General features: G+C 35.6%; 2 protein-coding genes across 2 annotated transcripts; both read left to right on the top strand.

Moving 5' to 3' along the window:
* Nucleotides 1–15207: 15207 nt before the first annotated feature.
* Nucleotides 15208–58561, top strand: LOC123309663 (G1/S-specific cyclin-D2-like). The gene is made up of 5 exons (XM_044892873.1): nt 15208–15703; nt 23450–23665; nt 40706–40871; nt 54918–55063; nt 55609–58561. Exons 1-5 carry the CDS (start codon nt 15491–15493, stop codon nt 55795–55797), a joined length of 930 nt encoding a protein of 309 aa, XP_044748808.1. The 5' UTR covers nt 15208–15490; the 3' UTR covers nt 55798–58561.
* A 3279-nt stretch (nt 58562–61840) lies between these two features.
* On the top strand, nt 61841–71668 carry LOC123310035. The gene is made up of 5 exons (XM_044893390.1): nt 61841–62179; nt 62233–62448; nt 69708–69961; nt 70408–70591; nt 70647–71668. The coding sequence occupies exons 1-5, from the start codon at nt 62056–62058 to the stop codon at nt 70940–70942; spliced, it is 1074 nt and encodes a 357-aa protein (XP_044749325.1). The 5' UTR covers nt 61841–62055; the 3' UTR covers nt 70943–71668.
* Nucleotides 71669–72089: the final 421 nt, after the last annotated feature.

The raw sequence follows: 72089 nt of genomic DNA, 5'->3' as shown, positions 1-72089 counted from the left end.
TCAAGTTGAAAAAACTGAAATCATCAAAGTAAAATTTTCTTTAAATATTTTTTTATTTCGGTCGACTCTACGAAAAAGGCGGGGGATATCTATATAAAACCTATAAAAAAATGAAAACTTCCAGAGTTATCAAGGAAAAACTAGAAGGAAATCAGATATTACGATGGAAAAATTTACTTGGTGTGCCATTTGATTCACAGAGGATTTTATTTATTTTCTTCGGGACTACACTCAGTAGGAGCTCCACAAATTAAAACTCTGAACATATTATGAAAATTTCAATCAGGCTATAAAATTCGCGACAGATGAAGATAGCAATGGTGGTCGCCAACATTCATCCAGAATACGTACTCCAAAAAGAACAAGAATACTGAGACACCTGTATATTTACGGAAACAATGTTGGTTTAGGGATGTAGGAAAGAAATACATATTCGATATTGGGCTTTCTGTTTCATGAGACATAACACTTCATAGTCGGAAAATTAGACTTGGATCCTTATAGAGAAACTTATTCGGACTTTGCTGATTTTTATACTCTCACAATAAATAGGACTTCTTTAAAAGGTCAGTAATATTTCTTTAAACATTTCATTATTTATTTTTTATTTATTTATTTTCTAAACTAGATGAAATATTTTTGTTACAAGAGGAAAACCAAGGTTTAAATCCCATATACATCAAAGTTCATATTTTAAGCAAGAAAAAAAATTTGAAATAACACGAATCCAAACAAGAATCAAACTGAAGCACTACATAGTCTTGAAATGTGAGTACGTTGTAAAAGTGAGCCATTGTAAAAAAGTCTAGAGGAATCGGCAAAGCTAAGATCAGACTGATTGAGAAAGTTATTCGTTTGTTTGAGCATTTTTATTACAGGCAGTTGACGCCGTTGACAGTCGTTGTCGATGGTGGTACCTCACAGAACAGCTCCAGTCGAGTGTGTCTTGAAGGAATTCTCAATTGCATGAGGTTCTTCAGGAATGAGGTATTATAGTGCCCATCAATTCTTAACCACCCTAGTCCAAAACAGCGCTGTCATCGTTTCTCTAGTACCTACATTCGAAACAAGTCGGCTTATGACAAATTTTGCAAAGATATAATGTTTTTCTCTCAATTTTGAGTGGCCAAGTGTATTGTATTAACATTTCTTTCATCACTTCAGCTTCAGCTTCATCGAAATCAGGAAGGGATTAACCTCCGTTAAAACTCATACATATGCTATATTGTAACTAAAAATGTATGGCTGATATTCGAAAGAATATTATATGTTGGGATGCAGGCTTCAAAGCACAAGACCTAAGTAAAGAACCAATGTAATTTTTGTCTTAGTTCTTAGGAAGGCTGCACAAACCTACTAAAAGTCGATAACCGGTTTTTAGGGACCCAGACCTTTATTTTTTTTATGTGTAGGTCAATGATTTATATCATCGAGCTGTTGTATTAATCCACCGCCTGAGATTTTGAAGGAACCAATCTGTCCACAATCGAAGAATTATTCATTGTATTGATGAATATGAATTGGTGAGTAATCGTAAGGTGATGAATAGTTTTTCCTCATCGTTGTGATGTGATGATCAAACTGGACAGGAAAAACATAAACAAACGTTTCCACATCCTGAGTAAAACTAACGATCCTATTGAAACAACAAGATCAGCCCACATCAGAGTATTAAAGTCAATATTTTCCAGTGGGTACTTTCAAAATGATATACGTAGGTAGTATCGATACGCTGAAAAAAAACGGTGGGAAGCGGAATATTGTGTGAACGGTTCCATTTAAGATTTAAAAGGCCCCGGATGACGTTATTGTCGTTGCATGATATGCACTACCATAAATATTTGCAGTTTATCCAATTTTTTCGAAGTTATTCGCCAACTGCGTAATAATTCAATCTAACTGAAAAATCAACTCAAATATTTGCCGTGTAAGCGTAAATATACATTTCCAACAATTTCTTTCGTTATCATCATTCTCGAGTTTCTTTCGAATCAAATGTCCGTGAACCAATACCGGTGATATGGTCATTTTCCTACAATTCAACGCCATGCACACCTACATGCGGAAATTTCATAAGGTTCGTTGAATTTGCGACTTGCTGTTCTGTAAAAGATTCAAATCAAGGATGATGTCATTTATCTCTCACGAATATATCGATACCATAGATTCGGGTGACTTGGGACGATTGTTGAATTCAACTTCAACAATCATATTTTCAAAACGGTGACATATTTTTTTCTGAAGATGAGGTTCGAATATGCTTAATGACTCAGACTATTGAATAGGATATATACCATGCTTCAGAATTCGGATATAAATTTTGAAAAAAATGAAATATACTTGTCCCAAGTCATTCACCGATTTGGCAGGCTTGGGACACAAGTTAAAATCTGTTGATTTCTCAACTCTCGAATGAAATAGGTGACTTGAGACGGTGCATAGTTTTGAAAAATTATAGAATTTGTGATTATATGTATATCTAGTTGAAATTCTCTAAGGAATAAAATGATAAACCCCTATTATAGCAAAAGTAAATATGTATATGGCACCTCAAATGTAAAAAAACTAAACAAAACAAGAGAACTTTGATTTCTTTCATTCTGTGGTAATTTCTTTGTGAAAATAACTTAAATAATAATATCCTGCGAAAAATCGGCATATTTCCTGCTGCCAATGCGCCACTTGTATCTATTCGGCATTGTCCCAAGTAACCCTATGAAACAACAAAATAAATGAATGAGATCCGTGTTGCCGTTTGATTTGTGAACAACCTTGTTTCATGACATATCTAATATCCCAATATCCGACGTATCTAGAATTAGTATACTGCATTCACATTTATTTTAGCAGTCGGTTGGCCATGAAATAATTTTCTCAAGTTTTTGTAACTAGAACGGAGTAAGGTTGGCACTCGTGAAATATCGTTAATGTCATAACGCCGTTGCCACAACTCGTATCAATTTTTATTACGAAAATGCCGAAAGTGATATAAAAAAGAGACAGGGTTTCAGGAAGTGCTATTTAGAATTCAGGTCCGCTCATTCAAATAGTTATACCCTGATATTTTAAAATCCACAATACGTCAGACGGTAGCGAACATATTCAATGTAAGAGAATTTATAATATATGTATAATGTTTCATCTGAATCTAAACGACTTATATTTCAGCTGAATATTTCCACAATCAGGAAGATTGTGAATGAAGGGGGATGACAAAGAATTTTCCTCTATTGGTAGACCCAAAAAAGTGGTGGCATTTGAGAATTTTATGTTGGAGTGAATTAATGCGAAAAGTTTACTACAGGTTTTTCGATTAATGTCGTCGTAGAATAAGTTCCCGAAAATTGATTTTTCTATTGTTCATTTGACTTGTCCTATACATTGTAAATGTCTTAAGGTACCAATAAATACCTAATTATTATTATTATCTCAATCTACACAAATACGCGCCAGTTGTTCTGTTAATTGTTTATTCATGTGAAATTTTTGTTCAAAGGTGAAATTCATCTTAACTTGAAACTTCCTTCAATTTCTTTTACTTATATTGATGCATGATGATTTTTGTTGAAGAATTTAACATTCTTTAATTATCTGTTAATTCCTTCGAAAGATGCCCATTCCCAACCACTGCATCGCATTTCATCTTCCGGTTATTATTTTTGAGATCTACAACTGATGTAACGTATTCAAACTTTAGCCAAAGAAGATAACGAACATTAATTCTCCTCCAGCTAGTGCATATTATGATATTATACTGATCTCTTGTATTTTCCATGCAAATAACAGGATATGGTATGCCTTCAATCAGTTTGTATAAACATCAATTATGTTCGTCACATATTTTCCGAAGAGATTCGACATTGTGATAAAATACGTAATAACAGAAACTTTTGCGTAGAACGGGCAACATAGTGTTGATTTAAAACCCAAAAATGTTTTGACCAGCGTCATAACCCCACATTTTCGTTCTATACAGAGTGAATTGTGTCAAATTTCCATGGCCAACCGACTGCTAAAATAAAAGTGAATGAATTATATATAACATTACTAGCAAGGTAAGAGGGTTTTTACGGGCGAATGGAGGATACAACTGACGAGCCGCAGGCGAGTCAGTTACCTCTTTGAGCCAGTAAAACCCGTTACCTTGCGTGTATTGTTTTATATTTTATTTGTTTCTCATTTGTAAAAAGGTTAGATAAATTCCAAAAAAATCTCTATAATTTGTCGCAAATGTCGTAAGCTATGGAAGCGTTGCCATGAACATGTCTGTTTATTTTTCTTAACATTTGTTTTGGCGAAAGCGAAAATGAATGTACCAAAAGAAATTATTGAGGCAGCCAGCAGTGTACCTTCAAGTTTATTACCTGCAAAATCAGCTTCAAGGTAGGAGCGAGAATACAGCTAAATTCAGCCCTAATACTTTATAAGCAAAATGGTCTATGCTGAAAAGCTGCTTGGAAATGAAAGAAAATGCCCCTGTTCGCAGGTTTGTTTTCCTTGAAAAATTTATTGAAAAATATGACGTTTAGTTGTCATTTGCAGATTTCAAAAGGTAATAGCGTTTCTGAAACGAAAAAATGAGCGTTATACGCCAAAAAAGGCCAAGGTATTAAGTGAAGAAGAGACTGAACAATTTCTTTTACATGATGATCAGTGATTGCTGGCGAAAATTGTAACAATATTTGGGATTTTTGGATGTTGCCGATGTGACGAAATTCTGTCCCTAAACATGAATGATGTAGAAGGTATGGGAAAATACGTTTTTCTACAAGCGTGCGCGTTCAACCTTTTTCCCGCACGCATTTCAAGTTGCAAAGAGTCACTTTTCCAAAACGTGCGGGAAAAACGCCTGCTATTTCTTTCCCGCACGCATTTGCGTGCGGGAATGGATTAGCAGGGGTTTTTCCCGCACGCAAATCTTATAGAATAAATTAAATTCTATCATGTCTCTATGCACCGAACGTCAACGATGAGTAACCCATGGTAACGACATGCAGAATTACGTCTGTCATTTTATATGAATTCATCAAATGAGATATGATCTGTATCGTGCAATTGATATATTTATATATTTCAAGCGCTTGTAGAAAAAATATTGTTCCTAACTCTTGCGGAAAGTGTCTTGCCCGCACTCAACTGCTTACCCGAACTCTGCTTCGCATCGTTCGGGCAACGGCAGTTTCGTGCGGGCAAGTATCACTTTCCGCACTTGATAGGAAAATAACTATATTATGACATTGCGGCAAACAAAAAATTTAAAAACAAGAAGATTCACCATAAACGATGATGGCTGCAGCTTCAAGCCCTGCATGTTATACAGAAAATATGTAAATCTTCGGCCTCCTGGAACAGAAAGCCTAAGATTTTTTCTGACATACCGACATGGAAAGTGCATTTCCCTTAATGCTGGCCAGCAAACTAATGGTGGTGTCCCAAAGCAAATAGCGAAATATTTAAGTTTAAAAGACCCAGAGTTATACACCGGCCACTCTTTTCGCAGAACTGGAGCCACTATGGTTGCGGATTCGGGTGGAGATATTTTAGCACTAAAGCGTGCAGGAGGGTGGAAGAGCACCGAAATTGCGATGAGTTATGTCGATGATTCGGTCAACAAAAAAATCGAAATGTCTAGCAAATTATTTGGTAGTAAGGAGAGTACAAATGTTCTGCAGTCCTCGAGTTCAGCAGTTTCTGAGTCAACAGATGGTTCATCATCATCAGTATCAACTCTTTCATCATCGGAAATCCTTGTTACTGGAAATAACAATTGTACCATGATTTTCAACATATATGACGATGAAACAAAATTTTCTAATGTAAATAATACTACTAACTTGTAAAATGTTTTGTAAGTTAACTGTCAGTTTTACAAGTTAGTGACTTGATAAAATGAACTTTCTTGATTAATATTGTGTTTTTGGAAACTGACGTTTACAAATGAGAAACAAATAAAAAAAACTACACATGCACAAAGTGAAACACATGTACAGGACACTAGAAAGTATAAGGACCATAAAAAAACGCGCTTTTACTCTCCTAAATTCGTTAATTTTTCCTGTCAATTCAAACGCTCTGGTCACGGCAAACTCAACAGGAATTAATTGTTGAACTAACCGAAAAGACGCTACACAATCTTATAAGTTTGTCTCTTCACTCAGAAATGGTGAGAAACAAAGAAATCTGCAAGGGGGGTAATTGTATCGAGTTACAGGACTGTCCCAAGTCACCCAAATCTACCGGTAATTTCTATATAGTCTCTTAGAGTTTTTGAAAATAATACATGTTCTTGGTGAATCGTTCTATCTTAGTGAATGTTTCTAATTAGTTATCGCTACGAAATTATATACCTACATCCTGCCAAAAAAATGACAACAAGCTCATAATCAGGGTGAGAAATAATGAAAAATAAACTGATATAAGAAGGAAAGGAAAAATCAGAGAAATGAAAAGTCATCAGAATGCACTTTTGGTTATTGGAGGTAAGAAATGATGAATCCAGAATAAAAGCTTACAATACATGCAGGAGGTTATATAGGGAGAAAATTGTTAGATTAAAGAAGCAAAGGAATATAAAAATAGTTGAGGGGGGTCAGTGATAAAAATAGAGCAGTGTAGAATATAATAAAGAATGCAACTACCAAAAAGAAAAACAGAATATTTTTTGATGAAATTGCACCTGATGTTCTCAATGATGAACCTTCTGAAAAAGACCATGCTGAGTATTGCGGAGCCACTTAGTGTGGTGTTTACAGGATGTCTCTACGAAGGATACTTTCCAGAAGAGCAGAAACTATCAAAATAGTACCTACCTTTGTTCAAAGGTGGAAAAAGAAGTAAACTGGAAAATATAGGCCTTTTTCCATACTTTCGGCTCTTTCCACGATATTTGAAACATTGATTGAAAATAGTCTAACCGAGTTCTTCGAAAAACATGATGTACCATGCAAAAAGCAAGATAGTTATCAAAAAACGAAATCCATAAAATCTGCCATAACATCCCTTTTGTTAGAAGTAGCGGAAGGTTTTTATAATAACAGAACAAGTCAGTTCTCTAGAGTTCTCTATGAAAAACTTGAATACAATGGGATTAATAGGGAATTATTTGAAGGGAACATTGCAGAGAGTTTCTATGGAGAAACATAATTCGGTTTGGATCTATTTTGGGCCCCTTGTTGTTCTTATTATACATTAATGATTTACAGATTTGCCATCAAATTTATGTTGATGACGCCTCCTTTCTCAACAATGATGAAAGTGGAGAGAGACTAGAAAAGAGATTGCAGAATACTCTGAAACAAGCCGAAGCACAGTTTCAAGCAAAGCATATAAAAATGAACAAAGATAAGACATAAAATCGAACATGTAGTTTTGATTACCGTTAATCATTCCACTGAATGGCAGTGGGTAGGACATGTGGCGCGGAAAGATGGAACACATTGGACTTACAGACTGGTGCACTGGCGACCAAGAAGATCGAGGCGAAGCGCAGGAAGACCACAGAAAAGATGGCTCGATGACATCAAAAAGCAAGCAGGTATAGGGTGGTTTCGAACAGCACAAGATAGGACAGCATGGAGAAATTTGAAGGAGGCCTACGTTCAGGAGTAGACAAGATGTGGCTGATAAAGAAGAAGAAGAAGAAGAATCATTCCACTGACCACTTCACTGAATTGGAGTCGGCGATCGGGATAATCCCTATTCAGTTCCTGAACCAATCTTATTGTATAAGGGTGTAATTTATGTTGTTTAACAGTTTTCATGATTGTTGTGCGTGAAACGCCAGATACATTGGACAATGTCCTAGTACTAAATGTCGGATCCGATGCTACATGACCTAAGACAAACACGTCTCTCGCTTCGTCTATTTCAGGTACCCTCTTTTTGTTTCCGACTGAACCAGTAGCGTCAAATTTGGCAACTAGTTACACAACGTGAGGATACATTTTTTCAAGGATGTCATTCGTTAACTAAAGCCGCTGTTAACCGCGCACACGTTCTTAATTAAAAGTTCACGATATACTGGGGTAAATCAAAAACATGGTCCGTCTACTTTTTTGTACAAAAAATGAATACTTTTCAGGACAATATTAACAACATAACTACTAAATGTGTCCGATACGAATAATATTCTCGAGATAAATTCCACATTGCCTTTTTCACTATTTTTGCTATTTCTTCCTTATAGATAGATATTTTGGGCTCAGATACTACTCAATACGATCTTAGTTATTATGATCGTGATCGTTATCTCACGAAGACGAAGAAGGACCACATAATCTTTTGAAAATATTATCCGCTCACTTTACTTTAAAATCGGAATTTTATTCAGTTCGGAATCGATGCAGGCTACATGCTTACGGTGTTCTATGATAGATCCCAACATAAATCGGGATTGAATTATTAAATATTCTTCAAAAAGGAAACTTGTTTTTCGGGAATTTATGCACGTCGTCCTAGACGTCTACCCTTATAGACTATAGAAGGTCCGAACTGAATAAAATTCCGAGAGTCGGAATTTAACTAATACGATGTGGCCCCTCTACACCTTCATACTATCTTGAAATTATTTTTTCTTATCATTTCGTATTTCACAATGACGTTCATTGCAGATATCAAAATTTTTATACCTACACTTATAATATCTATAGAACCAACTATAATAATAACAAAATGGTAGTTTATATTATCAACGATGAGAACTTTAACTGGCCAGGAAGTTCAATTTTATTCTGATAGTGAACCAGAACACGAAACAGTAATTAGATTGTTCCGGACAATTTCATGCAACAGAGTTCAAGTATTTCATGACCTCCTGTGTTTTTGCCTATTGTTGACGAGTATTCTGTTTAATTTTTAAAGGGACGGATTGTATTTGTCAACGGAAAGTTATAATCAAATGATCATTGATTCCTATATCAAAGGTTCAATGTAATTTTTGTGGATTTGGTAATATAAATGGTCCATGCCCTTCACCTATCAAGGAAAGTAAAAGAATCAACTAGTATGACATTATTTTTCAGATTATGAGAACTCATATCAATTTTGTGTCCGTCACATTCTTCATCGCACAGATTGGTTGATAAAACATGGTTTTGGATGCAAAGCAATTCGGAAATTAAGATGCGACATTCATTTTGAATGATAAACTTTACCAATTTTCAAAAACATTTTTCCATATATTTCCTCACAAACTGTTATGTGATGAGACCATTCCACCCTCCGTGAGATCAACGTAATGTTTCGAAAGAGATGATGGGAGCTAGAAGATATAGAAAGGAGGCTCAATTCAGTTCAAAGCCGATTTGAAGGGTGACACAATTTGGTGCCTAGCATAAGCAATGGGTGAAATTCTAAGGAAAATTATTTAAAAATACTTCAACCACAGCTTTGTTTAATTAATGAATGAGTTGAGAATGTTGAGATATTCTATCTATGATGCTACATGTTTTCCTAAGTAGTAGGCAATGATACTGATTATTATTAGTAAAATAATTGTAGTTTGATATTTTGTACGTCAAGGAGTAAATAATTAAAAAGGCCAAATCAAAACCTCCAACCATATTCATTAGAGAAATATTGTGAAGAAAATAAGAAATGGATCACGCCTTCAACAGTAAGGCAGGTAAATAATAAACAAATTAATTCAGATGCATAACATCCGCAGATAATTAAATCAACGAATGTTACCATCTAAATCGAACTAACAAACTACCATCGCCCTGAGCATTACCAGAATTTTCATTTCGTCGACATAGAGTAGATGATACCATGGTTTCGGTCTTATTTGACCTCGTCAGAGCAACAAAACTCATTCGTCAACGAAATGCTATGAATTGCCGGCTCCTTTTATTCCATATCAGTAGCGGGTATGATGTATTTATTATATTACCATTATATTACTGATGGATAGATAACTGAGTTTTTTCGAGCCGGACGTATTTCAATCGGTATTCGATATTACTTATATGTATAACATTTAATTGAAACGTCGAAATTTAATCTAACTAACAATTATATCATATGTATCGAAGTTAATTTTCTACATCTTCTTCAGTTTCCTTCTCTTCATTATCAGTTTTATTTTGTTTCATTAGTCTTCTTATTTTTCTCGCACTTCATCACATTTTTTATTTTCTACCTGTTTTTAATGCAGCAATTTCATGCTCAATAGGTGTGCCAGTTAGCACATCATGTTCGGTTGGTCCTCTTTCTTTGCGGAGCAAAAAATAAGGCCATTTATTAGGTGATATCGCACCACAAGATAAATAATGGAACTTTACCAGAAAATACACTATGAAGGAGGATTTATAACAAACTTTCACAAGTCTTATAAGTGCAAAAAATCACGAACCAGCTAGAACAATAATTCGTGATTTTAAAATGATACTAAGGTTAGTGAACTTGAAAGATTGAAACAAATGTGACGAAATATAATAAAAAAGCAAACATAATTCGTTACATAGATGCAACCGAAATTATGATGAAAAACTAAGCTGTAGGTATAATTCTTTTTATACAAATTTCATAAATTCACAACCACTTTCAGTACACTGCTATTGAGTAAGTATTGCGTAAAATAGTGACACACACAAACAACATAAGAGCGTTGTTGAAAAGTAACTAGCAGTTATAGATTTCAAGAAATGTCACCACCCTTCTCTGTCACAACTCTCCTCGGTTTCCCCTACTGAAGAATGAGGAGTGACTGCCCACAGGAACAAAAATGACACAGATTTAATGTTACGAGGGTAATCAGATGAAGTTTGGGTTACTAAGAAGAAAGAAAAGAAGAGTGTTAGTGGATGCATGGAGATAATTAAACACAATGGTTTTCAAAGAAGCAGAATTGTGTTGTGTTCTATCTTCAGCAGAAGCTGATTATGGGACAGCTGCTGCTTCTGCTCAAAACTTAAGACTTAATGCATTTAAAAGGAATTTCGAAAGCTTTTCGAGAAAAAAAGGATTTTTTTCATTCTGATTTTGATAGTTATTCAGATTTTGATCAGCAAAAACGTTATCCTACCCGGTGAGGCTTAAACTGTAGCAAAAACATGTCTGGAGAAGCTGATAAGAGAGTACAGCGATCTATTTACAACTGATTACTTTACTCTTAAATAGCGCTGATTTAAAACCCAAAATTTTTTTGCCAAGCGTCATAACCTCACATTTTCGTACTATACAGTGTAAAAGGTGTCAAATTTCCATTGCCAACCGAGTGAATGGAGTGTAGATACCCATCAAGGACACGCAAGAGCAAGGGATTATAAAACCGATAATCCTGGTGGAGTATTGTTACCCTATTGTGAAAATCGATGATACTCTAGACACGCCTTCTGATTCAAGATGATTCTCCACACTAAATATGAATAGCGTATATTGGCAGGTGGAACTAGACACCAAGGACGAGGGCTTTCACTATCTGGACGTGGTTGTGGCTCTTCATAGTTATGACATGACATTTGGTCTCTGCAAAGTACCAGTGACCTTCCATCGTCTTTTTCCTCTTCCAGACCCTAGATCTGGATACGTTTGTATCCAATGTTTGATATTTCTACCTATAGTTCCAAAAAATTAAAAATCCATGGATAAAGTATTTCTTTCATCCTGTTAACACTTTTAACTAGGTTTTGTGTGATCGGTTTCCTCAGTAACCTTAATCACTGGATTTTTTTCTCGCCGTCCCACGACAAATCGATACATATTCTTTATATTTTTATATTTCAGTTCATCTTCAATATTGACAAAACCAAAATCCTCGTAAATCCGCCAAAAAGTCTTCAAACAGATATCAGCCTGGAGGATGAAACTCTAGAACAGGTCGAGCAGTTCAAATACTTGGGAAGCTTCATAAATACTAGGGCTACCTGGACACGGAAATACACAACCGTATCAATGCGGCATCACGGGCATTCTAGAAGCTAAAGGACAGAGTGTTTCAAAATCACGACCTCAATCTGAAGACCGTGACAGCTATTCACAAAGCAGTGGTCCTCCCAACGCTTCTTTACGGAAGCAAAAGCTAGACACCCTACAGGAGACATATTAAACAGCTTGAACAAGCAACAACGTTATCTAAGACAAAAAATGCATATCAGATGGTTCCACAAGGTTTCAAATGCAGAAGTCTTGCAGCGCGGTAGTTTTATAACAATTGAGAATCAATTATCGAGGGCCCGACTCAGATGGAGCGGCCACATTCTGACGATGGAAGACTCTCCAAAATAACTCTGTATGGCGAATTCACAGAGGGAGCTCGAAAACGGTTTAAGGATATACTGCATCAATCCCTAAAATCAGTATTATATGCATAGACAAGTCATTCATGATTGTATATAGATGAAAAAGTGAGTATCTTAAGTCCTTTGAAAGCGCTCAAACAATCATCTCTATATCCCAAGCCAGCCACTATTCTAACCGCTCTCCTCTGCAGTCTGAGAATTTTCTCCCTACTGGAACAGTTACCCCAGATGAGTACACGATATCGCAGGTGTGATTCGATGAGGCTGTGATAGGCAATTTTAACAACCTTCTTGGATACAATGTTAGCTAAAAGTTACGTAGCAGAAAGATATTCTTGATCACTTTTGACGCTGTTTCATTGCCTTGAGGAATCCATGTGGGACTAGAGTCCAGATGAACTCCTAGAAACTTTATCGACTCATTGGTATTATGATCTTTAAGTCCTCTTAAGTTGAACAACATGGTTTTTTTCACACTTGTTACTGCATCAAGACAGTTCAACTTCAGAGGATTGGAGGGGGGGATCTTTTTGATGCACAAATTATTTCACCCTTAGGTCGTGTTTAGAATGTCGGTAACAACACATTTCAATCAAAAAACCCCGAGCAACGGTTTTTTTTTACACTTGTTACTGCATCAAGATAGTTCCACTTCGGACGGTTGGAGGGGTAGTTTTTGATGCACAAATTATTTCATTTTAAAGGTTGTGTTCAGTATAATGGTAACAACCGATATCCATCAAAAAACCCCGAGCAACTAAATTTTTTTTCACACTTCTTACTGCATCAAGACAGTTCAACTTCAGAGGGTTAGAGGGGGTAGTTTTTGATGCACAAATTATTTCACCATAGAGGTCGTGTTTAGTATGTCGGTAACAACTCATTTAAATCAAAAAACCCCGAGCAACGGTTTTTTTTTTACACTTGTTACTGCATCAAGGCAGTTCAATTTCGGAGGGTTGGGGGGGGGGTAGTTTTTGATGCACAAATTATTTCATCCTATAGATCGTGTTCATTATGTCGGTAACTACCCATTTCCATCAAAAAACACCGAGCAACGGTTTTTTTTTTACACTTGTTACTGCATCATGGCAGTTCAACTTCGGAGGTTTGGAGGGGGGGTAGTTTTTGATGCACAAATTATTTCACCCTGTAGATCATGCTCAGTATGTTAGTCACAACCCATTTTCATGGAAAAACTTGGAGCAACGGGGTTTTTTCAGTGTATCAAGATAGCTCAATTTCGGGGGGTTGGTGGGGGAAGTTTTCGATGCACAAATTATTTCACCCTATAGACTGTATTTATAATGGTTGGAATATCCCATTTGTACCAAAAAACGCCGAACAACGGGTATTTTTACATTCTGTAAAGTAAAAGCGAAAATGAAAAAACCGTTGCTGGAAACCGTTGCTGCCTTCACACACGTTAATATCATTCGTATTTGAAATGAGAATATTTTTATGTCTTTATTCAAGCAATGAAATATATAATGAAATTTTCAGTAGAAAAAGTGTGTGAAGAAATTTTTTTTTGCGTTTCCATATACATATATCAAAGAATGGGGAACAACATTTTCGAAATTGACAAAATATGAGAGTTTAGTGATACCCTTAAAACAAATGATGGATTTCGAGTTTTCATGGAAATCGGGATCGACAGTCCTCAACATTTTTTTTTGGAAGTACTAGCAACAGCCAAAGTCGAGCAAATTGCGACACTCTATTCCTATAAATTACGTGTTTTGAAAAGTTAAATCTCCTTCATGTACGAATTTCGATTTCCATATTTGTCACATCGTACTCGTTTCATTTATACTTTTCAATTGTACAGTTAAACACATTTGCATACTGTCGATAATTTTCAATTTATTAGCACGAAATCATGTCAGTTTGTTCTGGAATTCAGGGTAAGATGCAAATTCATTTGAACTACATTAATGATTTGTGCTACTTCAAGAATATCCAAGTGAGTAACCTTCAACTGCGTAAACCGACAAAAAAGAATTTGATAATCATGCGGAATACATATTTTACATATTAGACGGAATTTTGATACTAGACTATAGTTGTAACCTGTGGCGGTCGCTAACATTTTTTAATTGGAATCTCATTCCAATATTCTGCATTCTCAACATAAACGACATTCAATTACTTCGAAATGGAGATGACTACTTGAGTCATCTCATAACTATAATAAACTGTTACGACCGAAGATGAAGAGCAAATCAAAATTATCCACTATGATAAGATTCTGATCCGAAAGCAGAAGATAGAAATAGTGAGGAGAAATCAAAAAGTAAAATTTTTCACATCCCTCCCAACCTCTTAATTTTTAGACTACTCATCGACGAATTATCTTCATGTGGGGGACACATGTGAAGGAACAATATCTAAGTCTAGTGTGGAATAGGATTCTTTCACTTGCATTATTGACACTCCTGAAATTGAAATTTGGAATGAATGGTCCTAATCAACACAAGAATGTAATCGTATAGATTGAAAAATTTTATCCCAAATGATCGATTTCATGAAGAATCGAAAAAAATAAGGAAACTGTTTGGAAGTCGTGAAACACTTTCACAATTGAATGAGGGCGTTGAAGAGTGAGAAATTTCAAACAAAACGAATAACTTCTTGGGTCACATTTGAAAGGGATTTAATGAAAACAGCACAAAAACGTCCTGAGCGTGTGTCCTCCGATAATTTCTCTAACCACAAGGAGTAAAAGGGAATCGAGCACGTGTAACGATCCATAAAATAGCGCAAAACACCTACATATCCCAGAGGCGTACAACCTGCTTCGTCGACGACGCGAACTGCTTTGTCTATGAAATGAACTGCTCTACCACCTAAACGAGCAAAACGAAAGCGCCGCGCTCGACCGGCTTTACAACACGAAGATAAAAAAGAAATTTCTCGGAATGAATATAGTAATTTCAGTAAGAATGAAAATGGTGGGGCGAAGGATGTGCGTGGTGGGGCAGTCGAGCTGAGCCCTTAGGAGAGTTGCGCACAATTAAAACGAACGAGTAGAGGGGACCTCTCAGGATAATTCAGTTAAAAATCTAAATGTGAATGATCAATGAATTTCCAGCATCAACTGGATGAGCAACTACACACCGACAAGTCTTCCGACGACTACCCGAAAACAAACCTAAACGTACTTGACTGTGATGACTCAACTTTAAACTAGTGATTAGTGTATGTGATAACCTGTTGAAATCTCGACAATATTTCTTGGTCGGAACTTTATGGCAGGAATTATGGACCTTGTCTGTTGCGAAATTGCCGAGAATAATGAAAACAAAGCTTACGACGACCCCACATTGCTCGAAGACAGGGTGCTCCTCAACCTCCTCAAAACGGAGGACAGATATGCGCTGGTCTGCACAGCTTCTTTCGTTACTATTCAATCTGAAGTCACACAGCAGATGAGGAAAGTTGTCTCAGAGTGGATGATGGAGGTAAGAATTCTCTTAGGCTTCTTAATCCAGCTCAGTACTTTCCGAATCCTCAAGAAAAGCTGACCAGCTTATGTAACTATCGTCTGTTGTTTTCTCACCCAAATAATAGTCGAAAGTGTCGAAGTATCTGCAAAAACGAAGACTTTCGCAAGTTAATCTTGACATTCTATCCAACAATGTTATTCGAGTCTATGTTAAGCTCAAAATAAGTCAAATTCCCCCTGGACTATTGAAATCATTATCAGTTTATACGAGTCCCCTAGAGATACAGCATCATTCTCTTATCAGCTGATTTCTGTCATGTTCATAAAACAGAATAATAAGGTGATCCATGAAGTTCACACATTTTCGCTTCAATCATAAGTTGTCTCGTAAGTTGTACCCGTTATAACTCAAGGTTTAAATCAACTGTCCAGACTGTTTTTTGCATCTGAAAAAGTACGGAATTCCGAAAAAGGATGGGTCTCTGACAGTAATTCTCGTGCTGAGAGAAAAATATCTCAACCGATGACCCTTGACGGCTTTCAAAAGCTATAATTCTTCATAAAAATAGAACCGTGACTAAGTTTTGTTTGGCAGGTACTTTTCGAGAGAACTATTCTCGGAAATATTTGACTTTCTGTCAGAAAACCGTTCCTGTTCAGCGAAAATACATGCAATATACCGGCTTGTCTTAGGTTTGGGTTGAAAGATTCACAAAATTGGATCTGGCTGATTCGGATGAGTCATAATCGCAAATTGGCTAAGGAAGGCGTAAAAAACTGTAGATAAAGAATCATTCCGTTCCGCCAAATGGCCACCGTCTTTTAAAGACCTTTAAAAATTAAAATCCCGTCACGCTGCGCTTATCATTTCATGAAAATATCCAACAGCAACGTACTCGAGAATTAAAACAAACTTATAAAGCGAAGGGTCTCCTGTAATTCAATATTTGTTTTACAATTCAATTGATAAAATAAAAGTTAGCCAGATTAAAGCTGGGACTGCGTCAAGGTTCCATTCCTGATACACCCGACCGAATTAGTCCACGTCAAGATAAAAAATTCATGCAGGAGGAGAAAGCTTCCAGCATAATATTTGGTACACGCTCATTGTTAAAATTCAAATTACGAAAGCATGTTTAAATTCGTTTAGAAAATACGATTTACACACATTAAGCGAATCGTAAGAATAGATAGAACAATAGAGTGGGGCCCTTTAAACATTTAAAAGTCTAGGTCAAACACCTCGACCAAACAGCTGACTATTATATTCGACGACGACGTATGCTGGTATATTTTGGTCGATGTAATGAGTTCAGTGATGATGCTCTATTATGAAACGTAGTCGCTTTCGTTCGTAGTGAGCGTGGAATGACAACACAGGAAACAGGAGGTTTTTTGAGGACGCGCACATAAACGAAATTGCCGTGATAGTTTATGATCATGAAAACGCTGGGTATAATCTGCAGTTGATCGAAGATAGTATTAAACAAATAAAGGACTTCCCCTATGTGGCTTCAGAATAATAAAGCTTATTGTTCGATTCATTTCATAACGAAGAATTTTCTGATATCCGTCATGATGATTCGAGGGTTTGAAAATACCAATGATAAATAATCGCAGTGAAAAACGTTTCGCTCTTTCATTTGCTTAGATTCCAAATGAAACTTTAACCCTTCCACTGCATTTATAATATGTATTTTATTTTCTCGAAATGGTTTTCTTTAAATACTTAATTAAGGTAAATTCTAAGGGCGGTCATATACATATCTTGAGGGCATCAACTTCACTCGTAGGTACATCCTCAGTGATCAAAAATACAAAACGAAGCATGGGGTATTTTATTCGATAAGAATTATTACTAAGTAATAATATTGGCAATGGAAAAAAATTGCCTAAATCTTCAATCGGTATCTGTTCCGTCAACAACTGTTGCCTTTCAGTTTTAAGGGAAGTTACATCTCATGTTAGCTTAACGATAAGAGGACAGAATTTCCGATTTCTGCAACAATTGGACAAAAATCAGTTTCTTAGCTATTGAGTCCTGCTAGTGCTATCTCAACCTTAAGCAAATCCCAGATAACTAATAATTGGAGATAAAAAACTTTTTCCAAATGGTAACAAACTGCCCTGAATTTATAGTGTATCAGATTATGAATCATTCGATTAGCGGTTTCTGGTAGCTTTACCGTTAAGCTAGCAGAACCCATTTTTTTTATAATTGAAGTAGGTTCAAATGAGAGTCTAAAATTAAACAGACTGAAATTATGACCAGAAAAATATTCTATTGGTTCCACCCATTTAGTAGATCATGAGGTTATTTTTGGTTCCATCTTGATATCGACTATTAGGAGCATTTCTGAATTTTTTTCCACAATATTGAATATCCAATATATTCGAAACGGGAGTGCATAGTCTACTGTTGTTACTTGACAAGAAAAGGAACTTCAATTGTGCATTCATTTATAATCGGGAAATTCTCAACAAAGCTGTAAAAACCAACAATGCATATGTTCTCGGAAGAATTATTTATCGAATGAAAATGATGAGTTTGCTATAAAGAATTCTAATTGCTGAAATAGTTGGAATCGGTATTTCAACAGTCGTAATGATAATTGACCTCAATTGAATAATCCAAAATATTCTATATAATTGTTGAAGAACTCTTTCTATAAATGCAGGATGAATGGATGACATGTAAATAAATTAGTTCAATAAAGGTATTGAAAAAAATCTCTCGAAAATTACTCTCATACTCATTGAAGAGAAGAGCTAACTCGTTTGCAAATACATTTTCATAGATGAACCGATAATTCATGAAAAGGTACCACCAAACACTCAAATCTGTCTTTTTATTTTCAAATAATAAAATGCTTGTGATCAACATCGAATTTTTCAGTTGAAGAGATATACAGGAATATTAATACCAAATGAATATTTGTCTAAGAAGCAAGCTGTACCTACGTTTATTTTTAAGTAACGTCAAATAGAGAAGTGGGCAAAATTCGTTTTCTACTGAGGGGATCTCGAGAACGATAGCAGCTAGAAGAAAACGGATGGCAAATTCTCGAGCTCCTTTTTCATGTCTTCATAAACTTTTTAGGGTTTTCACTCCCAATCTCTGGGAGTGAAAACCCTAAAAAGTTCATGAAGAGATGCAAAATCCTCCCAAAATAAATTTCAATCGATATCCTTTTTCATGACTAATCCAAATCTGAAAACAGAATCGACCTATCATTTTTAGATTTCGAGTTATAAACAAAAATTGAGATTTTGACGATTTCGAAAAGTTCTCAAAACTTTTTGTTTTTGAACCTTCTTAGGCACATTCTTGAACTTGAACCTTCTTAGGCACATTCATACGTAGAATCTACTGACAAAAGATTCCATTCCAATTCAAAAATAACAAATTCATTTAAAGTTTGCATTTGAAAAAATGAAAGTTCACCTGATGATTCGAAATGAAAAAATATTTTGAGCTCGTCAGTGGATTCTACGAAAAAAGTGTATTACTAGACAGCTTTTATCGAAACTGAAAAATAATCCCAAAAGGATATAGTGCTACTAGGCAACTATCGATGAGTTTTTCTTATCCTGTTGTTTTGTAGATGATAAATTTATGGTCAACAATTCATGAAATCAATCGCTTCATTTCATTCGGTTGACTTTTGTTTCAATTTCAATGGAATTCCACCAATCACTTAGGTACTGTCTGGAGGGTTCGGGAAGTATTAACCTAATTTACAGCTTGCCTCTATTCACCGAGGCATATTGAAAATCCAACTCTCGGTGCAAAGGAACGTTTCAGAGTGGTCTATCGCCTGGCTCTCTGGCGATCTGACCAAAAACTGGTTCTATTGTCCGAAAATTGAGACGTAACGTCTGGTTAATCAGCTGTGGCATACGTGGAGATCAGTTTCCGATTTCGGCGCTTTGGAGGTCGCCGCCAAAAGTAATACGAAACTTCGTCCAATCGTCCAGATAATGAAAACTTGATACCGGTAAAAATACACGTCGTCATATTTGCATATTAATTTTTAGTCTGCGAATTCCCCTCCCGAAAACGCTCAATTTTTCAGCATATATCTTTCTTCGGAACGTGAGGGGTAACATTCAATTAAATTCCAATCCAATCGGACTTCAGGAACTCCGCTATTTCTTTCGCGTTTCAGCGAGGACGAGCGGCCATCAGTACTTGGCGATTTAACACCGTCCGACTTCCTCTCATGGTGCTATCTGAACGTCAAGGTCTACGCCTACTTGGAGTTATCGACCTCCAGTACGGTATCAACTATATTGATCGCTAAACTTTGCAAGATATTTATAAGGAACTGAAAATGTAGTTGCTCAGGATCATTTCATTGCAGATTTTCAAAAATCACTATTATAATTTATGTGAAAATCTTCATGAAAAAAATTGAATGCATTCAAAGATTTTACAGAAAATACGTGAATTTGACGAAGTATCGGATGAGACTACTCCAACTGATCATGATTAGCTCATGTTCAACTAATAGGAACTAAACTAGATTAGTGTGTTATGCATCCTCCATATGTTTTGTGTTTTGTTACATAACTATAGTCGATTGAAACTTTTTAAATTCAATTTTTAAAATTCTTGACTGTGAGAGCTCACAGCTTTGTTATTATGTAACCCTATATAAAAAAATTCAATTTTTACGTATACTGTATTTTCTTGCAAAACTTCGTTCAAACTTATTCCATCATTGAAATTGCATCCATTAGGAAATGTGAACTAAAATTTCTAAATAATTGAATGAATTCATGAATACCTATCAAATACAAGATGTCCGATAGAAAATTTCGGACAATAATTCACGCAGATCCTCAGCAAAATTATTGTGACTTTATCATTGCAGATTTTTGTACCGGATGTAAAGATTCTTCTTTTTCTGAACTCCAATTTTCCATATTTCACTTCTCACACATGGTGTGAATTTAGTGTGATTACTGAGAAAACGAAAAATAAAGATGAAATATTTGTAGTATCTAGCATATTTGGAGTCATTGATCCCTTTTCTTCCACGGTGAGGAGGGCATGTGATTTGTTACATAAGTGTCATATTTCGTAGGCAATTAGCCCAACGTTTTCAAGTCCCCTGTGTGAATATTCATCACCATATAGCTGTGGAATCTTCAGGAAATGGGGAATAATAATGAATAGTACATGTTCGACCTCGAAAAGTTCATAACTCCATGACCACAAACATCCTTGAAATGAATTATTTGGCAATTACTCGACAACTGAGGCTCCACGAGGTGTATCCACCTAGCTGGAAGTTTAAATGACAGAATGTAGGCTTTTTAAAAATTAAATGTCCGCGATGCACCGTTCCAAATAAAGATATCGCCGTTTTTAACACCTCCGTATCGGCATGAATGGAAATGTTCCTTCCAATGGCTAACGTGACGTTTTCCGGTCCTCAGTTTTCTTTGATTGGAATTTAAAAATTCAAGGCCAGTAGAGGACATTGTACCAATAATGTTAGAATGTTGGCAACACTTTGTTACTAGTCTCCGCGATCTAGTCGCCCGCTCCCGGTTCAAGTTCAATATCGTACATCCTTTCGCATTCCTCTTATTAGCAAACCGATAATTTTTCACAGAGGCAAAGAATGTGACTATCCAGACTCAATTGACTAGTTACATGTATCGAACTCAGATTATCATTTCTCTGTTGACATCAATTTGTTGTTTCATTAGTTTTGTTGGGATGAACTGATGGAGTCGATAACAGTTAAAATTCACCTATCTAATTCGAATGAGACATACTATTTTGGAAAGGTGAATAGTAATACTAAGAAAACTGAGATACCGCTATACAAAGAATTGAATAGTGAAAAAAATGCCCAGTAAATATTATTCACCATTTCCAGCGTTTCCAGCCTAAGATCGGCTGAAATATAATTTTGAGTTGAATATTCATCTTCATTAATGTTTATTGCTTACGTGCTATTATATATTGTTGCTTTTAAATTCAATTTTTTTTTTAAATAAGTAGACATAAGATAGCAAAATTCTAATAGTCTTTCGAGGAAAGTGTCGCTAGGTTATTGATACAGGGGTATTCATTGAGAAATGCGCATACAGGGTAAATAGAGAACACCGAGGTGCTTCTAAATAACCTTTATTGTATGGATCTAGCATTGTCTGTTACCAAGATACAGACTGACTTACTAATTCTTTCTATTTTTGCAATTCTTTATAACTCATGAATCATCCTATACATTCTTGTGATATTTGATTCGTATGTTATTTGTCAAGAGTGCAATCGGTTAACATAATGAAAAAATCTCATTCCAGGACCGGCTTTGAAAAATTTAATGAGTAGGTTTTGAATCGAAATAACACTGTATATTAATAAATATTTTGAAATTTCATTCATAAATGTGTAAAGACCAGAAAAAAATAAGTAAGATCAAATACTTTCTCAGTTCTTTTTGACTCTTTTCAGTCTCTGAGCAAGTAGGAAAAAATTAATTATATTATCTATTTTGTGTGCCCTAATATTGTTTTACTATTTTCAATGAATGAGGGCTACCGCGTGTGAATTCGCCGCTAGATGCGCTAGTGTAGCGTGAGGTCCACATCATAGACTCAACTATATGATTATTGATTAATCATACGTTTATGGTCTCCATATATTATAATACTTTTATTGATATTACGTGTTTTATGCTATAAAAGAAGTAAAGCCAAATCATTGTCAGAAAGGGACTTACACACATGCGCGAATTAAAAATACAAAAATAACGAACAATATATTGATTAGTAACCAAATATTTCTATATTCAATTCCTCCAATAATATGATCTGTGAAATGACAAGTCCCCGTCATCTAGACAAACAAATCTTGCATAAGTTTCTCTATGTTCAGGACCTCACTCTACAGAGGCGCCAACTGGTGAGCAAAAAAACGGTAGCCCTCAATGAGGGCTACAATATTTTTTGTCTCATGTAACAACAAGGGTTAAGTGATAGAACACTCATAGGTGAACCATCCCTTTAGATTTCTTTGTAGAAATAAATTATTATTATAAATGTATTTGGTGTTTCCGCACACAACTTTTTCACTTGTTAGCTTGAGTCAAATCTAGATGTTTCGAAAATTAGTTGGCACATAAGTTCATAATGATTAATTGAAAAAATGGAGAAAATCACTAGGTCACCTTGGTGTCCTCTATCTAGCCTTGGTGTATTCGCATTACTCTGTATACCTACCTAAGTTAGGAAGTAGTGAAAAGAAAGATCATTTGAATCCAAGTTAATAATCGCATTCTCGTCAGTATCGAAATTGTGAATAAATATTTTCTTAGTCCGTGCAATAAAAATTGTCAATTACTGTTACCAAAATGAAAAACAAAGAAGTAAGGATTAGTTCGTCTGTATTTTACTTTTACACTCCGTGGCTTGAACCCTGCTGACCATTTCCTCAAAATAAGCTGTCCTTGTTTCACCTTATAGCTTTTAGTCAAAATTTTAACCGAAGACATGGATACAGCGATATCCACATATCTGTTTCATCTTTCTGAAAATATTGGTATGTGTTATATCTACCTACCTTCTGATTTTTGATAAAGTAAATTGAACTCGTGTCTAAATGTATCGTTAACAAAATCGATATCAAAAAGTGAAGATTATGCCGTCTATGCACCAATGCTAACCAAGACCAATTTCCCATTAATCCTATTATTCATGTTCATTTGGGCGTCATATAATATTGAAATTTTCTCTTTTTTTTCAGGTGTGTGAAGAACAAAAGTGTCAAGAGGAAGTTTACTTGTTAGCTATGAACTATATGAACAGATTTTTAAATTTATGTAATATAAGAAAAAACCAGTTACAGTTATTAGGTACGACGTGTATGATGTTGGCGTCAAAATTACGTGAACCTTCTCCTATAGCCGCAGAGACATTAGTGTATTACACGGATAACAGTATCACAAAACATGACCTCATGGTAAGTCCTAATATTATCATTATTGCCTGTAGATATAACAGAATTGATTTCATTTTATTCAAAAACAAAATCGGAATGAAAACCCCAAATCAAAGGCAGCATGATATAAGTAGGAAGGAGACTGCTTCAACTAATTGCCACGCAATGGATATGAAACAAATGCCTTATGGAGTATGAGAAATATAATTATGGAAAATCTCTTTATATCTGGTCAATTCGCAAGTAGAGATGGATTTGAAATGAAAATGAATATCATATCATTTCAACCCTTTGCGGAGGAACTCTAACCCTTTGAAGAGCAACTCCAACCCTTTTTCCTTTAATTGGAAATTGGCCATGTATCAGAAGTACTTTTTCCGAACAAAGTTTCTCATAAAGGAAATTGTAAAATCAAAATTGTTATTACCCAATTTGTTTTGGTTGTTTTTGCATCATAATCTGAATGATATCTAACCTACATACCTATTTACTATCATAAACAGTCATAATTCATCACTTATAAAGTAGACGAATTCTTGTGACCTACGTGAAATAGAGTAAACTACAAATACTGGTCGGTTTGAATATCAACAAAAGTTATATTACGTTTGGAAAAAATGCCAACTATTATTCCGAACAATTAAAGTAGGACGCTTCCATCGTAGAGTATTCTTCTTTCATAGAGGCAGGAGTTGTGTTGCTCTGGAGTCTGGAGAGTGCAAATAAGTTCCACAACATAATCATAACTGTTTTTGAATGGAATTGTTGATGCCATATTTTCCCTTAACTGCTAGTCTTCAATAATGGACGCTAGGTTGTTTCTAACCAATGCACATAAATGAAAAACTTAATTTGTCGATTTTAATATACGTACTACCCGAATCATTGCCGAATACCAAACCCATACCACGTGGAAACTCCGGGTACCTTGATCATAAAACGACAATCTTTCACAGGACGTTAGTCTTCGACAAATTTATGAATTACAGACATAACGTCGTATATATTTGAATAGCAAATTTATCGATTTTGTCATCGGAGAAAATAGAATTCATTCATTCGTGTTTGTTGTACCATAGCCATGCTAGGAATTTCCGTCCTGGATTGGATACTGAGCAGGAAAATATATACGGGGACGACTCGAAAAATGAAGATTGTTTTCCGATAGAATACACCATTATAGAATTGTTCGTAGTTCGTTGAAATTCTATATTACAGCATTGTGTATCAACTAAAATATTAGAGAATATAGAGGACAACGAAGGTGTTGGTTATGTTTGATTTTTAACATTGAATATAAAATAAAATATAAAATTCCTACGCACTTCAATCACATTCAGTAATTTTCTAAGAATTATCAACAAAAATATGTACTACTGTCGAAATGTATGAAATCTGTGAATGAAACATCATGTAGGTACCTAAGCTGATGGAAGGGATTCCTTGTCTAGTAATTTGCATGGAAAGTACAGAATATCAGTGTTTAAATAGGAATAGTTTTTGGCTATGAAAAAAAATAAATTCTTGCCGACGCAAGAGTGTAGTTTATCTTCTTGCTTCTTGGACTGAAAGTTGATATCAGTGTTTCATTTAGGAACAAAAACAGTACATATATTGTAGAAATATTCGCAAGCAATTAATTTTGGTTGGAATGATATGTTTATAATCAGTTCAAATTTTTCGTTTCTTCCCCTTTTTTATATTTTTCTCATAAATATTAGAATTTTTCTTTATTCGGCAGCTTCAACACGTTGCCACCATTAGCTCCACTGTTGGTGCGGCGACTGACGTTCACTTTCATGATACTTGAACATCAAACTACCACCAAAATGAATTTGATGCGGTTTCAAATCACTAAAAAAATAGTACGTTACCTCCCCTACTGTAGGACGGTTGCAGCGTAGGCTCAGGAATGCGAGGTCTCCACGTACTCACGAGTTCAAATCCGGGCCAAGTGTAAAAACTTTATAGTACGGATTGAAATGATATTGAGCAGGTTAGGCACTACTCAGAAAATAACACATCTGCGTCTGTGGTAACACATTGGATTCTAGGAAACTGAGAGGCTAATAGATAGGATCATAGGTAACGTCGTGGTTAATTTTTGTACAGTGTACCGTTGAGATAGCTTATGATGGTCCAAACGGGATATCCATTGGATGTCTGCGATGGACGTCCGAATTCAGTTCAATATTGTGACATTTGTGCGTCCCTCTGATGTCCATAGAACCAGAAATGAACGTCCCATGGATGTCCGTAATATCAGAAGAAAACGTCCTAAGGATGTCCGTAGGACTACTTACTTTGTGCTATCAGGGTTATTCTTACCGAGAAAACAAATACTTCTTGTATCTCACTTTTAAATCCCGAGGAAACTTTTTGGACTGATTCATTCCCAGAAGATTCCTTCAGAGTGTTTCTGTGTTGGTTTCTTCCTTCTCCAGACCCTCTTTCTTATAGGTGCATTTTCCTTTACCACACAAATGTTCTGGGCCAGTAAGTGACGTTTGTGCTCCTTTTTTGGCGATTGTATGTACAATATGATGAAATTACATAATCTTTACTTGACCTTGTTTTTCAGAATTGAAATTATCAGTGCAGTCAGCTCCTAGATTATTTCTCAATCATTAGTGCACTACGTAACTTGTATAATGTCCTATAGTCCTTTTCTATGAAGCAAAAATCACTCGGGGTACTATTCCTTACTTTTCCTATGATAACAACCCATAAGATCGGTTTCATGATTGTATTGTGAATGTCCCAAGTTATAGCCAAATAGATTGTTATACATATAATTCAATTATATCAGAAAAAGTTTTAGCAGATTCATTTCTTAACAAACCAAAGAGGGATATCTTGAAATGATGAAATATACTTGAAATTGCAGCGCTTTCTGTCAATGATTCTTTTTTTATTGGTCTACTTTTTCTGTATTTGCACTACATGATCCCTTTAGCAGTTAGGCGTTAGCCCATCAAAAGGTTTCAAATCTAGGTTGACCACTATCACTAGGAAGTAGCATCCGAATTCGCAAAAATTTCGGCCCAATTAGATATCGGTTTTCAGCAGAGTGACAATAACCTCAACCGGTGATGTCACATTCAAACATTAGGTAACATTAATTTTTTTATCGAACATATGGTTGTCAAAGGCAAACAAGTCGTTATCAATCTCTCCGGGTGATAAGAATACTCGACTTCCGTCCAGGGCGTTTTACATTTGGGTCGAATCCTGACAACGACAGCGAACAGAGGTGTCTATCAAGGCATTTTATCGAATCGAAATTAACTCGATTTATTAATTTTATGAATGAAAACCTTATTCGTTGATTAGAAACCGACGACAGCTGATTGTATGACCCCAAAGTTATCGTTATCAGTCGGATACATAAGCTTCAGTCGGTGTTTACGAGCGAGCCATTCGAAAAATCGAAGTGGAGATGGATCGGTCGAAGGATCGATAAAAAACTGATACAATGTATGCTTTTAGCACAAATTGGTCTTGAGGCGCCGTCTATCTTCCCGGATAGGTGTAGATATGCTCAAACCACGACCTGAATATTTGTTAACATGTTGAAGAATCGTGTTCCAAGAGGTTGTAATTCTTATCACAACGTAAAAATTGTTAATCTGAAGCATACCTTTTACGAAATGGTTAAAACCTAACCTAATAATGAACGAAAAATTCACGAAAAACATGCAAGAAATAGAAAGAGAGGCATCAATGCAAAGATATTCGGTATTTACAGATTAAAACTGCCCAGCGAAATTCACAACGATACAAAAGAGTGGCTGTATCTTGAAATGAGTAGAGACCGAAAAATATATGATAAATATACACAGTGTGAAAGAATATTGGTAATTCCTAGTCAAAAAATTGTGGGAGTATACATATATTTTTTTGAACATTAAAATTTGCATTCTGGATCTTGGAATATCCGAATAAATAAGCTGATTATTGTATTGATGTCGGTTTCACGGCAGTAAAATAATCGAACAATTTTTGAGTGATGAAATTTCAGTCCAACATATTTATATAGGTACAACAGCTCTTTCTTCTCGAAGAAATCAAGTACAAATCGGAGTTAATTTTCAACTGTGCCAACAGAAAAAAGCACATATCTATTCCTTGAAAATGATGAATATGATAAGCCTTTTTGTAAAATTGGGAGTTTTTCTTCGTGAACGGTTTACTGAGTTGATCGAAAAAATCTAAAACGCAAATTACTGGTTTTCCATGCGACTCCCTTGCAGTAATATCTGTTTTAGTTTGGGAGCCCAAGAGGGAAATTCGGGAATTACTCGAGCGTGTCAGATTAATATAAAGGGAGATACCTTGGATCCTTTAGTTAGCTCCAAAAATTAGACCTGTATATGTGCGGGCAATTGTCTAGAATAGCCTGTCAGAATAGTAAAAAACACGATTATTTTACACACTCCAGCGTGTCCGATTAAGATATAGGTGGTTAATTACATGTTGAAAAGTGTATATTCTCCCAATCTGACAATTAAAGTGACGAAAATGTGTGGGAGGGCGCCAAACTTGCACAAAAAAACATCACGTGTACATTCTCGAGCGCGGTGGCTTTTTTTCTTATTTTGAAGCTTATGATTTAACAATAACGGAAAAAATAAAATCGGACAGTTTCAGCCAGCCGAAACAATTAAAATTGCTCATAAAGGTCACAAAATAAGTTTTCTTGAATTATCTCCTCTCCTGGGCTTCAAATTGTTTTCGCATTCATTATAAAAGTTGTAGAGCATAACATTCCCTACACATTTTGTCCGAAGCAATTTTTTCTACGTTTGAACGTTTTTGAGATATATGTCGATGAATGTACATTAGACTGGGTTTCTACATTGACCTTGGCCTTCCCTTGGTTAAACTCCTCGCCCTTATTGCCCCCTCACTCGGAAACGGTTAAGAGTATGTGAAATTGCTTCAGACAAAAGTTGTATCGAATTTTATTATCTACAACTTTCATAATGAATACAGAAGCGATTAGAGGTACAGGAAGGGAGATATTTTGAAAAAATGCCTTGTTATCATCTTCAAACTGTCAGATTAAGAAAACCCCCATTGATTAGTGTCAGATTAATGGGTAAACACGTCTGCACTGCAACACCGAGACTAACCATGTGTATGAAAATCTGACGCGCTCGGGTATGTACAAGTAACGACTTTTTTTGCATTTTTAAATGCACTGTGACCTTGCGTCACGTCCGAATTGTCAGTGTCTTGAAATTTTTTAGGTCAAATTAACATATCCTTTGAAAATCTGACACGCTAGAAATTTTTTTTTTACATTTTCAACTCTTCCGTACGGCCAGCCCCACCAAACCCCACCAAACTGTCAGATTAACATGAATTTATTATCAGAGACACGTAGAGCATATACAGTATCTCAATCTGACACGCTCGAGTATGTACACCTCAGGATGTTTTTTACATCTTTGAAAACCTGCAGATGCTTTCCCCGCCTCTGAAAGTGCATACATCATAGAACCATCTGATCTTCAAAATCCACTAGGTCTCCACACATTCGAATAAATACCGATTTAGCATCGTTGGCTCCCCAACTATTATTCCTTGAATGGTTCCACGCAATGACATCTAACAAATAAGATCTTAGTTTGTTTTGTTAACGGCTATATCAGTAATTTCGCTTTTGTTTACTGCTGAACATGTTGAAATCAGTGAATGGTTTCACGCTACGGATACTTTATTATCTCCTGCTGAAACCCATTTCAATTTGCAATTATTAGCCATGTACAAAGTAACCATGTGTACTATTTTATCTCAGTAATTAGCCTGAAAGCCAACGAACTGTAAATTTTATCGCACAAATAACCCTTCACTGTTCTTAATCACATGTCCCGTTATTTGTTTCCCCAGAAAAGTCGAGGTTCCACCCCCACAACGTGAACAATAGATGCGCATAGGACTAACCCAAGTCCGTTGATCTTCTTCACACCTCTGTACCCTTGGTATACGCGAAGTATACGAGTACCTGTTAGGTTGAAATTCCTGAACAAGTTAACAGGTAAGAAGTACCTACGGTCAGTTCCTTTCTTTATGTAACATCCTTCTTGGAAACGCTAAATGGGCACCTTTGACTCTTACCGCAACATTTCTCATCCTATGACATTTCGTTAATTCTACAATAGACCATATGAGAATGCACAATGAAAGAAGGTCGGTAAAAGCAAAAGAAAACGGGATGACCTGTATAGGTGGCGCCTATCTTGTGATGGCAAATTTTAACACTTCGTTTGTCCGTCGTAATTATGTTTGTTTTATTCCGGTGAAAGCTATGATGTGACTGACACGATGTCAGGAATGCCCCTTGTCTGATCCCTTTCTTTGAGTCGCAGTTAGAGTCGTCTCTGAATTTCTGATAGATTTGTCTAAAATATCTAATATTGCGCCAGTCGTTGAAATATTGCTATGAATGCAATGGATTGAGATTGGAGAGAGACACTTGCATCTATCTCATTTGTTTGAGGAAATACTTAACTCAATTCCAACATAATTTCAAGATGAACTCAACAAATCTTTGAAATTAAATTTCATATGAACAAACGTTTATCTACGTGTTTTTTCTACGTTCGAAGCTTTTCTAAGAAGTCAATTTTCAGTTATTATTTGTTGCCAACAGTGAAATCATCATCACTCAAAAATTAATCAAGATATAACAAAGCAATAGGAAGTAGAAGTTGGAGCAATAAATATTTCAAGTTTCATAATGCCAACCTTTCGAAATATTTTATCATGATTTATTCATCGAGAGACGAATCATAAGCATCAGATGAAATTAATGGGACCGACTATCTATTGAAGCACAGATGCTAGCTCGCCAAGAACTACTTTAGCTTATATCTTCGACAAAAAGAAGAATAACTACATACTGGAAAGAAAAATATTTTTCTTTTCATAAAAATTTCTTTACACATACTAATTTGGATGAGACAATACATTAGTGACTGCTAATACATTTTTGGCAGGACCAAATACCCTAAAATAAAAAATGAAATGCTTTTCTTCCCACCTCAAAAATCTCCAGTAAAAACGTACCGTAGAAGAACTCACTTCGCATACCCATCTGACCTGACTGTATTTGCTTATTCAAACCTTGTATCACAACAGGAAATAGGTATGTTTTAGAATTTTCCAGAGATCGATACAAGCCAGCTGATTCGAACGCGGGCGCTGTATGATAGGCACACCAAGAAGAAGCATTATGCCATTTCATTTCGCTAATTTGATTTGTTCAAACTGTCTGGTTAATGAATCCTGCGAACAGGCCCGACAAGTCTCATGCTTGGACTAATGGACATTCCAGAGGCATGGCTATGACCTTCATCCCTCTTGCTTACCTGGCCTTCTCACAATGCTCCGCTGGTGCGGACAAAAAGTAGAATTCCTCTCTCTTGAACAGCGGTTTCAGAGAGAGGATGACTGTAAGCCAAAACCGGCTGGTGGAGGAATATTTTAATTTTGCTGTAATCCACGTGTAATCTTGAATATCGCGATGGATCCGATGGGTGGCTGGAAATGTCTTCATTCATTAAAAGTTCTCACAGGAAGTGCCCAACTTTACACTGCCTGTATATTATCTAATAGTTCCTTCCGATATTGACTCCTTTTTTTGACTTCTAGGAGCTACATTTCTTTGTAGGGGTTTTTCAGCCCGTTAATTATTCTGTCGTTAGTTGTTCGATCGATGTGTACTTGAGAATTCGTTTGAAATTAATTTAAAACGGGCCTGGCCTAAGACGACCAACAGTTTCATTGAAATCGGTCCAGCCGTTCAGTAGGAATTCAGAAAAAGGTGTCGAATTCGAAACTGCAGCGCTACCTCTGGTGTCCCACCCGAAAAGTCACAAAATTTCGACTGTAGTGCCACCTACCAAGGTCAATTGTGTATTTAAGCCATCCAGAATCCCTAATTGAACCCCTCACAAAATTACATCAAAATCTTCCCAGTCGTTTAAGAAAAAATCCTATAACCTATAACCTACACAAGGCCCAGTTTGTTTTAAATCAGAGGATCTCTTTCTAAACCCTCCGGGGTCTTGAAAATCCACTGAACACACAAAAACCCTGCAACGCCACCTACCGGGGCTTACATAAACCAACAAACAAAACGTCATCAAAATCGGTCCGGACGTCTGCGTCTAGGAGAAGTTCGATGATAAACACACGTACAGTGGAATTATGCATGTACAGGCTGTTCATGAAGAATTTATGGGGCTTGCAAAAAATTTAAAAGTAGACGGAAAATTTCATATTCTTGTCATAATTAACAATGACTGAAAATTTTTAGAATTTAGTTCGAATTTTTTTCACTCATTTGTCGGAAAAAATTTAGGTATAGGTAGGTCCCAGTTTTATATCAGCAATATGCCTCCAGTGACATATTGAAAATCCGTTGTTCGTTGCAACGTCACATTTCGGGTCACAGGGCATGATTTTTAGACAAGATAAGGGGACACTATGTATACTATTCCACTGCTGTAAAGGTTTCTCGTATATTTATTGGGTGATGCCTATTTTTTTGGTTGATCATTTAAAAAAGAATCAGAGCAGCTTGCCAATATGTTACACCAGAGATGAAGCACGCAAAAGATTTGAATGCTGCAGTTGACATCAATTCGAGCATAGAATGTAATCAAAAGTGGTATTGTATACCAAATCTTTTTATTTTTCAGCTCTCTGTATTTTTCGAACGAAAAACCCAAGCATATAAAAAAAAATTGTCGTTTCTACCTACATTGAGTAATCAAAGGGTTGAATACTCAAAGGTACCTATGACAAAAAAAAACGAGCATTTCCAAATTATTACAAGAAACACCTTTACAGCAGTGGAACAATACACAGAGTGTCTCATTAACTTTTCTAAAAATGATACCACGTGGTCCAAAATATACACACGGTTTATAAGTGCCAAATTTCAATATCGTAATTCCAATAGTGTTCGAGATATATGCTGGCCAAGATATCATAGAGCACCATGTTACTATAACAAAACTCTTGTGATGCTGATATTCCAAGACTTTTTCTCGTTTTTTTTCTATAGTAACCATGACCCTGAGACGAGTAAATAAAACATATACAATTCAAGGAAAAAAGAAGTCTGCGCTGCTCCAAAAACTTCATTGAATACAAGATTCATTCGATATATTTATAGTGTAATGGATGGCAGTACCCGACAAGAAAGTCATCCGTTGACTAAACCACTGTAATGAGAAAAATAGATAAAAACCTAACGAATTTTCGTGCCTAATGATCATCGCATCATTTTCAGCCTGAACGTGTTGGCAGGCTATAAAAAGAGGCATGAATGAAAATTATGAGGATAATTGGGTTCATTTATATTGTGGCCACGCCTCAGCATAGAAATTACAGGTTTCTGAGCTTTCATTATCATCGTGTTACTCTAATTATGAATGAATTGATTCGAAATCACCTATGTGGTATGTGGTTTCAACTTATCATGAAACGAATTAAGACGTAGTTCCTTAATGATATTACGAACTTGTCGTCCTGATCGATGAAAATGCATTTGAATGTAGTCATTTTTATATAGGTTCAACCGCTATCTCCAAATATTTTCTCTATGCAATTTTTTATCCATATTGAGAGTTATTGGATGGATCGTCTAATCAAAGGGACTAATCTGCCCATAGATTATTGTCTTTGTTTCAGAGATTGTACTATTTCTCGGTCGTTTTATGTATAAGTAAGTTACATTTGAAGTCTAAAAAGGTGGCATCAGACTCTTAAGAAGATATGGAAAAGGGGAGAGACAAAATGTTGGCAATCATCCCGACATTATTTATAGAAACGAGGCATAATCTTATTAAGGTATAGAATGTATACAGTGTGTACTTAAACTATGGAATAAATTCACTTTCTCGCACTGGGATTTAAAAAAAAATGCTGGAACACGTCGATCTACTTTTTAAGAGGGGCACATTTCAGGCATATTACTTTGCCTCTAGCTTCACCCCCTAAACGGGGGTGAGTGTCACCACTAGTTTTTATAATGGAAAGGGGGGTAGAGTGATACCTCATTTTAAAAGTCTCTCGCTCCAGATTATAGCCCTAGAGTTCGAAGTTGCTAGTGATATCTTTGTTAACATGACAGCTTGTCAAAATTCCTAATTTAATTAGTTTTTTCAAGCTGTCATATTAACAGAAATTGAAAAATGATATATGTATATTTATAAAATTTTATAAAACAAAACCTGTAACAATTGCCGACTATTGAACTAGAATTAGAATCGAATGTGATAATATCAGTTGCCAAACTATAAGTATGGTCCAACAGTAATTTGTTGATGCTTTGGGTTACTGTCGAGCACAAGAAGGATCTCAGTTTGAATATTTAATTAAGTGAAGTAAGTTTATTGTTTATTATTTAAGTATTCCAGTAGATAATTTTAACACTAGAGTTTGAAGTTGCTACTGTAATTTCTGTTAATATGAGAGCTGGAGAAAACTAATAAAATTAGGAAATTTGACAAGCTGTCATGTTAACAAAGACAACCCTAGCAACTTCAAACTCTAGGGCTATAATCTGGAGCGAGAGACCTTCAAAATGAGGTATCACTCGACCTCCCTTATCCCTAAAAAACTAGGGGTGGCAGTCACCCCCGCTCAGGGTATGAAGCTAGAGGCAAGGAAATATGCCTAAAATGTGCCCATCTTAAAAAGTAGATCGATGTGTTCTAGCATTTTTTTGAATCCCAGTACGAGAAAATGAATTTATTTCATACTTTATGTACACACTGTATGGCCGAAGAAACATTCCAGGAATATTCTACTATTGGAGATCTAGACTTCTCGAAAAAACGTCCATCCGCTGTCCGCAATTCAGAATTTTTCTTCGAAACCATTAAAAATTACGCGACTTCCGGTTATAACTCCACTATTGAAATTCGAAGTATACAGGGCGAGTCTTTGACTCATACAAATATTTTAACAGTAGATTCTTGAGGTTAAAAGTAACACTTTTTATATACCCTTTTTCTGAATCGGCTCGGTTTAAATTATACAGGCTGTTGAAAAATCTTAAAAAAAATTATTTTTAGTTCTATCTCACGAACAGTTTCATCGAATGAAATGAATTTCGGAATATAGTTTTTCATTTATTTGATTAAGCTTTTTCGAACACAAGATATCACCCACGTCTTTTAGTTTTCTCATTATGAGCATTACGTCCGATAAAAATACCAAAAATTTAAAAAACCCAACTCTTGAAATCAACTTGGACGCTATCTGATGAATATTTGAACGTTTTGTAAAATAAAAGTATTCTGCATATTAACTCGTATAATGCGCCGTTTTCGAGTAATTTGATGTTCAAATATTAAAAAGTATCTGTGAAATTTGAAAAATTGGGTACTTTGGCTGAATACAACTCTGTTCAAAAGATCCACAGATGTGGAGTGTCCAAAATTTAGCTAGTTATTCTGAAGGTAATTTTGTTTTTCCAGAGGTGGCACAGCTCGTTATGAAAACTTAAAATGGCTATATCTTTTTATCAGGGCCGAATCGAAAAAAATTGTATAGGAAAAAAGTGTTCCTTTTGACTTCAAGAATCTACTGTTGAATTATTTGTACGATTCAAAGACTCAGCCTGTGGAAGCATACAAGGTAGGCTTTTTAAAACGAAACAGACGAGGTAACGGGCGGAATAAATTTATTTCGAAAAAATGCTCGGACACGTCGATTTTTGTTTCCAGGGGGACAACTTTTTTAAGGTCAAATTCACAACTATATTGCTTCAACCCTTGGTGTTAGAAGACCAACCCCTAAATTTTGAATAGAAACGATAGGGTGAGTGATAACTCATTTGAAAGGCCTTTTTATCCTGAATTCAGCATATTAATTTTCTTCTCATTTAATGCATTCATTTTCGAGATATTCAATTTTGAATTTCGTACAGTACCAGTCATTCCGCTAACCATGCTATGTGGAATCATCAATTATTTGACTAATTCATCCTGTGGTTACGATGGTAACAGTGAATTGTCAACATTAGACAACGAAATAATTATTATTGGTAATTACTTTCCTCAACAATTAAGGTGGTTGTTTTGTCTGTTTCGTTTCAAAAAGCCCATCCTGTATACTTTATCCCGGAGCTCGAAGGAAAATTAGAGAAAAAAGGATAAGGATATGGGCAATTTTCACTTTTCAACGCTTCATTGGAAAACTATTCGGGGTAGTGCAAATTTATATGGGTACGAAAATGCCTCTGTTGAGGCCTTGATACCGTACTCATGAAGAATCGTACGTTTAGCAGCGTTCATTTCAATTATTCCTAAGAATCTTGCCGAGACGGCCTAACAGGCTCTCGAAAATTCGTATTCCCTCGTTTATGAAATAAACGAGACTCGTTTTTCGACCGCGGCGGGACAGAGAAAAACGTGTGAATCCATGCTATCCTCCCGGCTGCTCGCCGAACGCATCTCTACGTGAAGCCGCCTTGCTCCGTATAATTGAATTTAACGGGGCTCATTATTGCGGGCCATAATTAATGAATCGGATTCCGTCACATGTCCGCCATTAGCGGGTGTTCCGCGGAGGGCAATTTCTTCATTTCACGTTGCGGACCAGCGTAAACAAAAACCAGATTGAGTTATGTAGCCGACAACTGTCCTAGCAATTATTATTATCTCAACCTTCGTTGCGCGGAATTCGCGAAAGAGCTGGACTTGTTTTGCGAATGGAAAGGATGGCGGAATGGCGGTATCTTCGCCGATCGACTTCCTTCTGTTTCGCAGAAACCGTGGACCAGTAGTCTACTTGTGCATGCCATCTCTCAACAAGTACACGATGCCCTCCTTGTTTTCGAATGAAAAGGTGGGAATGTGATTGTTCGAATTCTTTTGCTTTCATCAAAATTAGAAGAGCAATCTCGTCCTTTTTTTGTAAGCACTAAGCGTACGTCACAATACTTCATATTTCTTGTACGAAATCATATCGACCTCGAAGTTGACTCCATCTTGACGTCAGCATATGAAACTATTTTGATGTAAATATATGGCGTCAAATTGACGTTACCATATGACATCATTTTGACGTCTGTTTGTCCATCATATTGAGGTTATTGAGAGCTTGTATATAAAGTTACAAGTGTCTGGTTATACAGGGTGCTTCCAAAGGTCAGGCTTTCTTTTTGACAGAAGGTAGAACTCATAAAATTAAGTCGTTTAACCAAAAACTTTCTGTATAAAATATCCAAGATGGCTGGGATACAACCTCTAGAAGTTCGACAGAATTTCATATGGCTGGACAATGAATGATTCAGTACCAAGTTCATCGGATTAGATACATCAGGTCCCTTTTGAAAGAATCATAATTGTTGTATCGTGCAATTTAGGGAAAAAAAGGAAAATCGAGGCAGTTTCTTGAAAGTGCTTATGTTAGTTATGTTAAAAAAGTGCTATGATGTTTCCCCATTTCATCCCATTTTTACGACGATTGTTGGAATCTTCGATCAAGAAGATTGTGATGCCCATTGTGAAAAATTCGTGAAAAATGTAGACGAATTTTATTGGTGAGATTTTGAAGCATTATTCTATTTTTTACACTGGTGTCCTAAGTCTTTTCTCTCAGTTGGTAACTTATTGAGCCATTTCATAAAATCTTGTGAGTTACTAAACAATAATAAGAACAATTCGGCAATCCTAAGTTTCCATTACCACGTAAATATCGAACGAGCCAATATCCTCAACGAAACCACGTGGTCGAATCAGGGGATAAGTTTTTCCCACTGCTTTGCTATAAGTCAGCTAACAAACTGTCTAGTGTCTTATTAGGATGTATTTCAGTAGTCATTCTCGATTTTTATTTCAACTTTGTCATTTTGGAATTTTTGTATAAGTGATTTTTAGAGAAATGCTTCATTTTGACCAGTTCTACCTTCTGTTGAAAAAAGAGCCTCCCCTTCAAATCTTTCTTGAAGTAGTCAAAAAGAGCATAGTTGTCCTCAACTTCTCATTTGGTGACCAAAGAACATTATAATGATATAATAAGAAAATCTCATCATGAAAAAAATTGAATACAAAATAAATAGACGCAACAAAAAACAAAATAACTCACACAATATCATTCTGATATTGAATGAAGAATTGACTAAATGAACTCTAATCCACAATATGAATGAATGCTAGACATTTATAGAAATCAAAATTGAGAATCAAGATATTTTTTGTCAATCATAAATTTACATAGTCTTACTACAATGAAAACTAGAGAAATCAATTATTTCAGAAGCATAAAAGTGATTCATTTCTACAGCCATAAATTATTCTACTAAATATATACACAGTGAGCCTTTGACTCATACAAATATTTCAGCAGTAGATTTTTGTGGTCAAAAGAAACCCTCTTTTCTATACCATTTGTTCCGATGCGGCCCTGATAAAAAGATATAGCCATTTTTAGTTTTCATAATGAGATGTGCCAGCCCTGGAAAACCAAAATTACCTTCAGAATAACTATCTGAATCTGTGACACTACACATCTGCGGAATTTTCAAACAGAGTTGTATTCAGCCAAAGTGTCCAATTTTTCAAATTTGACAGATACTTTTTAACTTTTGAACATCAAATTTCTCGAAAACGGCGCATTAAACGAGAGAATATGAAGAATAATTTAATTTTACAAAACGGTCAAATGTTCATTAGATAGCGTCCAACTTAGTTTCAAGAGTTGGGTTCTTTGAATTTTTGGTATTTTTATGGTACGTAATGATCATAATGAGAAAACTGGAAGACGTGAGTGATATCTTGTGTTCGAAAAAGATTCATTAAATGAATGAAAAACTATATGCCGAAATTCATTTCATTCGATACAACCGTTTGTGAGATTTTTTTTAATGTTTTTTCAACAGCCTGTATCCTTTAAACCGAGCCGATTCGGAAAAAATGTTAAAGGAAAAAAGTGTTTTCTTTGACCTCTAGAATCTACTGTTAAAATATTTGTACGAATCAAAGACTCTCCCTGTATATCAATTTATGTAAAATAAGGTTAGAGACAATATAACTCAATTTTTCTGGACTGATCCTGGTGATTGGTAAATACAAAAAATCTGTTTATTATGAAAAGTTTTTATCATCCATATGGATTTCTCCGATTTAGTTATAAAAACCGAATGAAATTTCGCTTTATCCAAATGTATTTGTTAATTCTTAGTTCTATGTTGAGTTGAGTTTATGAAAATTCACCAAAAAGGGAAAAACGATTCTATTCTTAAGGATTTCGTTTCCTTCTGCTTTTATCAGGACATAGGTATACCTAGATAAGGAACAAGAATTTGCAATTTACTTGAATAGAAAGGATGAATGTATAAGAAACAAGAGTATTCTAGTAGGTAGTAAACTACATATTTTGAAAATCAACTAATTGAAGTCCATAATGCCGAGAAATCACCAGATTGCTCAACTGAATATGAACCACCACACATGCATACACAGTTTCGTATTTTGACCAAACCCATTAAATTAAATGTGTTGATCATTTTTGACAATTAAGGTTTGTAGTTAAAAAAAATTTTTGTGTGTTCAAACTATACACGATTCACAAACGTATAATTATTTCATGAGACTTACCCAAGTCTGAATTTTAGCTCTATTATTCAGGAAACTGTTATGGGTAACTAGTGAAACCTTTCCTTCAAGGGAAGCTTTAATTCTAAAATGAAAATGTGATCTAAGAAGACCCTTACTCGTAGTACATCATAGAAATTTAATTTCCTATATTCTATACAACTAAGTATTGAACTACTTCTGAAAAAAGCTTGGGGAGAAACAAGAAAAGGAGACCGACAGTTCAAAAGCTCTTTTATCTACATGGATATTACTCCAGACGTAAAAAATCGACCGGAAGCTGTTCGATCAATGAATCAATGAAATCATCTTTACACGACAGTCATGGGGGAAATCGAAAAATGTCTGTTTATCTCTCCTCTGATTAAACATGTTCGTTGCGATGTCAGAGGCCTTAGAAACGCCGAAAGCACTTTAAATTCATTTCAGTCTTTCATTCATCGCATATTTCGAAGCTCGTCATGTCTCGTGTACGGAAAGCACAACAATTTTAATCGGTTTTCTCGCTATTTCGAGATGGAACCTTTTCTGAGGACGGTTAGGAATATTTTATTGCTTCCAGAAGACATCCACACTCCAGACATTCTGCCTTCCCTTCAAATATATCTGAGAACTGAGAAAAAAGTGGATGAAAATATCAACTTGTTCTTGTCCAATGCTTTAGCCTGTACTATCGGCTCAGAAGTTACGCCCATCAACAAGCTAATTAAGCTTTCGATGAAATATGATGTGTTTCAATGTGAAAGAAGGGGGCAAAAACAATCATGGTAGATATACGTCTGACAACTATACATTATCCTCTCCTTCGATATTTTATTCAATTTCGGTCTCAGTACTTATGATGGATTTCATAATCCTACTACTGAACTTTAGTGATGCGAATATAATTTAATTCATGAATACTGAATTGTCTTCATCGATACGATAGCTTTGTCCACACGAGTGACCTTCACAATCGGCTGTTGAGGTATATCCTTAGGCTCTTCTCCTAGTCAAGGTTTATTGATTTCATAGTCGATCGAAGCGAATAGATAACGACATTACATGTCTAATAGCAACTAGCCAATGTCAACGTATCTGACATTTACCTTGTAACATATGGTTCCATGTGAGCAGCTTTAAGAAGGCACATAATTCTTATTTCTTGATAGATACTTCCGTCGAAAATGTAAGTGGATATTACGCTTAGGTTTGGCCATTAGGGACCTCCTGGATGACGAAACGGACAAGTGGGAGACCATCGTGATATAGATGAATTACTCTTTTTTTCTCATTTTGATGTCTACAAAAGGGGAAATAGAGGATTTCCGCTTCATTTGAGATAATATGGCGTTAATTCAATTTATAAAATACTCTTATCTACTCCAAAAAACATTGTAATTTTGAATCTTTGCTAATTCGAGCAACTTTTATTTCAAATATTAATTTTTTGTTTCAGCGGTGGGAACTTTTAGTTTTAAGTAAGTTAAAGTGGAATCTTTCGGCAGTTACACCGCTGGATTTCGTGAAACATTTGTTGAAGAGGTTGCCGGTTCAAAGGATAGGAATTAACCTGGACATGGTGACAAACCACGCAAAGACTCTTATGGCACTGTGTGCCAGTGGTGAGTTTCTTCTTTCTCTTCCTCTAGATTGCCCATTTGGGACTTCTCTGATCATAATAAAAAAAATGGGTTCAAGCTTGAGAATTTTAGAATAAGTTTTTATCTCTAATAGAAGAGATACCAATATCATTACGAATTATACTTACTCCGACGACATCAGAAACCATCTTTTGATGATCCAGACTATTTTCTCTGCTAATCATTCTTTCAATCGCCATCTAATTTTCTGAATATTTTTGCGGTTGCAACAGAGTGTACAATATTTGGTCCACACTGCATCAGTGGATCTATCTATATGCACTTTAACCACTTGGAGCAACGATTATGCAGGGTGGACCAAATTCAATGGAATTGAATGGCAACAACCCGAAGAGCTCCAAAAGATGATCAAAACCGTATCCCTCTATTTTCAAGTAATAAGGGAAAACTCATTTTTTGGCTCTTTAAATTGCCTTTATCTCCTAGTTTTAGTAAGCTCGAAAAACAAATGTAACAATCCTACTTTGTTATGTAGAATTTAGTGGTGTAGTCGAAGATTTTTCCAGAACAACACTATTCAAAAAATCAAAAAAAAGTTACGACTGAAGAAAACCTTTGGTTACGCTATTGAATTTCACATAACTTCAGAATTCAACATTTGTTCCCGACGTTGTTTGAACTTTTCCAGGAGCACCAATGTGAAGAGCCGATAAATGAATTTTTACTTATAGCTTAAAAAAAAATGGGGGTATGTGATTTTGGCCAGTAAACATCTTTTGAAAATCGAGGTGGAAAATATGCCATCCATTTCTCGCCAGCTCTTACGCTTACAGAGTTGCTTTCTAATCTCATCGAAATTTGCCTATTCTGTACAGTTGGCAAACAATTCAAATCGTTTTTGACAAGCCTCTCTAGTACCAACAAGTACAAATAATACATAAGCTCAAATTTCTCATCCAAAATCATCGTACTTAAATAAAGGAAACACCTAATATGTATTAGATTAATGTTAGTACATACCTACTTTTTAACAGGTTAAATTTACTCCACTATAGTTACGTTAATACAGGGTGAGTCTTCGACATGTACATAATATAATATATTTTAACAGAAGATTCCTGAGATCAAAAAAACACTTTTTCCAATTTAGCTCGGTTGAAAAGACATGAAAAAGGTAATTTGGAGTTATGTATATCTCACAAACGATTTAATCGGATGCAATGATTTTCTTCAGTTTCTTCATTATGACCATTACATTCCATAAAAATACCAGAAATTCAAAGAACCCAACTCATGAAAGTAAGATGAAAGTACTCTAATGAATATTTGACCATATCGGAAAATCAAAGTAAACATCATATTTCCTGCTATAAGGCACATTTTTCGAGTAGTTTAAGATCCAAAAATGTAAAATATCTGTGAAATTCGAAAAATTTGCTACTTTTGCCGAATGCAACTTTGTTTAAAATATCCACGGATGTGTAGGAATTTTGTTTTTTTAGGGGTAGCATAGATCATTATGAAAACGTAAAATGGCTATATCTACACTGACCCCAAAAAAATGGCGAAGAAAAAAATAGTTCCATTTGACTATTAAACTATACTGAAATAAATGTACCATTCAAAAACTGACCCTGTAAATACGAGTACATATAATAGATGAAAAATTCTCTTTGCTATACAGGGTGAACAGAAGTTATAACTTATTTTTTCATGCAGAAACACAACAAAGTTTGAAGTACCAACATTGAAAAATTTTTTTTCGAATTTAGCAAAATGAATGACACATTACGTTCGTCTTTTTTCGAGAAACTTATAATGTCATCAACTGCATTCCTCTATCTTCTTTTGTTTTCGAGTTATAGGCAAAAATTGAAATTTGGGCGATTTCAGCTTTGGTCATTATCTCCGTTTCTGTTTGTGCCAGGATGTTCAAATGAAATACAGACACTTTTTGTTAGCAATCCAGTGGCGTACTATGATTTTTTTCCAACAGGTATATTTGCTGAGCTATAACATAAAGATAGTAGTTTAAAATGAATTAGAAAGACTGAGGGCGATGTGTGATATATTTCTGAAGCGAGAAAAAAAATGGCGGTTCCTTGTTTCCTTATTTTAAACTACTCTTTTCATACGATAAAACACAACTTTATGTTATAGCTCAGCGAATAAACCTGTTTGAAAAAATCTTAGTATGCCACTGCATTTCCATCAAAAAAGTTTTTCCATAATGTTTTTATTTCAACATCCTAGCACAAACAGACAGTAGCGTACCGTAGGGGGGGGCGGTGGGGCGGTCCGCCCCAGGCCCCGCACCAGCATAGGCCCCCAAATGATGGGCAAAAAAAAACCTTCATTGTGCTTGATAGTAATTTATATTTGTTATCGAAACTGTTTGAGTGACAGTGAAAAGACTTATTAGTGTTACTATGTAGGGTGTTCATCACGATGCATTAAAACTAACCTTCAAAAAATTTTGAGGAAAAGTTTCATCTTTAAATATATTCTATAGGGCCCCCTCATCAAAAGCCGCCCCAGGCCCCGAACTATGTCGGTACGCCACTGCAAACAGAAACGGAGATAATGACCGAAGCTGAAATCGCCCAAATTTCAATTTTGGCCTATAACTCGAAAACAAAAGAAGATAGACGGATGCAGTTGATGACATTATAAGTTTCTCGAAAAAAGACGAACGTAATGTGTCATTCATTTTCCTCGTTGGTTTAAAACAGGTATCACCAATTTTGCCCACCCTGTACACCCTTATAGTGCAAACTCTTTGAAACGCACTCTGTATGTTTGGTTTGTTACACGTTTATGCTGAATGCCCATCTCATAAGTCAAAGACTCGTCTTACACAAACAAAAATATATTTTGATGGATTTGTTAGATATAAAATTCTTCTTGCAGTTTATTTGGGCTGAAATGAAATGCGCTAGTAAGGAATCATTGAAAGAAGTTATGTGGAAGGGAATTCGTTTGTATATTTCTTCGTAGCATCCTTGTTGAGGGCCTCAAATGAATAAACTCGTTATTGGAGATGTAATAGGCTCGCGAAGACATTTCGAGAGTTTATCTACAAGGTGATTTCGATCTTGGCATGAAATGTTGCGTGGATTTCGAGGAGGTCCTCTACCTGGACCGCGTAGTTAATATCTACTTATGGTACGTTTTGTTCTGCTGAGATTCTATTTAGGTTGTCTGGCCCCAAGAACGAATGCTACCCGTCCTTCGTGGCTTTCGCATAATATCGCGGTGTGTCTCAGCCGAGACAAAGACTGTAATTCCGCTCTCAAGGTCCGACCGACGGTTGATCTGTGTGTGAGCCGTCGCCGCCGCCGCAGTAACCTAACCGTGGCCCCCCGGCCGAATCTGCTCTCGATTTCGTCGAGCCACTTTCTCATAAAGTACCTAAGGTCCGCCGCCCGCCTGCTTTATCTGCGATTGAGCTTTTCACCTTGAAATTCGTATCGTTTTTCGGGGCTTTGCGATTCAAAAACTTCGATATCCGTTAGTTAGGTCCTAATATCTTTCCGAAAATACGTAGGTATCTATTCTTCATCTAAAAATAATGTTCAGTAATTAGATACCACCCACGAATAAATCATCGAATAATTCCTTGGGCTATTCTAGGATGAAAACGAGTTTGGAATATTATGTGGCCAATCCTCCAACCTCCAACTGCGTTTTCATGCATGGGAAAATCAACGAATCATTCGCACCCAAATTAGTCCTTTGGATGCTGTTCTTTCTCTGTATTCATTGCAAATTTCATTTATCCTACTGTTATTATATTTTTTCCTCCCTAGTATCTTGATTTCGACCACCTACCTATAAAACGTAGTCCCTGATCGGTTGATTTCTTCTGACACCCTACGCACATGCTGTTTATCCTGCTCCGATGGCTCTTCTTGAGGTTTCTCCAATCTGTTTATGTACTCATTTTAACCTCCTCTCAGTTGGCCTTTTGGTCTCTCTTACTCTGACTACCTCATAATCGTAGTCCACTAGTCTCTTGAGTTTTTGATTAGGATGTTCCTTCCTCCTTCCTCTCCATCAATTCTGTGATGGTTTGCCATTTCGAATCTCCATATATCTGTTCCAAACCTATGGGCATCTATTGCAAATCGTAGCAGCTCGTTCTATTGTCTAAATTCTCTTGACTCTTGTGGCTCTTTTGCCACAAATCCCTACGCAACTGATCCATTGTTGGACTGAGGCCTGGCGACGGCTTTGATTATTTTCAATTTTGTCTCTTTCGACATGTGACTCCTTCTATCTATAAGTGGATATAAGCCTGTTCATTCTTGCTTTGGTTTTGTCAATCGCATGCTTTATATAGCTTGTCAGTCAGTTGCCTAGTAAGATTCCGGATATTTCAATTCTTTTTTCTACAAGCGTGCGCGTTCAACCTTTTTCCCGCACGCATTTCAAGTTGCAAAGAGTCACTTTTCCAAAACGTGCGGGAAAAACGCCTGCTATTTCTTTCCCGCACGCAAATGCGTGCGGGAATGGATTAGCAGGGGTTTTTCCCGCACGCAAATCTTATAGAATAAATTAAATTCTATCATGTCTCTATGCACCGAACGTCAACGATGAGTAACCCATGGTAACGACATGCAGAATTACGTCTGTCATTTTATATGAATTAATCAAATGAGATATGATCTGCATCGTGCAATTGATATATTTATATATTTCAAGCGCTTGTAGAAAAAATATTGTTCCTAACTCTTGCGGAAAGTGTCTTGCCCGCACTCAACTGCTTACCCGAACTCTGCTTCGCATCGTTCGGGCAACGGCAGTTTCGTGCGGGCAAGTATCACTTTCCGCACTTGATAGGAAAATAACTATTTTCTACTCCACTTTTTTTCCGTCGTTTCCTAAACAGGAATTAACTTTCCGTTTTCTTTTCAGCAGAAGTATCGCTTGGCTCTTTTGTCCAAAGTTTAATTCTACACACCAGTAAATTACATAATCTGCAGCTTCTTGTTTAACTTATATATTGCCATGTGGGACAGCTAAATACGTGTCATCTGCTTATAGTAGCAGTATATTTCTGGATTGGAACATCATGTATATACCTACATATTGTAATGTAAGATGATAGGGCCTCAGTATGGTTCTCCTGCTTTCAGATATACTGTGGTCGAGAATTCATCGTTCATCTTCAGATAAAATATTCTGTCTCTAAGATAGTTTCCCAATTATTTGCATAATTTCGTGGAATATCCTTCTCACGTCATTTTGAATATCAATCCTTTATGCCAGACTCGAATATTGTAGAGCTGTCTAGTAATACAAGGCCTACAGCTTGCTTATTTTTTGAACTACCTTGTATGTGTTCTGTGAATCTAAATGATCATTATTCAGCCGAGTGTTCTTTTCCGAACCTGTAATATGTACCTGAATATGTTAGAGATTTAGGTATTCGGTTCCTTCTGTAAGACTCTTGGTTGTTATTCATTCTTTTCTATTAGTCGATAATGGGAGTATTGCTCTAGAGTTTTGTGGGAATTTCTCTCCTGCTTCAGATTTGTTGAAAACTATGACTAAAGTCCAGTTGCAAGAGTTTTAAATTTTGATGGGGCATCAAATCTTAATGGACTTTCCTGCAACTGGACGTATGACAGTTTTCAACCTCCTGGGGTTATGTTCTGCTCTCTTGATTCCATTCTCTACATAGGTTCGTTAAGGCTGAAATTCCTTTTCTTGGCATATTCTTTGGCTCGACATCAGTGATTATTATCTCCGCCTGGAACCTTTCTTGTTTTCGCTTTTTTGATTTTCATTGGTGAAGCTTCTTCTTGTCACACCGTCCGAAGTTGTCTTCATATCTTCTTCCAAATCTTCATTGTCGTCATCTATTCTATAATTTAGCCTCGTAGATCCGCCAATGACTGTGTTTCATCGATGCTTCAATAATTCATCCCTCGTTCCCCAGAAGTGGAATTTATACGACATCAGCGATATACCCATCGAAATGCTTGAAGTTTACGAAAGTTGGTTGGCTCAATATATTGACAATGGAACCCCAATTTGACTGATACAATCTTCAAAACTGACAGCCTGTATTTCAAGAATCGAGGTTCATATAATTATGAAATTTTTCTCCAATTTTTCGATGTATAATTAATCACTGAACTTTTGAGTTTTCAGGGGCACCTCAATGATAATTATTCCCTGGATTTACAATAATGCTCCTATAGTATATAGTGAGAAGGGGTTCACAGTTCACTGCGACCTTAAGGTCTATTGTGCCCCCTAACAGAGCTGTCGCCCTTTACAGCTCGCCTTCCAGTTCCAGCGATCTGATGAAATCCAATATCTGGGACGGCTTCAACGAGGATAATTCCCCATTTCTACAAGTTTCCTGTCTAAAGCACACTTTCCTTTGGTTTGCAATGGCATAGCATTCCGTAACCTGGTGAATAGGAGTTTCTTCCTCCTCCCCACAGAATCTACACTCGTCAGTGTCCGACAAACCCATTCTCAACAGATGCTTCTTTAGGCGACAATGTCCTGTGTGAAAGCCAGTGAGTAGGTGTAGTTGGTTCTTACTGAGATCCAGATATTTTTTGAATCTACCAGTTTCAAAGTTCTGAAGGAACTTTTTGGAGTGATCCATCCCTGGGAGATTTCGCCAGAGTTTTTCCCTTTCGGCTTTCTCCTTCTCCATAAACCCCTTCTTGTAGCTGCATTTTCCTATACCACAGAAGGGTTCTGGGCCAGTGAGTGGCGTTTGTGCGCTCTCTCTGGCAAGTGTATTAGCCTTCTCGATTCCTACGATTCATAATCTACCGTTGTGGTAGTTTCAAACCCAATTTTCCAGTCTTCCACTTACTGATGCGAATCAATCAATGACAATAACAGTATGCCCATAGACTATTTTTTTTATGCCAATGAGATTTTTTTTTTAATCTATGAATTTCGTCCTCTTCAAAAACCAACAAATGGGAAATTATTGATTTGTATGATGGCTCAATGAGACAGAACTCATCAAAATGAACTATTTCACCAAAACTCACCTACATCAAATATTCAATATGGCATAGTTATCATCCCCTGAAATCCAGTGCTATTTCATTATATTTCAAGTACGAGACTGAAAGGCCACAATGACTGCAGAGGGATGAGCGGTCAATGTTTGCAATTGTACAGTATACCTATACATTCAAGACACTCTGAATAATTGTTTAAGCGCATTCTAAAAAATTGTTGAGATGAGGTAAAAAAAGCGTATTGAGAAACTGTTTTGAAAGTTCTTGTGACATTTTTCATAGTATTAACATTGATAACCCACTACTACGACGGGAAAGACTATGAACAAAAAGAAAATTGGAGTGGCAACTTTGAAAAACTAAATTAAGAGGAAGTGCATTGTCGAGTGTTTTTTACCTTGGTGCTTTAGGTCTTTTTCTGTACAGGCATCTGAGTTTCTATCTTCATTTCCATTCAACACACATTCGTCGTATTAGGATGTATTAAGGCATTTTATATATAATTTATCCAACTTCGTCATTTCAACATTTTTTTTTAGTTGAGTTTTGGTGAAATATTGGCCAGTTCTAGCTTCTTTAAAAATAAACAAACCAAAGCATTCTGTATATTGTCTCATGAGCAATCGAGCCAAATAGCCAATATCGGAAAATACCCGGCGAAATGAGAATGCCAATCGGCAATCCTTTTAGACAGCACCTCATATCTGAGTCAATATTTCTATATCTGCAGAAATTCGATCTGCCATAACCGGACCTTAACTGCAGACCTTCATCAGCCGTTTTCCCGGAATGGACGAGCGTCGGTCACGCTATTCCTCACGTGCGGTTTGAAAAACTAATTCTGGCATGCCGATGCAACCGACATTTCATGAACATTATCCGCTATCGAAATGAATATTGTTGGAGTTAGAGATTAAGTATTTCCCTGGAAAAATATCGCAATTCACAAACGTAATCGCGGCGCCAGTTGACTATTATCATGTTTTTATAGCTGCTGTTTGCTTGGTCCAAGATTATCAGATCATGCGAACGCATTCCTTCTTCAAATTCTGCAATTATAAAAATTAATAGCTGTTTCCAGCTACTAATAATTATTTCACGTCGTTTTCAACTTATTCAAATGGAGCCATGGCTTGATGTGCATATTTCTTTGACACGATAAACCTTCGCATAAATGCTCGGTGCAAGAGTACTTACACATGTAGGCACTGAAGTGAAGTGTCTAAGACTGAAAGTCTCCAATATCTTCTACAGAAGAGGGTTTTCTACTGAAAACCTTGGATAAAGAACTGGGGGGCATATCAGTACTTCATTTTTATTTGCTAGACAGAGTTCTTCAAATCAGCCTCTTGAAATAATATAACGTAACTTTCAAGTTGAAAAACAACTGCCTAATTTTTATTTTCTGTTAGGAACTCAAAAAATATGTAATCCTCTGTCAATTAGAATAACAGCTAAATAATTATTAATCAACAATGGTTTTATTGGTAGGTATATAACAATTACAACATACCATAACTGCATGGAATGGTCAAGATGGAAAAATTTTATCCACCATCGATGCAATGAAATCAGTGCGTTTCCTTAAGCATTATGATATTCATAAATCACTAGCGATTATTCAGTGCTTTACCATTAAACTTTCATTAATCACTTATGATTTACGAACCATTATCACTGGTCTATCAAATTTTAAATTCAGAATCACAGACTGTAATAGATATTGCTATATAGCAGTATTGAAATATTGGAATGGAATGAAATGGGAAAACATCATAGCACTTTTTCAACATAACTAACATAAGCACTTTCAAGAAACTGCCTCGATTTTTTCTACATTTTTTTCACTATACAACAATCATGATCCTCTCAAAAGTGACCTGATGCATCTAATACGATGAACTTGGTACTGAATCATTCATTGTCCAGCTTTGTTTCGTTTTTGTGATGTCGGAGTCACCTTCCACAGTCATGTACTTGCAATTTAATGAAATTTTGTCGAACTTCTAGGGGTTGAATCTCAGCCATCTTGGATATTTTATATGGACAATTTTTGGTTAAACGACTAATTTTGATGAGTTTCACCTTCTGTCGAAAAAAAGCCTCACCTCTGAAAACACCCTTTATTTATAATAGTATATGTTAGCACCGAATGAGAGAAGCAAAGGAAGAAAATCAGCTGATATATAGGATTTGGAAATTTGTCCAGACCACTGCACTTCAGCACTTCACTGGCCGCCAAAGAAACTAAACGAACAATCGGACCGCGCCAAGGTTATGATCGCAGCCATGGATCGAAATCGAAATCTTCGTCGGTTTGACAAAACTTCTAAAAGTGAGGTTACCACCGATCACAGATAAGGGCGAATCGGCCCGAAAAATTGAATCTCTTGGCTGCTTGGCACTTTTTAGATTTCATGCGAGTCTATCGTGTTTTTGTTTTTTTTTTATAGAATTGAATATCGACCTGCTCTATAGTAAGCAGAGGATGAAGGTTCTCAATTATAAAGTTTGTGTATTTCTAACAGTTTTTCTCGGTGTTCTTGGCACACTTGCCATTGAAGCCCATATTTTCAGATACAACATAATGAGTTGGTAGGAAAGCGCTGATATTTTTTAGCCCATATACATATTATATGAAATTTATCATCGCAACATTGATAATGCTGTGAAAAATAGCCATCGGCCACCGATTACTTCCGCGCAGTCCCTACATTTTGTCTACCGTGTCAACGCCCCCTTTAGTAGCATTGTTGTCTGTAATTATTTCTAGTTTTCCAGGTTGTTTATCTATTTGAGGCATAAGAGTGCCAAGTCTCACGTTTTTGTTGATAAAATTGAAAGAACAAGAGCTATTTCTATAAGTTCATAGTTTTTCATTCTAATATGTATGAAAAATGAGATTTTCCTCCTCCTGTTTTGTCAGTTGTGTTCTAAGTGGTAACCAGTCCTCAAAATAAACTTAACCTCTCGCAAGATGCAAATTTTCAGGTGAAAACCTCATTTTCTCTCACCTTGAAGTGTTTGTGAAAAAAGGTACCTACCTACTGCTTTTAGTCCAACAGTGTTCAAGATAAATGGCCCGAAAAAGTAGAAAAATCAATATCTCTAACTTCAACATGTCCGTTCAGTTAGTTACGTTTTGTTCATGTTCATGCAGCAAAACGTATTTTTAGTAAAGAACCCACATTTCACTGAGTGATGTTCTCATTCTCAAACGAAAAATAGTAACACATACCTACCAACTCGCCTGTGTTCATTAAAAAAAAAAGATTATCGCACCAATAATATAGTTTCTTATGAATATCAAAAAGAAATTCTCTGTACATACCTAGGATAGATATTATGTTTCTTCTTATTGCATTGTTTCTGAAATCGAATTATGTCTACTTAGTTCGTTTTCGAAGAATCTTCTTTTCCCAATTTGCAGAATCATGGCGCACCCAAGCCTCGGGAACCTTGGAGTTATGTGTATATATTGTTTACAGTGTGACCAATATGGGAAGGGTAAAATACTCTCATGTGTAGATGATCATCATATGAGAATACCATGACGATCTTCCTCTTCGTTGTCTTAATGAACACCCCGTGCAATGTCAACGTAGTCGAAGGACGACATTGTCGTAAAGTCGCTACGCTATCTCTCTTCACAGTATTATTACATTACACAGTGTGTGACCCTCAACGACATATCCGACATTCGCAGCCAGTCCATGGCTCTTTCTGAATGTAAATGTGTACGTCTGTCGGTCATGTACGGAAAAAATCCGCCACAAAGGAAGTTCTCTATCAAATATCATTGCGTTAAAACAGCTGGCCACGATAACCATAACCGAAAGTCAATAAATGACTCCATTATATATGGTATGTAGTATAACGTAGTACTTCGCCATCTCCCTCGCTCTCCCTCGCAGTGTACGTTTTTTCATTGTTGAGACCCTTTCTGTTTTCCGAGAATGATTACAACTGTCACTATTGTATTCTGCATCCTTATGCTGCTGCAATAAGACTGAATATACTCAAGCGCCAAAAGAGTATTTAGTGCACAAAAAGAGTCATCAGTATTTTTAAGTTAACGATATGCTTTGAATAGTATAAAAAAAATAAAACAAAATTAAATCATTCATTCTATAGGGTACTATGATGCTTAGATCATCCAGGTTATTAAGTAATTCTGTACTATAAAAATGCCCATATAAATTCATCGTTTTTACTAGCACATACTTATTCTATCAATCTCTACTTATGTACTTCAAATGCCATCATTTCATACATCTGATAATGATTCTCTTGTTCATTGAAATATCTGTTCTTTTGTAATGTTTTCACTAAAACGGCTAGTCTAGGGATTCGGGTCAACCAGGGGGATATTGCTATTGCTAAAAGCGTTTTCGAATTCTGAAGCATAAGCATCAGTAAATTATCCGTTTTAAATGCCACTCGGTTACGTTCACCGCAGCCAGAATATTGTTTCTTCGTTCATAAAAAATCTAATTCATCCGCGAAAATCAGTTGTGGGCCTTGTGTTAGCTTCGTCATCGTCACACATACAAGGCTAACATGGTGATGTCAGGGTTCGATGAACGAACTTTCGATGGATAGATGCCGGGACTCGGGACCTCTTTGGCCGTTTCTTTCGTGATTACCATACTATTGCAAACAGCAAAAAGGAAGTTACTAGGCCATAGGACGCACTATTTCTCCGAAAGATTTATAAAAAAAAAATTTCTTGTTCGATTGATATTCCTACAATTGATATTTGGCGTTCGACGAAGGACGATATGTGTTTGGATATTTATTTCATACTCGAATAAAGCATTTCTCAGCTACGAGAACTCGAAAGTATCATCCTTTTGATCTGCAGAACTGTCGTTGGATTAAGAAGAGACTGGGTACATAACCTGAGGTTGCTTTCATAAGCCCCAAATAGATGTTTCCATTAGAAGATAAGACCGAGTTAAGCTGCGCTGATAAGTCCATATGTCTGAAAAAATGCACAAAGGTCGAAATGAAGGGAATTCGATAAAATCTTAAGAAAAATTCTTCTCCAGAAAACGACCAAATTACAGCAAATAACTTGAAATTTTTATATCCAGTGTGTAATAAGCTAACAACTATTGTACTTCATAAACAACGCTCTAGTGTTAGGGATATTACCGATACGATGCCTAGGAAGCAAGATAATTTCAATATTCAAAAAGGGAGATAAAAGTAACCCTAACAACTACCGCCCGATAGCACTGACATCAATAGGTTCAAAACGTCTGGAAAGAGAAATTAAAAAAATAATTTGCTCTTACTTTAATTTTTCCGACTATCAGATGGCTTTCAAAATAGCAGCTCAACCTTTGGGGATGCAACGGATCTAGTACTAAAAATAAAAAAATGGTAATAAGCAGAAAAGCCTATACTCCTCTAAAAACATTTCCGATAAACACAAACCTAACAGTTATATGAACTACAAGAAACTTAGAGAAATGGGTATTAAAGGGAGTACTGCAGGGACCAGTAATTGGCCCACTATTATACTTTGGAGGAGTTTGTAGGAGGTCTAGAAGCTGCGGGATTGGAGGCACTGTACTACATGTGTGCTGATGATACAGTCTTGTTCTACGAGGGTTGGGATCTAGATATTTTGCAATAGCGCCTTGAGGCTGGCCTTAAAAAGTTCCAGGACTCGCTAACTAACAATAGACTCATCTTGAAAGTGGAGAAAACGGTTGCTCTTGTTTTCAGTCAGAAAAATAAACCCAAAAAGCCATTTAACATCCAATTTCATTCAGTGCTTATATACTTGATTATTATATGGTTAACACATCAATCAGCAATTTACAGAGGATGAAAAGACTGCAAAATCGAGCTCTCAAGGTACACAATTTTCCAAAGGATACTCCAACAACTGTATTATCTGAGAATTACCCTGAGAAACCCAACATGAAGATCACTAAAGTCGTTGTGCACAAAAAAGACTAAACATCCATAGATACCAGACCAGACAACTTAACAACCACCATCTAGATAATTTAAAAACAAATAGAACCAAAAATTCACCAGTCTACCAGGTTGCACGGTATGGAGAAATAAAACAAAAACACTCTTTTAAGTTATTCAATAAATCAGTTGTAAATTGTACGTATTTAGCATAATGTTTGTTCGCTTTATTTTGATATTTTGCTAAACATATTTCTTCTACAGGAACATCGATTTATTGATGATTTGTAGTTGTATTTGTATGTATCAAATAAATAAAGAATAACTAAACATCCTTAAGACGACAATATTTTGCGTATAATTTTTGATATACCTAGACTTAACAAAAAGTCATCCCAGCATACTCACGCAATATAGGAAATGCTAACTTGATAACTTCATCAAATTTCTAGGGTAACCACAAAATGGTTATTGGAAGCTAAATCCATATAGTCAAGTTGATGACGAATTTTTTTGAGCGACAATGAACGCACGTTATTAATTAAAAAGGCCGTGTCATCAAATTTGAAAATTATTGTAATGATAATAAATGAAAATAATTTTTCATTTATTTTATACTATTGCTGTATAAAAAAGAATGTTGAACTTCTATTGAATGTTCATTTCCCCCTCGTTCTATTTATGTCATACTCCTGGGAAATAATTACCATTCTGCATTGAAAACTGCGATTCCAAACAAGTCGAGGAAGGAGATGTTATGCACCATTTCATTTTATTTCAATAATAAATTATGCAGACACCGCATGCAAAGTTTCGATGTTTGGAACAAACTCCTATCGGCATAGGAGTATTCGATGTATTCTTCCATCCCAGATGATGAAAGCGTCGAATTGCCGACAAGGTTAGGGTATTCGGATCTCGTTTGAACGAAATATCCCGCTCGGTAACTTGATGGAAGACGTTCTTATTTGACTGTAATCCAACTTCTCTTAGAACTTATATTTCAGTATTATTTCCTCAAGCATGAAACCGAATTGAACGTCTACTCCGAAATAGATATCTTCAAATTCTATATTTCATAATATGCTTCGATATTCAAGGTTCGCAATACTCATTGTATTCTTTCTTTTTACAGAACATAGGTTTATTTCCTACCATCCCAGCATGATAGCTTCTGCATGCGTTGCTTCAGCACTTTCTGGTATTGGATGGGAAAGCAAAAGTGGAAAGAACTTGGATCATCTTCTCCATTTGCTCCATAAGATCACCAAAACAGAGGTGGTAGGTTGATTGTTCAATGAATCTTTCAAATTTTGTCAAATCAAAATAAAGGGTGTTTGAGGATTTGTTTGCAAACTGGCAATGCGCCTTTCAGTAAAAGTCAATTTCTTTAGTCGCCATATTATTTTCTACCGTTTCATCACGCACGCAAATTATTTGAAATTAGCAGTAACAGTGCTAAAGGATGACAGGCGGATGGGTCGAATTGAAATTGTTGATGGGTAATAGTGTGTTGATTTGGGTCATGCATGAGGCTGTATCGATCTGTCAATCTGTCATCTCAGCAGGAGTAAATTACATATTTATAACTATTCTACAATCGCCTCAGTTCCTAATGCTTGTGCTTTCATTTTTGATTATGATGAACCTGTACTTTTTACTCTGGAGACTTTTTAGGAGTCTAAAAACCATTTGCACCTTTGCGTTCCATTAAAATGATTATGTGTCAGTATAGCAGTGGTCATAACCTAAAGGCTTCGGAACTATGTTCAGTTGCTCTAAAAAGCACTGAGTACCAATTTTTACTGAAGGTTTTTTTTTTCCAGGATTACCTTGAGCAGTGCCTCCATCAAGTGGAAGACATGTTAAGAATGTCTTCTATTTCAGTCGACGTATCAGAAGATTCATCATACTGCGAACCTAAAAGGCCAAGTGAGTTCACCCCTCCCCTAGAAAAGATTCCAGAACACAAGACTGCACTTACGCCCACTGATGTTTATGATGTGCGTTTCTAAACTACCGGCTAGTGATAACCAAAAAAAAACACTTCGAAATTGGTAAACCGGGCTGAAATGCTTCAAAGAACGTCGCAAAACGAAAAGTTCGATAAGCTTCAGCGGTTTCAAGACTACGAACGTATCGTTTTTAATATAGTTAGTACTTCGTGATTTTATAAATGGAAAAATTGAAAAAAATTGTGCTTTGGGGAAGGCTATAATATACGCTTTAAAATTTTATTGTGTACATACCTACGACAAAAAAAATTTCGAGGAATTTGTTCAAATTGAGGCCGGTGTTGCTCTGGATGAGCTTAGTGCAAACTAAATATTGTTTAAGTTATTAAAAACTGTAATTATGTAACTATATTTGTGGAATTTTCGGAATCCATTTTTAAATCATTTCGAAAACAATGATTGGAACTTCTAAGTCGTTTAAACCTAAGAAATGCTAGAATATGGAACTGATTGAGTTTATCTCTTGTTGAAAAGGAAAAATGGGCTAAATGTACTGGACCACGTGTGGTCAACAACCATTGTAGATAAAAAACTATTAGCGATTATGTAGTATTAGTGTCTCTAGTCCGGCAAAAAATTATGATGATAAAAACTTAATAGTATTTGTAAATATTATCGATCACAAACTCCAGTGGATTTGCCAAATCGCTTTTCTAGTCCAGATGGAAAATTGAATTGTTTCTTAACAAATTTCAACAAAAATATACCTACTTCCTTATATCATTCCAGGAGGATTTCAATTTTTTTCAACTTTCAACTCTGTTAGTATCTCCATTTATGATATGATGTATGATGTTATATCTTCCTTGATGGATGAAATGAGTTTTAGTTACATATTCTAGTTTGACATAATAATAATAGTAAGCTGCAATAGTCATAATTCTTGTTCCTATTAGGAAATCATAGATATGTTTTCAAATAAGGAATTGTATGAATCTGAAATTACTTCCTGCTGAATATGTCCACTAACATTTTTTCGTTATCGATGATCAAAAATTTTTATCTCTCAGTATTTTACGATATTGTTGAATCACTAAACTTTATGAAAAGTACTATTGGTTCGAAATAATTTCCCAAGTAGTAACTAGTTAGTGGTATCGAAATGATTGGCCCTGTGGCTTCCTTAAGAAACTTTTAATTAATAAAAGTCTTCATTGGCTGTGTGTTGAATATTCTAATGGTATATTCAGTAGTATTTGGACAATGCCGTATTATACTGATACTTTGACGAAAAGTAGAATTATATTTCCAATACACCAATAAAAAAAATTCTAAAGTTAATATTTGTCGGCACAATACATTTCATCAGTTGCGTTGTTTTGTTCCGACAAAGTAAATTTGTGATGTTTCATTTTCTTGCTTCTAAGGAAATGTGTGATTTAGATATGCTTTTATCGAATATTTTATTTAAGAATTATCCAAAATTGAGTGTGAATACTTGTAACATATGTATATTTGAAAGAGCCATGTATGTACCTTATATTTGTTGATAGATCCTTACTTCCATAAGACAATAAATATTAGTCTTTCTGTAAAATAATCCGAATATATACAGGGTGTTTCAAAAAGGGGCGCTTTATTGCTATAAGATTGCAAAATTAGTTATATTTTTTTCACTAAAAAATTTTCGTAACGCCATAGATATTCACTGGTTTTTGAATATTTCATCAGATATCTATCTGTTTATTCAAATTTTATTTATTAATTTTATTTATTTTTTGTTCTATTGATAACCTTTGCATTTGGTTAATGTTATTGTTTTTAGTTCTCAATAATTAGGTAATTGATTTTTATTAATAGTTAATTTGAATCAGTTCTTTCTCCATCATTTTCTAATCAGTATATTCGGAAAACCGAACATGGTATCGAGTTTTACCTATTATATCTTTATAATTGAATATGTTCGAGTTAACATAAAATTCTGACCAGAAAATTCAACTTCATAGAAAATATGTTGAAAATTCAGTACGAACCCTGTTACCATCGCCGTTCACCAATGTCAGATATAAAAACAAACTCATGCGGTTTAACAGCTTCCAAAAAATATTCATACAAAATTTTAAATCAAGGTGGCCAGTTCCTCGAATACGGATAAGGTTACGGACATTTTTTATTTAACAAAGCCAACTTATTTTGCAGGGGTCTATATATCCTAGCAAGGGACCACCTTATTTTGAAACTCCTTGTGTATATATATTGGTAGGTCTATGCGATACGTTGGGTGGTGTTCTACGATTCGCAGTGTAAACCGTGAGCTCCAATTTTTTTATGCTCACAAACACGCGTTTAAACGAACAGATCGCTCGACGTTGATGGCGTAATGTATATTATATATCATATACAGGGTATCGGAATAAGGTGCATATAGTTAAGGGACCAAAAGATTCCAAGAAGAATAGAGACCTAAATCCTATCAACTTTTGAGCAACAAAGTGTTAAAGTTTCGAGGAGAAAGGAACCCTTAAGGGGTTACACCCTGAAGGATGTGCATCTTGAAACAACCTGTATATATAGATATATGTATATCAATAGACTTGCTACCACCATTTACACCCCTATTCACTGCCATATCTCAAAATGAAGTGATCTTCACAAAACAAAAGCAATCATTCACTACGCAGCAATGCATCTTAAAATACCTCAAAAACAAAAGCAATGAACACTTTGTAAATATGTAATTAGATATTTTATATTTGTACAGTCATATATGATTAATTTTTATAGAATCATAGATTTAAAAATATATAGGAAAAACCATTAAAAATTTGTTTTTATACCCCTAAAAATTGTACTGTCTTTGATTTTACATGGTATAGTTAGGACAGAAGATGAGGTACTAGACAAAACTGAACTAGATGCTGACTTTTTGTCCTTATATTCTCAAGGCTACATAAAGAATATAAAAGTACTTCAGATTCTTCAGAACAAAAAAATCAGGGTAGCAGTTAACAAGGTGAAGAACTAGACAAAATTGAACTAGATGCTGACTTTGTCCTTATATTCGAACTTTCTCACGGCTATATAAAAAATACAAACATACGCCACAACGAAAAAAATTAGGATGGCAGTTAACAATATTGTATAATATAAAAAAACAAGATGTATTCAAAAATGGATTATTACATAAAATAATGGCGTCGCTTCGGGAGGGAGGGGATAATGGGGGTAATTACCTCCCCCAGGAAAATACTCACCCACAAATTTTAGAGCATATTCCTTACAAGAAGCAAGGAATAACCCCTTAATTTTTTTCACAACTATTAATTTACATAAGAACTATACATCTAAGAATTAGGTCTTGTTGAACTATCACCCTTTCTTTGTTGCAAGTAGATGCAAAACCTCAGATCTCAGTTTGGGGATCGGGAGCTAACAGTTTTTCGACAGCAATATTTAATCTAAGGAACTGTACTTGAAATACGTGTCTATTGTTCAAATATTCTTCACGAAGAACTGAAAGGTCCCTGACCCAAACGAAAGAGCAGTAAATGACAATAATGAGCAAAGAAAATGAATTCAATAGTAGCCCAGGAGAGTACAATTATACCAGAAAATAGGAAAATATTCCCTAATTATATTTAAAAAAGCATATACAAGATTTCCAGTCGGCATATATCACTTCTCCTATTCACAAGAGCTTTTTATGTTCATCAAGCCTGTCGAATGTCGACATTCTCTAAACGTCACCAGATGATACTTATAGTTTTATTAGTAGGCGGCTCCTTTGATGTGGGATTCTTCAGGTGCCATCTTCTATATTTCAAAAATGATTATCCATTCTCCAATCAGAATATTTTTTCGAAAAGGGCAACAATATTTCAGAATCTTTCCATTTCTATTTTCATTCTAGAGAATTCCAAATCACGTTCAGAGTGAGTTCAGAGTCAGTGTTCAATATTTTCTGACTTTTTTTAGTGTATTTGGATTTCTGTACTTCGCATTGCATTATTGAACGGGAGTTCTATAATTAATAACGTAGCTGATTTTTCCGTTGAGGGCCTCTTCTATTTTTTCATTTTCAATGTTCTTCGGTGGAAGTTTCAATAATATGATATTCGCCACATTTCTAAAATGACATACTAGTAGAAGTAGATATTTCAGTAAATTTTGGAATAAAGGGGAGCGCCCACTAAAGTAGGGTAGCACGTAGCACTGACATGACAAAGGCGATGCATAATTTTCAGATATCGCACATCTGAGTGCAGTGCATATATCTATTATATTATATTATTATAATATAATAGATATATGGTGCAGTGTCAGTTGCGTCAAATATGTCGTTCTCAGTTCAAATCTGAAGATTATGCATCGCCTTTGTCATTTATGTGCAAGACCAGTGCTACGCTACTTTAGGGGGAGCTTCCACTACAATCGGAAGTGAATATGGTTGCCGGGTGGGTACGGATATTAGAATAAAAATTATAATCGTTTGTGAAATCTCAATTTCGAAATATATTTTTTTGTATCCGAGGCAGCTGGGGATATTTCTTCGAACTTGTTCATAGTTGCTGGTGGAAAATGGATTTTACTCTGGAGGAGCATGGGATGGACCGCAGATCATGATCGTTAATGACACTGCCATATCAATACTTCTAGGTCCGGAGTTTGGTAGATAGTAGCTATTCGGTAGATACACCTACTTGGCAAATGCACCTCATGGAATTGGAAAAACACTTTGAAATATAGCAGATCAACAAAAAATACGAGAATCCGACCAAAAACACTCCTTTAATATGTCCGTAGAACCATCATATGTATCTTTATGTGGAGATTAGAGATAAAATGAGGTGCTTTGGGTCCCCGCAGTGAACTAATAAAAATAATTTGGGTTATTATACCATTATAGCTAAGTTCGAAAAAGACACTCCGTCCGCTTTTTCTACTCCTATCGTTCTTTTAATCAAATCTCTTTCACTCCGCGCGTTCGACTCTGTGTCCTTTTATGACAGAGTGGACTCAACAGAGCTCCTCTTTATACTCCAGAATGAGAAGAGGAACTCTTAAAATACTGAAATCTGAATTGTGCATTATTAGAGATTAGGAATTCGATTTGAATTCAATTTCCTTGACAATTTTCATTCCCCATTTTCTTTCATAAGTATTTAGTGAGACTCTAATATGCTGCTTGAATTGTTGATCATTGAAATTGGGGATAGTTACTTCGTCAAAATTCTCATTTTTCTCCAGAATTGCCCTTTCTGCATCCTTACCATCTATGATTTCGCGCATCATAACAGTGACTGTACTAATTATAGTTGATATAATTCCTTCTTCCATTTTCCGAAATTTTCCGTGAACCTTTTTTCCGGCGAACACTCAGATTTATTATTTCTGTTCGTCAGACTTGCAGTTCCGTCCGTCAGATTTGTATTTCCGTTTTATACTTTCACTCTACCTGCTCTGCACCCGTTCGTTTTGGATTTCTACAATCCGTTCACTCCAGAGATATATCTCTGGTTCACTCCGAAGTCACATGACCTGGAGTTCTACTCCACTCAGAGATATATCTCTGACAGTGACTCCACTCTACTCCCCTCTACTTTATATTGGCTGTGGTCCGTATATACACTTTGGTTACTTCTGGTTAGTAAGTGGGCGGTCCGTATATGTTGAATTCCTGACAATTTGAATATCAGTCACCAGAGTAACCGCTCTGGTAACTTTCGGTTACCAAATGTGTATATACGGACCATACGCATTTTTAAACTTATGGCTCGTTTCAGAACATTGAACTTTAGTTCATCTTTTCCAAAGATATTACGTGTGTAATATCTTTGATCTTTTCAATCTGTTACGTCAAAACCATTGAACTCTATGTTCCCATAGAGTTCAATGATCAGAGCGTAGATGTACGTCTATCTACGAATCAGAGCAAAGTCTGCTCGCTCTCTTTCCTCCGCGATGTAATTCTGGAAGTCCCATGTTCCCGAGATGTACAAGAAAAAGATAATATTTGGTGTTCTATATATTGGGTTCTATGCTCACTGTTTTGTGCAATTGTCAATTGTCTTCATAGACAATATTAGTGTTCTGTGGTGTTGAGTGTCAACCTGTCAACTTCAAAATTGCAATAAAAAATTAAAAAATAAAAACATTGAACATTATAAACATACATAAGTCTACTTACGTTACATTTGAGAATTCGAAAAGGATATTTAGAGTATGGTTTATTTTAAGTTTTTTCCATAGATACGTTCTATGATACTAATAATAATATCTAATTGAATTGAATTGCATTTCGATAACTTATTTCACAAAATGGAGCATCTGGCCAAGGATTTAACGAATGCTCTCGAAGAATCCGAGTCTTGTGGCCCTATGAATTTCGACCCAAATATCAAATGGGGCTTACGGAGAAGAACCCGCTCAGCAGGAAACTTGCGTAAGTTTCGCATATTTTACGTATTATGGTTCTAATAAGCTGCCTACTTTTAGATTTTTTTCTTAATAAATCTGGCGACAATAGATCAGATGATAGTAGTAGTTCTTACTCGGAGGTCCTAAACAGAGGTGACGAGAATGGTAGAAACAAGGTGGTTAGCTTTCACCAAAGTGATTCCGATGATTTGAGTTTCAAAGTGATGGGATCTGATTCATTAAGAATGCGAAATCCCTTGCAACCTTTTCTTAGGGGTCGATATAATAAATTAGGTAAGATTTCAGGCTAAATTTCTGGATACATAAATATTGCGTTCTGAAATATCGGGTAATAAAGTCCGAGTTATGATGATATCAGGTAATGCTAATATACCTACAGTAATTATTACTCTTCTCTTGGTTGACTCACCTTTGAAGTTGTGTTGTATACTGTATAGTCTATAATCTTTGGTTTTTAAACTATATACTGCTATGTTTTGAATGGAGCTACACCTACCACTTGCAATAGTAATGAAAATGTAAAAGTTGTTGCTCTTGGACTCGTGCTAAAATAATTTCAACCCTGCAGGGCATTTGTGGTACAAGAATTAAGTTGGTTGCTTCTAAGGGAAGTCCCTTAATATTATTTCTTTATTCATGCTCAAATGGGAATTTTTATTCAATAGTATCCAGATTATTTTGAAATTGGGCAGCATAGCCACAATGTTACAATTGTATGGAGAATAGTGGATTTTTGACTTTACTATGAGGGTGATATAAACTTTGATATTCACAATTCCTGGAATAATTTGCAATGAATAGTAATTAATAGGGTCTTTCACATATGATGGTATGCTGGAAAGCAATTACAAGTCGTTCCTGACATGGTCTACCAATTGAGTAATTTCAACAAGGCAAAACCTAATTTTTTAAATAGCTCATGCTATATTCCATATCTCCCTTCAAGAGAGCTCTCACAACCCTCATAAGCCTGAGAAATAGGTGTTGAACAGTTGTTCAGAAATACAATATTTTTTTAACAAAGTGGCACTTTCTGTTTAATATCCCAGTGTCTTTTGGAATCTAACATTTAGCTTCCTGTTAGGTTCCCTGATTGGTTCCAATTTTGTCAACTTGTACAGGAGGTTTATATAAGAGGAATTATTTAAGCTTTAGACTGTTTCTTTGGTTTCTCAACTTCGTAATTGTCCTCAGAGATGAGGTTTCAGCCTCTTCCTGTATCTTCCTCAAGTATTCCTTACAATTTGCGTATAGTGGATCTCCTTATTTAAGTATTAGTCTACAAGAAATCTTGAAACATTTCATGACGTCAATTGTCAATATATTCCTTAATCGAATGGAAATTAGCTGCTTACGAGAATATTTCACCCAATAATGAACCAAACGTTTTCCACAAAAAAGCCTGAAAGTCTATTCAAATAGAGTCGCAATTTAACCAAAGTTCAAAAGTCGTATAATGTTTTAAGCAATCAAGAACCCGCAAATAATCATTTTGTCATCTCTTGCAGCAGATCACAAATGACAATGTGAATATTGTATCGCAAGTTTCAAATCCTAAATTGAAGATAAACATTTTATTGAATTCGAATACATCAAACGATTTCTCGACCAAAAACAGTAGAGAAATATCTATTTTTCAAATTTCGAACATTCGTTCTTTGTTGCTGTTAAAGATCATCTGTGGTTTATGACTTAAGAACTAAGATATGTATATAAGGAATGTTGCGCTCAGGAGGCAGCGTTCCTAAGACCTTGGGCGGAAATTCGCTCTATTGGATATCACGTGATCGCATCTGTCAATGAGGGCTACCGTTTTGGAGTTGCCGCCTCTGTAGAGTGAGGTCCTGAACATGGACAAACTAATGCAAGATATGTTTGCCAACGATGACGGGGACTTGTCATTTCACAGATAATAATATTGAAGAAATTAAATACTATGGAAATATTTGGTTATTAATCAATATCTTTTTCGTCATTTTTGGATTTTTAATTCGCGCATGTGTGTAAGTCCCTTTCTAACAACGATTTGGCTCCACTTCTTTCATAGCATAAAGCACGTAATATCAATATAAGTATACATAATAGATATATGGAGACCATAAACTTAATATTAAAGTTCACGTAAGAAATTGAAAGCGTAAATTAGGAACTAGTCAATTTGTTTTTAATCGATAAATCAATCATGATCATTCAGAATATCATTCTCGCATCAAAGTATGATGTCCATACGTTTATTCGATTATTCTCAATTGCTACTTCTTCAATATATCCAGAAATGAAAAGGTTTCAGTGATTTTGTTTTAGAAATCAAGTGACTGTCAAATCTTTGATCGGACAATCAAGGTTTTATGAAACCCATTGTTAGAGATGTAGTATTCATTGACTTATAAAAAAGTTGTACAATTTGATATATGTATCCGTTTCTGTTTGGAAATCAAGGCCACTTTGTCTGGTTTATTAAACAGGAATTTTCCAAATTTTGCTCGGATTTTCCACAGCATGCTAAATCCGTAAAAAGACCGCTCATCAATAAATTGCATTCTTTTCGTGTTTCGAAAAATAGCTAGAAGAAATTTAACGGACATAACCCTCTGAGAAATATTAACTGTTCCCTCATTATCCTACGTTTTATGTTTCGAAAAATGTTTCTTGATGAAGCTATAGTCAGTATGACCCTTAAGATCTCAAACTGGGGTCCTCGAATCAAAAATAAACTCCTCTCTTTTTTTTTTTTGGATGGGATGCATCGTTTTCGAGCGAAGCGTATTTTGAAAAATTCCACCATCAAACACTTTCAAATTTAATTGCTGGATATGACAGAATGAATTTCAGTGAGTTTCATCAATAGGAAGCTGTCAGATGTACAGATTACGAAAATTTAACGCCGAACATGCCATGAAAAAGAACAGGACTGGCACAATACAATCGCCCAGTGCGAGAAAAATTTTATTAATAAGGATAAATTCAGATGCATACCACCCGACGATGAATATCGACAAGTGTTACGATCTGAATTGAACTAGCCAATTTACCATCGTCAAGGCCCCAAATGGAGTACGCTCCACCGAAGAAAAGCAGATGCTGACCATGGTGTCGGCCTCATTTGGCCTCATCAGAGCAACATAGCATTTTTCTACGGTGGAGAACGTTTGGAATTGATGGAACTTTATTCAATGTTGGCATGTTCTACTGGGTATTATTTACCCAGAGCGCCATCCAACATGAAACGGTGTCCGATTACGACACTGCCTTAGTGTCGCGCTAGACAGAGAAACATCGAATGTGTGTACTACAAATCATTCATTCGTAGCACTGAATGCCCGTTCTATGTTCTAAGATGCAAACAAGGTGACTATGGAGAGTAGAGAGAAGGAGAACGATCGCTGCTTTGAGACCACAGATTTTTTGTCCCCTAAAATACGTACCAATAGGGTAGTTCATGCTTTTGCCAACAGGCGCGCTGGCCATCACGAGAGTGCGAAATTTTGATTTACACAAATCAAATTGTAGTTGGCTCGTTGCCTGAGTGAACTGTTTCCCTGGTGACAGATGATAGGAATCAAAGATTATAGAGTAGAAAGATAGGAAACGCCCTCATATCGCTAGTACTAAAAACCGACTACATTTTGGCCAGTGAAAACACGCGTGACAATGAGATGGCGCTAGAAACGCACTGTCAATACAGGAAAACTTTTTGATAAAAGTTTTCTGTTTTTTAATTGAGGGGCGCGAAATTCGAATTCTATTTCTCGTATAACATTCGAATATTGACTTTGTTTCTATCAGAAAACAAACATCCAGAGCGACAAAACAAAAGTATGGTTTTGCTTTGTGATCAGGATGTTAGTTTTCATCTAAACATTGTTTGGAATCAATTGATATCAAGGAAAAACGCTATTGGATGTGCTATATGTTTATTTGCAATTCATAAAAAATTTACAAAAATTGAAATGGTGGACAATAAATGAAGCTTTAACTAGGACAATAAAGTATATGGTGATCTGCTATATGTCGAAGGTGTTGTTTCTGTACAAAAGGTTGTTCTGAATTAATATACCATCATAGCATACATATTCCAGTTACTTACATATGTAGGTATTATTTTAAGAATTTTCAGAACCACACTTAACAAAAAAACCTTACAGGCATATGCAAGACCTGTATGTCAGTATAGTTTCTTGGTGCTTTTTTTATGATTTCCTTATGATATGGTCTCTTCATGACACAATATACAAATTGCTAAATGAATGAACAAAACACTCACAGCAGGTTTCATAAAACTCTGACTTTCCAAACAACAATTTGACAGTCACTCGGTTCCCAAATGGAAATCAATAAAACCTCTACATTTTTGAATATATTGAAACAGTAGCAATTGAGAATCATTGAATGGACCTATAAAGATCATACTTTCCCCATAATAGGCCGTTCATGCAAGGGATGCTTTCTGCATACAACAATTTACGTCGATGAACAGTTCTCAATTGACCTGCAGTAAAATGTTCATTGCACATGGTGTAGTTAGTAGTGTTTGCTGAAGTAATTGTCTTCAAGTCCTGAGAATTTTATCCACTTCGGAGCACTGAAAATTAGAATCAATGAATGACCGATTCACATGTTACGACTTTTAATACTTACGCTTCCATTTTCCTTAGTTGAGTGAAAAACTTAATCAAGTAAAATACATTATATTATTTGATCCACCCTTCTTCACCATTCAATAATTTTCGAACAATATTTTGATGTTTTCACCAAGAAATAAGACAAAAAAATTCAAAAATCAGCAACTAGAACGAGCCAGATAAACAAAAATCGGAATGAGAATCAAAACATTCAAAACCTCTTTGATCAAAATTGACGTCTGAAATCTTAAAAAATTTCATATATTTCTGCAAATGGCACTCAAATTAATATTTTAACCAGTCCTAGCGTCTTGAAAACACGCGTGACACACAGATGGCGCTCAAATCGCTTTAGTCGCCTCGTTTCCCATCTTTCTACTCTATAATCTTTGATAGGAATATTATTATTTTCGATTTTTGATAAGAGAACAACATATGACCATGGTGAAATGTTGAAGCGTGCGCTAGTATAAGAGTGTTTTGGCATCGGAAAGAAAAGGAGAAGACATAAAATTTCCGAGAGCATTTTTGAGAGAAAATTGGAAAAAACCTTATCTCAAGAATCGACTCCGAATCAATTTGTGTGTCAAGAGCACTTTTGCGATGAAGATATCAAAAAGATGATGGATTCATTATAAACGAAATCGAAATTGTCATCCCTCGTGAGAAGTTGACTCTTCTGAATAAGAATATCTAACCAATAAAACTACATGGTTCAGAAGTAAATATTGTTGAAGAATTTTGTTGGCATAACATAATATATGGTTTATATCGGTTCTCAGCTGAGTATTGGCAACAGAATCTACTCTAATACCTAAGTGATGAATCTGAGACTGCTACCTTTTGTTGTCTTGATGTGTACTACTCCTAACTACGGATTTATATAATTTTGAAGATTACGGTAAACCAACTAACATAGCTGCTTTCAATAAACAATGATAAACAAAAGTAGGTACAATTTTTTTGATCAGTGATTTCTTTTGAATTTCATTGATTTCGACTTGCATTTTATTGCATAGAATTCAGAGAACTCATATTTAATATAGATTTGAAGAAAGGTATTTGAAAAATCATCAGAAAAACCACGATGACACATAACCTAAAATAAAACGAAGGCTGTTCATTTCAAATTGACGCTTGAATCCCCACCCCTTATCGATACCCGCTGCAACCGCAGCGACACCTATCCTACGTTTCCCGTTTTCGGGGACACATTTTTAGTACGTCGATCGTTCTCCTTCTCTGTACTCTCCATAAAGGTGACAGGCCCAAATGATTTCATAGAAAAACTCGCAACGGGATGTGTCTTTCTTTTTGTTTCCTACCGACGAAGTAGAAAAAACCATAACTAGTCTTCGATCGAAAAAATCAGCCGGACTCGAAGGAATACGCTCAGAAACACTAAAGGAAATTAAAGAAGAGATAGCTCAAGATTTGAAGCATAATTAGGGATGGGCGAGGGTGAAAAAAAATTCTATATATTTTGTATTGATATTCCTCAATAGTATCGATATATATCGAGTAAAAATATCGATATTTCTATATATCGGTACATTCACCAAACTTAGTGTGATTACACATGAGTTTCATCAAAGTATTTGGAATTAATGAATGAAGTACGTACGCGGTTGTACAACCATATGCAATTCAACTTACAATTGACTAAAATCGAAATCGACGATTCACTGTAATCATGAAAAGGTCCAATACCTTTTAGATCATGCACTGGTTCACTCTCTTATTTTTTCGTTTAGAACGACTGTGATCAAGCTAAACAATGATCAACGCATAGACTTAAATTGACCAGATTCACATATAGAGTTATGGTGTAACTCCATGTTACACCACTCGCAGGGTCGACAGGACATGCTTGTCGGGTCCGCTAGTTACTAACAAAAATGTGCCACTAGTAACAATATTTTATGAGTACGAGATCAAACAAGAGAGTTATTCAGAATCATTAAAAATAATAGTTTTGCAAATTTCGGTCGCAACTAAAAATCGGGAAATGATAGTCCCGGTCTGTTTTCAGATTTGGATTTGTATGTAGAAAAGCGCACGAAATTATGCCATTGTTTTCCTCCATCCTGTACAGGGTGGGCAAAATTGGTGATGAACTACAACTTTTCAACCCAACGAGAAAGAGAAAAATGAATGTACCATTCATGTCGTCTTTTTTCGAGTAACTAATAATGCCGTTAACTGCATTCCTCTGTATTCTTTTGTTTTTGAGTTATAGGCCAAAATTTAAATTTGGGCGATTTCAACTTTGCACTTTGTATCTCCGTTTCTTTTTGTACTAGGATGTTGAAATGAAGACACAATACAGACACTTTTTTGATGAGCTATAACATAAAGTTGTGTTTTTTCGTATGAAAACAGTAGTTTGAAATGACTTAGAAAAAATCGCCATTTTTTTACCGTTTCAGAAATATATTATACATCACCTTCAGTCTTTTTAAGTTATTTCAAACTACTGTTTTCATAAGAAAAAATATATCTTTATGTTATAGCTCAGCAAATATACCTGTTGAAAAAATCATAGTACGCCACTGTTCTCATTTCAACATCCTAGCTTGAACAGAAACGGAGATAATGACCAAAGTTGAAATTTTAATTTTGACCTATATCTAGAAAACAAAAGAAGATAGAGTAATGCATTTGATGGCATTAGTTTCTCGAGAAAAGACGAAAAGAGAGAGAGAGAAAAAGTTTATTTTAATGGCCATCGACCTGAGGTCCTTCAGCCCAAAAGACGAAAATGTGCCATGCATTTTCCTCTATTTCGTTGGGTTGAAAAAGTTGTAATTCAGGTATCACCTATTTTGCTCACCCTGTACATGCAATATTTGTTTGAAATGTTTTTTCTAAGGGTTTTTTGTAATGTTTTAATCCTTGTCACATTTTTAGTGGTTTGCCACAGCCTCGAAAGTGATTCGTTCAATGAACACTCTCCTGCAAGGCCTAGTTTTCGTAGAAAACGTAAATTGAAGAGAATGCTGATTGAAGAAACACCTATACCACAGTGTGGAAAAAGAAAGAGATCACAAAAACTAGATATCCTTGAGAATGGTCACATCAGAAATGGAAACAAAATAAAGCCTTTACATAAGAGTATTGTTGACAAGATTGAGAAGTTCTGCAAAAAGCCAGCCATAGATGATGTTAGTATGATAAATACCTTAATTTTACTCTCCAAACCTAATTGAATGTCATAGGGGTAATATCTTATAACATATCGGTCTGTATTCACGTTTTTTGATCCCGAGAATACAATTTGGTTGAAACTAGGGGACTCTCCTGGTGTAGTTCATTGTAGTTCATTGACAAAAGTAGGTTTATTGGCAACAACAAAGTGATTTAGTTAGTGAAAGTCCATAACCACAAATCGAAGAGATCAAATATGTTAGCTTTTTCAAACATCCATGCCCTGCACTTTTCATCAAACGATTGGCATATAAAATGTAGAAATAACAATTTTATCAAAAATCGAACCTAAAAAAGTGAAAATGAGTTTGGTAGAAGTTTCTGTCAAGCTGACACTTTTAAATCTTTGTTGCAAATAAATTTCAAGAGAATTCTTCTGGAATATTTTTTGACATTTATACAGGCAATGTCAATGGAAGTACAAAGTATCGACGATAATTTCGACATTGCTAGTGAAAGCAGCCTTAGCTGGAGTGGAGGTGAAGGTCATGAAGGCGACGACGAATTGACTGATTGGGCGCCATCAGCTGAAACACCATCAGAGCCATCGTACCTCTCAGAGTATGATCCGAGAGAGATAAGAGCAGGTTGTTCGTATACATTCAACACTATGAAGGTTTTCCTGATAACCTACTGTTTCAGGTTGTAGACGACTGGGAGACGAACGTCCAGGCTTCAGCATTGTCACAAACGCTAACGAGCGTGTTGCTAAATTTTTACAAGACAGTTCCAAATCAGAGCTCAAGTTATTTGGTGGGGAGAAAGATAAAATCAGGCAGTTGGCTAATCTCTACTCTTTAGACCTATGGTCTGACGGGGCAATGTCTACTCTTTTACGCAAAACTAATAGAACACCTTGTATGCAACCTACCCAAAGGCACCATAGCAGTTTCTCATCTGGCCACAAAAGGATAAGGGTACATGCACATGCCAAATAGTGCGATCAATATCATTCCTTCTCCAATTTGGATTATATCCATATCAACCTTTCAAGGATATGAAAGTGATTTTTTGTTCGTAATATAACCTGTATATTTTAATTTTCTCTTTCTAAAGGTCCTTAAAAATGAGCTGAAAGAGTCTTCTTAGAAAAACAATCATGTTCAACATAATATCACATTTAGCAGATACTTTTTTAATTTGGAGATATGGGTTCACCTGACATTTTATACATTGACAGATATTTACATGAAATTATTGAGCCAAATATTGGCGCTTTCTCAACATTTCACACATTATTTTTAGAAAAACGTTTATTTTTCACAATTACATATAATATTTGGAAAGTACTAACCTATGAGGCATAAATGAGATTGTGGTGGTTAATGAACACATATTTGACTTTTTCCAGTCAACAATTGGAATTTCTTAATGAATATTGAAAACTAAGCAAGGCATAAAACAAAAATGCCAGTGTCAGGACATTGGGTTATGCCCTTTTGAATATTTGGTTGATGGTGCTATTGATGATTTCATTCCATGAAATATATATGGATCATTCAAAAATGGAGATTTGATCAATATAATTCAATTTTATCAGATCGGTATTCACTTTGTCTAGTCAGGAAATTATAGGTTATGTTAAATTGTTGAGACAGTTAATTTTGTAACTATGTATGTACTTTAGCTAGTTAGATGCTCCTTAATATATTCTCTTATTGGTTTACTGTATAGCGTTTTAACTTACTTGGGCATTCTCCTTCAGACAAAATGAAGTATAATCAAGTTTCATCCTTTATCCTGAAAAACTAATTTCAACTACTTGAAAAATAAATAAGGGAATTCAAAAATTTTAGAGAGCTTCGTTTCTATTTCACCATTCAGCAAAATTTACTACAGATTCTGTCGATAATAAAGGAGAATATATTGGTTACGTTGATAAGATAGGTGAAGGTGGCTTCTTGACATTCACCAGTTGTTAAATAAGCTGCTTTACAGTCAGGTACGCCAAATCTCGGAGATTGACGCACTGGAGAAACACGTTCTCAGTCGAAGATTATAGAGTAGAAAGATGGGAACCAAAGCGACTAAAGTGATGTTAGTGCCACATATGTTTCAAATGTGTCTCTAAGACTTTAAAATTGG

Source organism: Coccinella septempunctata, chromosome 3, assembly GCF_907165205.1.
Source record: "Coccinella septempunctata chromosome 3, icCocSept1.1, whole genome shotgun sequence".
Lineage (NCBI taxonomy): Eukaryota > Metazoa > Arthropoda > Insecta > Coleoptera > Coccinellidae > Coccinella > Coccinella septempunctata.
The sequence above is the reverse complement of the archived record's forward strand: the minus strand, read 5'-3'. Positions and strand labels throughout refer to the sequence as shown.

What these genes read in the sequence shown, in the direction of transcription:
- LOC123309663 (XM_044892873.1), top strand. Translation starts at nt 15,491, where the DNA reads ATGGCAGGAATTATGGACCTTGTCTGTTGCGAAATTGCCGAGAATAAT. An exon ending in TCTCAGAGTGGATGATGGAG is followed by an intron (nt 15,704 to 23,449) that starts GTAAGAATTCTC and finishes CTTTTTTTTCAG; the next exon opens with GTGTGTGAAGAACAAAAGTG. An exon ending in TATGGCACTGTGTGCCAGTG is followed by an intron (nt 40,872 to 54,917) that starts GTGAGTTTCTTC and finishes TTCTTTTTACAG; the next exon opens with AACATAGGTTTATTTCCTAC.
- LOC123310035 (XM_044893390.1), top strand. Translation starts at nt 62,056, where the DNA reads ATGGAGCATCTGGCCAAGGATTTAACGAATGCTCTCGAAGAATCCGAG. An exon ending in AAAAGCCAGCCATAGATGAT is followed by an intron (nt 69,962 to 70,407) that starts GTTAGTATGATA and finishes ACATTTATACAG; the next exon opens with GCAATGTCAATGGAAGTACA. An exon ending in TCCGAGAGAGATAAGAGCAG is followed by an intron (nt 70,592 to 70,646) that starts GTTGTTCGTATA and finishes CTACTGTTTCAG; the next exon opens with GTTGTAGACGACTGGGAGAC.